Consider the following 72,089-nt stretch of genomic DNA (forward strand, 5'->3'; position numbering starts at 1 on the left):
GAGCAAGGTGAGAGTCTGTGGATGGGGGAAGACAGGGAAGGGGTGTCCACTCTGGGGGTAGTGATGAACTCTGTGGAATCCCAGCTGTGTAACTTGCTTGCTGAATGACCTCAGGCAAGTTACTTAACCTTTCTGGGCTTTGGTGTCAGCATCTATAAAATGGGAATGGAGGCAGTAAGGTTAGCATGGCACAAAGATTCAAGGAGTGGATAAGCATTTAAGAGTCTGGCACATGGTACGTGGTCAGTGTCAGCTCTTACTATCATTCAATTAACTCTGGCTCTAGGATTTTTAGGAGAGTATGGAAGGGAGTTCATCTCTGTTCACCAGGGTAGGAAAGCAGAAGGGATGGGGAGCAGAAGTCCTAGCTAAGAGCCAGGGTGGGGGTGAGGTGCCTGGAATGGGGTGGGGGTAAGGTGCCTGGAATGGGTTGGTAGGTAGGAAAGGTGGTCGGTCAGGAGGTAGGTGAGAAGCCAGGCAGAGCTGAGAAGAGAGGATCCCCATCTGTGCCATGGTCTGAATCTTGGGGGAATAACACTGTAGAATTCAAATGTCCTTCAACACACCATCTCCAGAGTTGTGCATTGATCTTAATCTTGCAGAAATAACCCATGTGGGTCTGCAGTGTGTCAGGCCCTATGTCCTAGGTACCATTGGCCAGGAGAGACATCATCCCTCCTTCATGGAACTTACTGTCCAATCAGAGGCGAGGGAGAATCTTGGCACTGAGTAGGAGTCAGCAGATGGAGAAGCCAGTGAGAGGGGATGTGGGTGAGGAGGTTTGGAGTGTCTGGAAAGCAGAGTACAACACAGATGAAGGAAACATCATGTGCAAAGGGCCCGTGGTGTGAGGGAGAATGGCACACTAAAGCGAGGAGAGAACTAGTGCCAGAAGAAGAGAAACTGGTTGCTGGGCTTCAACCAGTTGAAGAGTAGGTACCCAAGATACTTCGTTCCTGACAAGGTAACTGAGGTCAGAGGTTACATGAATGTCAAGGTCAATCATCAATTAAATGGCCAGGCTGGACTTCAGACTCAGGTATCCTGAAATCTTTGCTTTTGATCACCACTGCCTGGCCCTGTTCAGGTTTACCCAGGGTAAGTAGGCACAGCCAGCCTCCTGGACTGGTACAAGGCATGGGTGTTCCCCAGACTTTGATACATTATCCCTCCAGCCTCAGGAAGATATTGGGGTGGGAGACTGGGCGGCCGTGGGAAACCTCTGCTTGATGGGCCCTTGCCCGGAGCCTTTTACCTCTGTCTTGGAAAGTGCAATATTGAAAATCAATGGGGAGAAAGCATCTGAAAGGGGAACTAAATCAAATATCCCAATACAGAGGAGTTAATCATCCAAAATTAACCTTATAATGTCTAGTATCAAACTGATCTATAAAGAAAATCAATGAGAGCAAATCAAACCCCAAAGCCTCGCGCCCTACCCCTGCACAGCCTGCGACCAGAGTGTGGCAATTGGGCTCTATTACCTGGAAACTATCCCTCAGCAGTTGATATATTTAGCCACGGGCTCTCAATGGATAGTTTTCATATACATTTCTCCTCCTGCATTTGCTTAACTGCCATTCTTAGAGCCTTAAATAAGATGCACTTAGCTGAAAATTGTCCTTCACCGAGGAGACACGCTGTTCCCACTGAGATGGATAATCCAGCATTGTATATTTTCATGCTCAGAGGAAAGCAGGATGCTCATCAGAGGCGCAGCTACTTCTTGGTTTTGGAGCAGCCCAGAGCAATTTCTGGGGCCCAGAAGGAGCCCTGAGAGACAGAGTAAAGGTTGAACAGAGGAGACCCCTAGAGGCAGATCCAGGAAGGTAGTTTGGCCAAGCCAGCAGCAGGGATGTTTGGGGGGTGGGGCTGGGTGGGATATGAGCCACGTGGTCTTGCCGAAGGAGGGTGTCAGGAGTAGTTGGTTGGGACAGGGGCTGGGTAGCTGAACCACAGTCTCTCCAAATACTTTGAGCTGTTTTCTTTCAATCAGCAAAATGGAAATGATTTTTCTGGACAAAAGCATTGTGGCGGGGTGATTCATTGTCTAACCTCTGCACTAGGTATAAGCCCCAGGAGAGCAGAAGCCTTGTCTGTTGTGTTCCCTATGAAACTTCCAGCATCCAGAATGATCCCTAGCACACAGCAGGCATTCTCGGTCTGTAGGCATGCACTAAAGAATGGAAACGGTTCAGCAAAGTTCAACACCTGCTTTCAATCAAAATTGCATACAGAACAAATGGTAGTGAGCTGGCGTCGATAAGGGTGATGTGAGCAGTACGGCTGGCCTGATATAACACAGCTTGGAGCTGATGGCACTGGAACTGGAACTCAGGCCTTAGGCTCCTGTCACTATAAGCCACTGGTATCTTCCACCTTTTAGAGCAAGGTTGCTCAGTGAGGGCTGCGAGAGATGGCGGCAATGGATAAAAATGGTCAGAGTGAATGGTGACATCTGCAAGACAGCGGTGTGGGCAGCCCCAAGCTCTGGTCCTCCAGTGTAGGCCTCAACACTCTAGCAGAAGGCTTCAGAGCCAACCTTGTTGGGACTCTGGTGAACCGTCCAAAGTGGACAGCAACCAAGTGAGCACTGACTCAAGAGCAAGTCAACTTCAAAGAAGGGTGGGAAGTTTGGGGTGTTTTTTGTCTGCTCATACCCCACCCCCTGATAAATGACCGTGTCTTAGTGTTACCAAGGTACGTGTAGCATCTTCACACACCAGCACCCTAATATTCAAAGCAGAAGCAGAGAAAGACTCGCTATCATGGGAGCAGTGAGAGGGCCTTATTCCTCTGGTTTCTTTTTCTTGAGGATTGTGACCATCACCTTGGTTCCTCACCTCCAGAGAGCTCTAGTTTCTCATTCATCCTGCAGGTCTGAGCATCAGCATGGACCTTCCCTGCAAAGCTGCTGGGATCATGCTAAACTATATCACGTGGACACTGTGTGTTTACGGTCATCTTACCAATAGGTAAACTGAGGCTCAAAAGGTTTAGTAACTTTTCCATGGTCCCACAGCTACTAATGTTGAATCCGGGATAGAAACACCAGTGTCTCTGACTCCAGAACCATGCTTTTCCCCACAAAGTTTAGAGGCTCCCTTATAAACATTGAGAAACAGTGCTTTGTGCAAGTATATTGTGTCTGCATACAAATGGAGCATTTTCCAAGAAAATGGAAGTCTGCTTAATATGAGAACATTTATTTATGGAGTCAAGAGTGAGACAGTGAGTGTTTCCAGAGCAGCACTTGTTACTTCCCTGCCTTCATCCTTTGTTCTCTCTGTATGATGATTAAACTTTTAGAGAAAGAAAGACTTTCAAAAATTTCCCACAAAATCTGATTTTGTTGAAACAACAGCAGTATCGGAAACTTTCAGCCTTGTAGACCTACAGGGTGACCACCTTGGGACCTATCCAGGGTTATGTACCAGATAGATAGACCTGAGCTCAACAACCAGCTCCCACATTTCTGACTCACAGCCAGTTTCTGAAACTCCAAGTCCTGGGCTTTCTCATTTCATTCGTTCATTCACCAAACACTAACTGGTGCCAGCCTACTCTGTTAACTTTGCTGTCACCTGTAGGCTCCTGGGGCTGCTTGTGGGGGCCGGATACAGGGAAGCAGGGAGAGCATGGAGCAGAGCCCAGTGCATGGATCTTGAGGCAAAGAGAGATGCGGATCTCTCACCCACAAAGAGCAAGTGGGAAAGCCATGGAACGTGGTGGATAAATGTGCCATCTCTGGGTCAGACTTCCTGGGTCCAGATCCTGGTTCTACCACCAATGGGATTGCAGACCCTGGGCAATGACCCTGCACTTCATTTCTTACTCTATAAAATGTGGGTGCTGAGAATAACAGTTTCCATCTTATAGAGTTGTTTTGGGGAAATGAGGTAATTCATGTAAACCACTTAGCTGTTGAGAGTTGACTCTTCATCAGGCCCTGATGATTCTTTATATCCACTATCCTATTTAAGCATCTCCCTTTAGCTGGGGTCATGATCTCAGGGTCCTGGGATCCAGCCCTGCGTTAAGCCCTGCATTGGGCATCCTGCTCAGCGGGGAGCCTGCTTCTCCCTCTTGTTCTGCCCCCCCCCCCACCAGCTTGTGCTCTCTCGCCGCTCTCTCTCTGATAAACAAATAAAATCTTTAAAAAAATTATTCAAAGCCACAGAACTGTTAGGTTCAGAGCCCTGTGTGTCTGCATCTGAAAACCCAGTCCTTCCCCAACAACCAAGAGCTCGGCTGAGAAAGGGATGGGATGAGTTTTCTATGAATCTTGATGGGAATCGTGGCTCTCCTTCTGAGATGTTCATTTCCTTTTGCAATCCCATCAAGGAACATGCCCCTGAACAATGTCAGTTTTCCAGACTCTAGTTTGCACCATTCAGTTTGTCCCTTTTATGTCCATCTTCAGTTTCCTGGTATCTCGCTGAGCCCTTGTGGGACAAGTAGTAGCACTGCTGACATATTAGAAGACCTGTGGTAGCCACAGATACCTCATAGTCTTCCTTCCCTCCCCATTCTCCTCATCTTCTATGTCCTGAACATCCTATCTCTTAAACATCTCATCCTATTGTCCCTTCCCCTCCCAAGCCCTTAGCATCCCTCACCTGTAGGTCAACAACAGTGGCCCTAACTGGTCCCCCCCCCCCACCTTTAGGTTGTCATTTTTCCATCCATCATCCATAGCCACTTCTATGTGAACTTCGAAGATGCAGTTATGACTAGTCTGTCCCCGGTGTAACACCCTTCTCTGCCTTGCTATCACCTCTGACTATCAGATCCCTTCAAGGTCCGTCCTCTAAGACATGCCTGGAAATCTGACCTTTCCCTTGTATCCAAAAATCTCTGTCTTCCTTTACCTACCCAGGGGCTCAACACACTAGCTAGCAAATGGGCTCTGGGATCTCTGATTCTTAAACTTTCAAATGGGCAGCCCCTTCTGCCTTGAATAGATAGTTCAATCCTATAAGTCCATCCAATTCATTTCTTAAAATTCTAAGTGCTCAGCTGATGGCTCACATCCTCCAGGATGTCTTCCCTGATTATACTGGTTTAGGTCCTCTGCCTTTGCACTCCATGAATGCTCTGTGCTATGCTATCTCTGTCAGCTTGGTTATCCCTCCTGTGATGGTTTGGGACATTTTTCTTTCAGCAAATATTCACTGTCTTCCCATCCCACTGTGTGTAGAGAGTATAGATACCTGCCCCCATGACACTGACATATTTCAGGCAATGGGATGGGAGTGGGTATGACACAGGAAAAGGCTTGACTGTGCTTGTATGGTTGGGCTTGCAGTCTTGTGCTCCTATAATCCACTGGGGGAAGAGAAGGCTCTAGGTAGCTCCTGGTCCTTCAGTCTGCCTCCGAAATGAATACATGGGGAGCAGCCTGTAGCCAAACACAGCTGATCGGCAACCCACAGCATGAATGACCAACTGGGCCCAGCCCTAACCAGCCTGCAAATATGAGAACAAACACTTGTGGTCATAAGCCAACCTTTTATTAAACAGCATTCTGTGGCAATTGATGATGAATATTTATTTTTTACTTGTTTTCCCCCTTTGAGTCTGTGAACAGCTGAAGGGCAGAGACTGTCCCTTATATGTAAATCAATCTATATACCCTGCATTCAATATATGATTTGGCACATTAAAAAATGCCCCATATATGTTTGAAGGAAATGAAGGCAAGAGGAAAGGAACGTGGTGGGGGTGGGGCAAAGAGAAGCCAAGAGGAAGAAGGAAAGAAGGAAAAAAGAAAAGAATGATGGTATTCTCAGCAAAGCTCAAAAACCTTTGTTAAAACTGCTTTTTATTGGCACCTGAATTTAATGATGGAGCTCCATGCTGACAAAGCTGTCAGGAAAGATTCAGAGAGGAAGAAATGAAATGAAAAGTTACCAACATGACCATCTATCAATATGAATCCATCTCAGAAAGAATGGAAGTAGGCTACTTTGCCAGCTTAAGGTTGCCCAACTCCTACAGAGATAAAGTTACTCCTGGCAATGGCTGGACATTGATTGATACGATGACATCTTCTTCTGAAGGAGATGAAAGGGGTGCTGGAGAAGACCAGCCAAGAGATGAGGGGCTCACGGTAGCAACCACCATAGACATGACCTCCTGCATCCCCCTTACATTAGCGCCTCTGCTCATTTGGGAGGATTCTGACGTTGAGCACCATATGCAAAAGTTCAGTGGTTGTTGAAAGGAAATTGATATTGGGTAGGTTGCTGTGTTGGGAGTCACAATTTTCACTTACTGATGATTTGGCATGAACCATCTTCCCTAAGCCTTCCCATTTGTAGAAATAATTTTTATTTACTTTTTATTTTCATTTTTTCTGGTGCCTCAGAGAGCACCAGGGGAAGTTGAAATCCAAATGGTTTTCTGTTCCTAGAACTATACTTTCTCCAGGCCAGGAAGATGAAAATTTCTTTGGCCTTCCTTAGAGGTTCCCTAACTAATACCAAGAATCCAAGGATAATGACTCTGTCTTGAGCACTGGGGTCAGGCACTTTACATCAATTATCTCCTGTAATTCCTGGCAAGAATGCCGGAGAGTTGGGGGGGTGGGGGTGGGGGAAGAGGAAGAAGAACCAGTATTTCACAGAAGAGGAAACTAAATCTTTTTTTTTTTTTAATTTTTATTTATTTATGATAGTCACAGAGAGAGAGAGAGAGAGAGAGAGAGAGAGGCAGAGACATAGGCAGAGGGAGAAGCAGGCTCCATGCACTGGGAGCCCGACGTGGGATTCGATCCCGGGTCTCCAGGATCGTGCCCTGGGCCAAAGGCAGGCGCCAAACCGCTGCGCCACCCAGGGATCCCGAGGAAACTAAATCTTAGGTAAAAAACTTGCCTTTGATCATCTAGTGGGGAACTAAAATTCAAATGCAGCACTGTTGGAAGCCAGCAGTCAAGTCTATTACATTGCACCATATAACACCATTTCTCATCTCTGGCTCTGGTCCGTCCATAAGCAGGAGATGCTCTTGCCAGTCTCAACATGCCAATCCCTGACAGAGAAGACTGCAGCAAACAGAGTCGGGAAGTTTAGCATGTTCACTGTCTTCCCAAAATTAGCATGTCAAAAAATCTTTCCTTGCCTATGATAACTCTGGTCTCCAGGGAAACAGGGTTATAATACAATGCCAGTGGCAGTAGACAAAACCAGCATGCAGGTGGGTTGGTAAATGCTCCTGCTGGGTATAGGAAGAAGCGTAGCCCTAGGAACAAGGTGAGATTTTTAACCTCAGCTCCACTGTGTGACCTGAGCAAGTCACTTGGTCTTCTTCCTCGGCCTCATTCCTTTGAAAAAATGGAAATGGGGATTTTTGCTTTGCATTTTCTATGGTACTAAAAACTAGAAACAGCATAAATGCCCAATAGGAGGAAATAGGCGACATTTTGACGTACTCGTCTCGTTTCATGGCCATTAAAAAATGGTTGGGTGAAATATGGACCTGTTTCATGTTTAACTAGGTTTCAGGCACTGTATTTTACATATATCAGCTCTTTAATTCCCCCCAAATCTACAAGGTTTTTATCAAAGTCCATTTCATAGATAAGGTGAAATAATTTGCTCAAAGTCACAGCAAATATGTGAAATCAGAATTAAGACCAAGGCCATCTGCTCTGGAACTCACTCTGACCACAATATAATTACATAGAAATATGTTCTGATTTTAAACTTTAAAATGCAAGTATAAAATGGAATGATTATCAGTTAATTATTAGTATGTAAAAAACTACGACCTCAAAACATAACGGCTTCAAATAACAATTATGTTTCATGCAATCGATGGCATTTTCACAATTCTGCAAACCAGGCTGGGCTCAGTCAGATGGTTCTTCTGTGGGTCTTGCTGGTGGTCTTCTGTATGGGTATATTCACAGGGCCAGTGCAGGTGGGGACTGGTCTCAGTCTGGAGGCTGGAAAGACTGAGCTCCTCTCTCCCTGTGATTTCTCCAGCAGCATCGGCATGCTTCTTGTGTGGCTGCTCGGAGGTCCCAAGAAAGCTAATGTGGGAGCTGCCCAGATTTCTAAAGGCTTAGGCCTGGAATTGACATAGCTCCACTTGGCCACATTCTGAGACACAGGACCAGACCACACAGGGTAGAAATTCCCGAAGCATGCTGCACTGGGGGCCACCAGTGTCCTACAGGACAGTTAGGGGATAAGAATCCACCTATGCTAAAACACATTTTTAGAGGTACCCAAATGGGAATCCTTTCAAACATGAACAGTGTTTATCTGAGTGCAGAGAGACTGTAAGATCTCTTTCTTCTCATATTGGCCTATCTGTATTTTCCAAATTGTCTAGAGTAAATATATACAAGTTTTACATGGGTAAAAATAATTGAGGTGGGATGCCTGGGTGGCTCAGCAGTTGAGCATCTGCCTTTGGCTCAGGTCATGATCCCGGGGTCCTGGGATCAAGTCCTGCATCAGAGACCCTGCAGGGAGCCTGCTTCTCCCTCTGCCTCTCTCTCTGTCTCTCATGAATAAATAAATAAAATCTTTTTAAAAAATCGAGGTGACCTTTTGTTTCCAGGAATAAGAAAATAACTCTCAGTCTGTCTGGTCCAAGCAAAAATTGACAATGCTTATCTAGTCCTTATTATGTGCTTGCACATATTAACTCTTTTTCTTCTCCCAGAAACTATGAGGGGGTACTATATTATCCCTATCTTACAGATGCTCAAACTGAGGCATAGTAGCAGCCAGAGCTGGGAATCAAGGTCAGGCAGTCTGGCTCCAGTGTAAGGCTCTGTGCTTCAGTTTCCTCCAAGCCTTTGGATGCAAATTCTAGGAAATTAAAACCCAGGGACCTCCCCTATCACTCTAGAAAGTCCCTATAATTTTATCTGTTCTGGCTGAGTGCAGGGAAACAGAAAAATGGTGTGCAAGAGTAGACCTCAAGGTAGAAATCTCTCGACCTTGCCTAATGGCTTTCCCCCATTTACTATGAACCATATCAGCAAACATACATATAGAGAATTTACTTCTCTATCACAACACACACCCACAAAGGTGCATCCGTGCATGTGTGGGCAAACACATGTGGATAGATATGCACATCTCCACATTGATGCATGGATCGGGACAGCTATATGCCTGACACGGTTTGCAGATCCAGGCACACACAGAGCCACATGGGAAGGCATGCGTATGCATATACACGCACACACCTCAAAAGTAAACTCACCATGCGTGCACATACAACCATTTATTTGTAGGAGGCAAGTGGATATATATGCATATGCATGGATCCCCACTCTGCATTTATGCAAATCATGCATTTACTTGCTGTGTGCTCCCATGTGTGTGCAAATACCAGCATTTGTACATAAATACAGACCACACATGCAGCTATGCAAATTCCTGTCCTTGCTCACTTTTTGGATTACTGAACTCCCAGAAAATCCTCACAGAGAGACAAACTCTGAAATATTCCTTCCCTCACAGAAAAAAAAAAAAAAAGCAGAAATTTACATCTATACCTTCAGAGATGATTTTTATAGATTCACTCATTCACTCATTCATTCATTCATTCAACAAATATATTGAATGCTGACAATGTGCTAGCCATAGCTCTGGGTGTTGGGCATTCAATACTGAATAAAACATATGAACCATTTCTTCCATCGTGTACATTACATTCCATGGTTCCCAGGCAGAAGTATGTGGGGCCACAGAGACTCGCCTGAGCTTCTAGAACACAGCTTCATGGGTATTGCCAATGGGAATTTTACTCTTCCAAGAGTGAGAGTAGCTCGCCGGGCTGAGGCAGTGTCAGATAATGGCATCAGAAACCATGGGAAGCTTGGGACCCTCACCAACAGCCCCAGGGTCATTGGTGGACATAACCCAATCTGTGGGAGGTTTGTCCATCTGGCCACAGGGTGTAGCCTAGTAAAGATGACTATGGCAGGGACGCCTGGGTGGCTCAGTGGTTGAGCATCTGCCTTTGGCTCAGGACATGATCCTGGGGTCCCAGGATGGAGTCTGGCATTGGGCTCCCTGCAGGGAGCCTGTTTCTCCCTTTGCCTATATTTCTGCCTCTCTCTGTGTCCCTTTTGAATAAATAGTGAATGAATGAATGAGTGAATGAGTGAATGAGTGGAAGAGTTCAATACCCCTACAGCCTTGTTTTGTACCAGGCACTGTTGACGTGCTGTATGTGAGCATCGTAGTATTTCATTGACTCCCAACGACTGCCCTTTGGAGGCAGTGAAACTGACAGAAATGTTAAGTAACTTTCCTCAGTTTCTACTAAATAGATGGATAGATAGAGGAAGAGATAGGACATAAAAAGTGATAGAGCTGGAGGCGCTAAGGAGTTTTATCTGGTCGAGATTGCACATTCCTGCCCGCTGCAGAAATACCACGCACTCGAGTTCTGAAACACCATTTATTTTAAGATGCGCCATGGATTTATTAATAGCTTTTCAGGGGAAAGCAAACAACAGATCAAAACACGTACACAAATCTAATCACATCAAATACATACATCAGTTGTTAGCGAGGTCCCAATGCAGAAGCTTCCACGTGTGGGAAAACATGTGTCTTTGAATCAGGAGTCGGGGGTGTTATATGAGCCAACAGGAGCCTAATAAGCAACCTTGGCAGGGACCCGGTGACCGTACACCTACCTGGGCTCCTGCCTCCGCTCTCAGCCTGGGATCTGACTTGCTCAGTCTCTGCTGGCTTCAAGTCTCGCCTTTTGCTTTCTTTGTTTCCAGCTAGTTGCCTTAGAATGCCCCGCTGCTAGCTGGAGGCTCTGTAACTTTGAGCTCCCAGCCACAGCTCCCAGCAGACCAGGGCACACACCTGAAAAGGGGGAGCAGACTTAAGTCCTTCATCCACTGAATGCAACCCAGACCAGTTAGGATTTCTGATGACTGGCTTGGGTCTTGAAGCACCCCCGCGGGGGTCCTGGCTCATTCATTTGTGATGCAAATTAAGGAATGTCGAGCACTTCTCCTGGCTTGACCCCAAAATAATTATCAGAAACTTCTCCAAGCCTTTTGTTCAGAAATGGGAGAGGGGAGGGGAGGTTCTAATTCTGGGATTTATAAAATCTTTGTGAATCACTCTTGCATTGCAAAATATTCTTTTTCTCTCTATGTGGAACAGCCTTAGGGTTGAAGGATACCATTTCCTACATTTCTGAGAACCGGTCCAATTTGATTTACTCCAAAGGGCCCCAAAGGACAACCTTACCTGAAACAGAGGTACTAGCACTTGAGATACGCATGATAAAGGTTCTCTCCTTGGGCAAGCTCCGCCCAGGCTCCTCTGAGCACTCTCCAGGACGAGGCCCTGACCTTTGGGCTTCGGGGTCATCTCTGCACTAATTTTGGCAAGACTCCTGCTAAGTCAGGTTAGCCAGCATCCCCTGCCCTAGATGTGTGAGGAGGCTCCTTGCCCTCCACCTCATCCCCCGGTGACATCTGACCAGCCTGGGCTGCTGTCAGCAAGAACCCTGTGAAGTCATGTAACCAGACCCCAGTCCCCTTTCCCTTGATGTAATTTGGTTACCACTGACCCCACCCTGCTCCTTGTCTCTACATCCCTCCTTTTCCTGGTCGTATTTGGAGTTGAGTCCAATCTCTCCCCACACTGCAAAGCCCCATGCAGTGGTCCCTCTGCCTTTGGCGGTGGTCTTGAGTAAAGCCTCCCCCTCCCTACCATTCCTTAACATGTGTCATGAATAATTAAATATTTTTTTATTTAATGCACTTGATCCATTCTATATGTGCTGTATTATTTACAGTATTCTTTTTTTAAAAGATTTTATTTATTCATTTATGAGAGACATACATAGAGAGAGAAAGAGAGAGAGAGAGAGAGAGGCAGAGACACAGGCAGAGGGAGAAGCAGACTCCATGCAGGAGCCTGACGCGGTACTCGATCCTGGGACTTCAGGATCACGCCCTGGGCTGAAAGTGGCGCTAAACCGCTGAGCCACCCGGTCTGCCCAGTTACAGTATTTAGAGTTGCTCCAAAGGATGCTGTTTGGGGATATAGAAGTTGGCACATAACATGGCACCATGTTTTTTTTTTCTGGAAAAGGGAATAGAGATCCATGAATTTTTGTTGAAAAGATTAAGAAACTAAAAAAAAAAAAAAAAAAAAAAAAAGATTAAGAAACTAATCACCTTTACATTCCTGCTGTTTTTACCCCAAGCAACGTTGTGTGATGGGATGACTCCCAGTAATGTCAAACCATTGCTCACACCACTGGGAACTGTCCTGGTGTCACCCTGGATCCACTCAGCATTGCATTAGAATGGTTGCACAGGTGTTAATAGGAGCAAGACTCGATCGGTGTCACAAGCTTGAATCCCAACAAGTGGGTCAGGCTGGGAGGAGGGGTGACAGGTGTCAGACAGAGATGAGGAAGAGCCACTTGTAGAGTTGGCCAATGAGGATGACAAGATTAAAAAAATGGCAGGCAGGAGCCAGGCACTCACAAAGGACCCCATGGCCATTCCCCAGAAGGTCTTCCCTGTACCTGTTAATGTAAGATATCTTTGCATGGCAAGCTGGGAGTTGTGCCCCACTTTTTTAGGGAACCAGCTTTTATTTTATTTTTTATTTATTTTTTAAAGATTTTATTTATTTATTTGATAGTGAGACTGAGCCCTTGCAGGAGAGAGGCAGAGCAAGAGGGAGAGGCAGAGGTCTGAGCAAGGAACCCGACTTGGGGCTCCATCCCAGGACCCTGAGGTCATCACCTGAGCCAAAGGCAGACACTTAATGGACAGAATCAGCCAGCCACCCAGTTCTAAACACATTGTATCCAGCAGTATAAGTGGGACTGACCATACCCCTTCTTTCTGAGCTCTTGGGGAGGCCGTGTAATGCAGAACGAGCCCAAGCAGCCAGTGTCACCCTCCACTCCACCCCTCGATGGAGTCCATCCAAGGACAGTCAGCCTTTTACAGGAACGGGGAGAGACACTCCATGGGAATGGCTAAACCAGGTAGATCCGTGTCAGCCAGAAGCTACCGGGGGACACTGCATGATCATAAAGTGGCTAAGAGTAGAGCTGGTCACAGGAAAGCACAGTAAGACATGGAGATACAGAAGGACCAAGCCCACATTGATCCACTCTTACCTGAAGCTAACCCTTATGCTGTGTGCACTCAACCACGTGCCTCTTTGTGTCATGTCTGTCTGCCCTTCCACGCTAGGAAGTCTCTGTTGTCGGGGCTCTGATTATTGTGGTGTCTTGAGGGTCTATCACGCACAATACAATTCTTCGTAGGTGTTTATTGACTAAAATAACCCATCAGTGAATTAATGAAAGAACTTCTTAAGACTGTCCCGGGAAATTTGGACAAAAAGCATGCCGGGTCAACGTATCATCCACACCTTAGACAACATGTATGAATATCCACGAAGATCCGCTGGGTGTTGCCAAGAGTCAGTGGGAGGGATATGCACTTGGGTTCTGCTTAGATGTCACCTAACTTTTCTCTAATGGTCTATGTCCTGGGTGATCATATTTTCCTCCACAGAACAATGGCAACTTGGGACTACACTTGGATCTTAACAATCCCCTTTAATCCGTGTAGTTCATCCTCCAGGAGTTATTATGTAATCCCTCTTGGGGGACATAATGCCTTAATTCTGAGAAAATGCACCTGCCAACAAAAGTAATTAAGTAGAGATGCTCGTGTGGATTTTCAAGCAATGTGGCTTGAGGGGGCTTTCAGTAGCCCACGGATGACTCCATAAAAGAAACCGTTCAAGCTGCCTCTGCATAAAGCTCCGTGTTGTCCGTGTGTGAGCATCTCGTCCTCCCAAACCCCTCTCCCAGGTCTTCAGGGGGTCCCCACCTTCCCCAGGTGGAGTTAGATGGGGGCTCTAGTCCATCCTCCCCTGCCAGCGGTCATGGATTTCCAAGGACTGGTTCCACGTGGCCCTGAGGACCAGTCTGCTCCACCGCTGGGTCTTTAGCTGGCAGGACCCACTCTGGCCAGCTCGGCCAGGACTTGGGACAGACGGACCCGTCGTTGCAGCCTGCTCACTCTGAATGTCACTCTTTGCCTTCACTCTTTGCTGGTTTAGCCTTCAGTGAGTGTTTCTGTTAGAACACGCATTACAGGTTGGTTACCATGTGGCAATCATACTTATGCGAGCGAGCAACTCGCACTTACCGAGTCTTTGCCTTTTGCTGGGAATTCTTCTAAGTGCTTTATTACATTAATTCGTTCCCTCCTTACACCTACCCTATGAGACAGGGACCATTCTATCATCCCCGTCCACCCATTCAATGCTCAGAAGGCAAAGCTGAGATGCAGACAGGCTGAGTGTCTTGGATAAGCTCACACAGCACACGTTCAGAGGAACAGGGGTTGGCCGGGGGTAGAACTGGTTTTAGGACCTGATTTATGAAGCACTAGGCTAGCCTGTCTCTAGGAGGTGATGGCTTTTGCTGTTAGCATTTGCCACTAGGTAGTAAGTTTGTTATAGGCAGGGACGGTACCTGCAATATAGCTTTTCACTGTGCTTTCTTCACCCGGTTTTGGCCCTCACCCAGTGGCCAGTCATTCTTAAGCAGCTAATTAAGTTCAGACTTCAACACTTCCCTTAAAAGACAGATGCTCTAGGCACCCATCCTAATTGCCCTGGGGCCAGGCTCTGGGCAGCTAGGGACAGCCCCTGTTTCCCAGAGCCCACCAAAACCCCCAGGGAGCCCAAGAAACGGAGCTCGTCCCACCCCACCTGCCAGACTCAAGCTGCTTCCCCTGTCGCTCTGGCTTGCTGTTCCCCTGTCCCCATGCATCTCCACGTCGTCCTGCCTGGCAGACTTGTCTCCCATGGAGCTGTAAGAAAGACCTCTGCCTTTCATCTCGCCAAGTGCCAGTGTGCTGTGCCCGGCCATCAAAAGAATCTTTAAATTGTATGAAACACCTTCTTCATTGCTGTGAGTCTTCCAGTACCACAAACAGGACTTTAGTACCAAGCAGAAAATGCTCCTAAGTATTTTTGGGAGAGAGAGAGAGAGAGAGAGAGAGAGAGAGAGAGAGAGAGGCAGAATTGAGGAGAGAAAGAGGAAAGGCAGGAAGACAGGAAAGAGGTGGTAGGGGAAGGGGTAGGGGGGAAAAACATGACTCCAGGAGACACAGAGCCCATCCCAGCAGCGTTCCCGCTGCCTGGCCATCTCTTCATAGACCCTGACACCCCATCCAGCGTGTGTTCACTCTACGTTTGATCAATGAAGTGCTAGAGTCTAGGTGTCCAAATTGGATTTGATGCTCAGTTTCTGGGTTCCTGATGGGAAGAAGAACATCGTGGTGGTTAAAGGTCAAGCACTGGAATCCAAATCCAGCTCTACCACCTACGAGCCTTGTGCCAAAGGACAAATTACTTCCAACTTCCCTGAACCGTGGCTTCCTTTTCATCCCTCCTTCAAAGGGCTTATGGGAACATTTAAAACCATGACGACTGTAAAGCACTGAATGTCTGGCACAAATGGCAGGCTCTGGTGTGTGTTCTGGGGGAGCCACGTGGATCTTTTGGGAAAGAAGGAACAAGGAAGCATCTCCTTTCATGTTTCAGGCTCACACACAGGAAGAAAGCAGAAGCACTTTTACAATCTGGGCACCCAACACGTGCCAGGGATGGCCACATATTATTTTCCCATCCTCAGGAAGACATGTAAGTCAATAACCAGTAATTGGACATGTTAAATGACTCCTTTATAAGTCAGAATGCTATTAAGTGAGGACCCCAGGATTCAAAACTCAGAGGTATCTCCCCCTCTACCCTTGTGTGAGGTACCCAATCATGGCTGAGTCTGTTGCCCCATGGCCTCTGGGTATGGTGTCCTCGTTTCTCTGGGGTGAATGGAGTGAGAGGCAGAAACACATGTTCTATCCACCACTCCCATGGAGGTTTTCTTAATAATCAGCCTCTCCGGATAATTGCTCATGGATTATTGAGAAACATTTGCTCCAGCTGCTTGCCCGAGAGAGTCTGATTTGTCCTCCACTCTGGACCCTCTCTTTATTCTCATTCTTGATTCATTGGTGTCCTGAGTTCAATAGCTGCTGCTTGATGGCTGCTCATTTGCTCATTCTGTGCAGCTGAAGGGATGAGTGGATGCTTCTTACCTGGAGCCCCCCACCAAGCGTCCCCACTCCTGGACTCCCTGAGGGCATCTGCTACCTAGCAGGTGCTAACCATGGAAAGAAGTAATAAGTGGGACTTCCAATGTCAGTTTTCATGCCTCTCAGGATGGAATCGAGAATGTCTATGTAACCTCTAGCCTTCTTCCCCTCATTACTTTGCCCATAGGCTATCTGTTGACCCAGCCCATGAGAATTAGATTAAACCCCATCTCAGTGTAGGGTGAAGAGGCAGAGGAGCCAAGTAATATAGAAGAACTAAGAATGAGACAGAAATGTCCAGCCATGATCCTTCTACCAGCCAGTTTAACCGCTCTGAGCTTTATTGTCCTCATCTATAAAATGGTAACTGTGAGAGTACCTATCTCACAAGTTTGCTGTGAGGATGACATGAGATCATGTATGTCTTTAGATATGTGTTTATCTGGTGATACAGGGGCCTTACCAAAAAAGGTAGATTTTTCTGATTAAATAAGAAACACAGAGGTAGGCAGTACATGACACCATCAACCTGTAAGGCTCAAGTTCTTTTATTTTTCCTGCACTGCCGTTCTTGGCATGAGTTTCTTTCCCTCCTGATCACAAGATGACTGCTGCATCCTGACCATTATATCCACATTCCAGGCAGATAGAGGGAAGGGCAAAAGACCAGCTTTCCTGGAGGCACCATCAAGTGGACCTCCCTCCTCATCTCATTGGTTGGACTGTATCACGTGGCCTCTTTAGCCACAGGAAATCCTGGGAATATTTTTTTCTGTGTACATTGCCTATTCCGAACAAAATCACAGACCTGTTAATAAGGCCCAAGTTGGGATTGAATATGTGTGCAATCAGTAATATCAGTAGACAAAGCACTTTAGACAGTTCCTGACACAAAGTAAATGCCTAGTAGGGCTTAGCTATTATAAAGGTGAAAACAATTTATGATTTTTATGCAATCCTTGCTCCTCCTGGGACCAAAGACTGACCCTGAAGCCACAGTCCCATTTATATCTTGGCCTTGCTATTTTCCTGAGCTCCTGTCATCCGAAGATGGGGTTTTGTTTTCTTTGTCCCAGTCACTGCTCAGAATCAGCATGCTATGGTCTGAGTGTCTCCAAGAACCACTACATGCCCCCCTACCCCCAGTCTCTTCACTTGCTGCTATGCACTGCCTCCTTGTCTAATTGCCCTGGACCGTCTCTGGGACTATCCAGTCACTAGCCAGGTGCATGAGTTCTCTTGGAAGTGACTAATAAAGCCTAGATAAAAAACAGAGACCCATTCCAGGATCCCTTAAGCTTCCTATCTCAGGAATCACACAGAAGCTGGCAGGTGCCCTTCTTTGGGATGCTCTGCAGTCTCTGTTCCAGCCACATGCTTCCTTCACCAGGAAATCACCGTAATCATTAATCCCCTTAGTGAAAGATATAGAGTGTACCTGGAGAATTCACTGGGGTCTGTGCTCTGTGCTTCAGACACTAAGGGAGCCAATTCCGCACCCAGAGCAATCCCCATGCAAACATTGCAACAAACATCCGTATGTCATCCATATGAGAGTTTTTTTTTTTCTAAGATTTTATCTATTCATTCATGAGAGACACACAGAGAGAGGCAGAGACATAGGCAGAGGGAGAAACAGGCTCCATGCAGGGAGCCTAATGTGGGACTCGATCCCGGGACTACAGGATCACTCCCTGTGGGCTGAAGGCAGACACACTCAACCACTGAATCACCCAGGCGTCCCAGGAGTTTCTTTAAAGTATAAACCTGGGAGTGAAATTGCATGGCCATGGCGTATTCCCATCTTTACTATGCATTTCCAAATTGCCTACCAAAGTTGTTGTTCAAATTTACAGTTGCACCTGCTGTGGGCAAGATGCTGAGTTTCTCAACATCCTTACCGATACTTAATATTGTTGGACCTTTTGATGTTTTGCAATTGCAAGTTTGTAAAGTGGTTGTTTCTGTGATGTTGTATTTTGCATTTTCATGATTACTGAGAGGAGGGACATCTTTTTACATGTTTCCTAGCCAATCTCAAAGACATTGTTCATGTGAAACTATATTATCTAGTGCATCACTATTGATTTTGATCTGTGGAGGAGAAAATGCCATTTATCTATGAGACCCAGCCCTGCCTAGGGTTAGTAAAAGCATAGTTCATTTGTCAAGAAGAGCCCAATCTGCATTGGGAGCCTCTGAGCTGGGGCTCAGGAAGCAAGGTCCAGGGAAGGAGAGCCAGGTGTGAGCCAGGTTACAGAGGCAACAAAGAATCCAGAATTCTAGGGATGCCTGGGTGGCTCAGTGGTTGAGCATCTGCCCTCGGCTCAGGTCGTGATCCCGAGGTCCTGGGATCAAGTCCCACATCGGGCTTCCCCATGGGCTTCGCCCTCTGCCTGTGTCTCTACCTCTCTCTCTGTGTTTCTCATGAATAAATAAATATTTTAAAAATATATATAAGAATCCAGAATTCTAAACCAGTAGCCATTCACAGAGCAGGACTCGGATTATTCATAATGGACTGTAGCCAGGGTCCAAACAGCATTTTAGGGGACGTAAACTGAACTTACAATGAAAGGTGGCTTACAGATCAGTCTCTGGTACGAGAGAAAATTGGGGTAGGGGGTGCTAGGCAACCAGGAACAAGATTCTGTCCAAGTAGGGCAGCGCCCCTGAACCGTGGTGCTGGAGTTCACAAGGGAAAGATTGTCAGAACAGGAGATTGACACTTCTGAGGTGGGGATGGCGGGGAGATCCAGGTCTTGTGGGCTGTGCCCAGCACGGAAGGGCAGAAACATGGAAGGACCAAGATGGCCAAGCTCCTTAGTTAGATGAGGGGGCGTGCAATGTAGCAGAGGTTGCCTACAGCATCAGTTCTCTCCTCTTGCTCTCATTGTGAGCCCCTACTTTAAGTAGGGTGTGACCATGTGCCCAGTGAAAATACTGCTTTTCTAAGCCTCCCTTTGTAATGATCCTTGGCCAATGAGCTGCTAGTGGAAATTACTGAGTGCAGCTTCCCAGAAACCTCTTTAACAGGGACTTACTCGGGAGGAAGAGATGTTTGCCTCTTGCTCTTTTTCATCTTGCTTGGAATGTGCCACGAGGGCTGGAGCTCCAGCAGCCATGATGGGACTTTGAGTAGAATGTGACTAGAACACTGTGACGGTGACCGCGAATAGAAAACTGACAATCCCGAATGATTCCAGAAACCAGCAAATCAACCACGAACTACTGATATCTGGATTTTTTTTCTATGTAAAAGAATACACTTCTAAACTGTTTCTAGTGCTGTAAATGGCTTTCTGTTAGTCACAAAAGCAGGGTAAGTTATTTAAAGATAAACTGGAATCTCAGTGCCCTGGAGTGTATATTGGGGAAGGGAGATGTTAATGACAAAGCAGGGTGGATACAAAGATTCATTAAATATCAAATGATGCATGAGCAAAGGCTGCAGTTCTTTTTCAAGGCTTTGTACCTTTAAATGTGACACCGCACTGGGTCAGATCATTAGCAGCCAAGGATTTCTAAATAGACATGATCACTTGGCTTTAGAAATTACTCCAGCCTTCCAATTCCAATTTGGGGAAATTCCAATCTTTTCATTTTGCAGATGGAGAAACTGAGTTATGGTCAGAGGATATTATTTTCCCAAGGTTACAGAGCAACATATCAGAGTCAGGTTTCCTAACTCCTTCCAGCATCTGTGCCGAGATTCTGTCCCTTGTGTCTTGTCTCCCAACCTCTAAAATAAGAATATTGGAGTGGAGTGCCTTCCAAATACCATTTCTTTATTATCCTAAGAAACCAGCCTCCTGAGTATCAAGCAAGCCTTGCATGCATATTGGGCACTGTTTCCACAGACATAACCCTCCCATTGACACAGAAATTCTGGCATTCCTTCAAGTTCATTAAAATGGGATTTTTGCAGCATTTACCTTGTGCCTGAGCAATAACCATTTTCACTCTGGGAAATTTGTTCTCAAGGAATTTCCACATCTTATTGTTGGTTGGATGTAATGAGCCCCCCCCCCAAAATGTGGTGCAAAGAGCTTTCTAGTGTTTAAAATGAAAAGGGTTCCAAGCGTTTGCCCCGAACGTCTTTGGCACGTACACATGCCCTCCCCACATGGCTGGTGGCATTGGCGTCCCAACCCTGCTCCTGACCCACCGTGATCCTGACATTATTCAGGTCTCCCTGGAGTATGACCTTCTGTGACCAGCTTGGAAGTGAATTTCAGTGGGACCGCTAGGGAGAGGGGGAAGGTACTGAGTCCCAAGGAAAAAAATCATTCCTGAGTTCATTTTGCACCTTCTCCTTACCGGGTCCTCCGATCATTCAAGGACTGCCGTATTTGTGCCTCTGGAGGAAGTCAGGTACTCACCCTAGAAGCCAGTTTCCATAGTTCTGGGAGATCTGCTCTCAGACCATGCTATTTGGAAGAATCAGAGTCAAGGTCAAGAGTGAAGGGAAAGCTGCTATGGGACCCTTATGATCAGGTTCACTTGTCTCTCTTCAGTCCTTGTTGATCATCAGCTGGAAGAAAGGTGGAGGTGGGATAGGAGGGCAGTGGGAAACCCTGGACAGGAAACGATGTATATGTTGTACACTTGCCCACTGTATATAGCCACAGTACAGTGGCCTTGGACTCTGGCTGGACTGAGATCCATGTGGACACTAGGACCAGGCTCAGGGACCTGGATTGTAGGTAGAACAGTCCAATAGGACCTCCTTACCTGTGAGGAGATCTTGTCCTGTCACAGATCCCAACTCAGATGCCTGGAGCCTAAGGCATCATTTTTGCTTCCTTCCTTGCTGGCAGGAAGCAAAAATGATTGGAGGTGTGGCTCTGCAGTGACCGAGACTAGAACAAACTGGGGAATGTGAGCCCTACCCCCAAATAGTCCAATGACCTGTTCCTCAAAACATCAGTCTGGCTAGATAAATTGCAGTCGCATGCAGACCATCAAATTGTGACCTCTGATGAGGTGGGGAGCTCAGGAGAAGCAGAGGCCACCTGGGTCCCCAGGCTTTGTATCTGGGGTCCTAGATCCAGCATCTGATGGGTATTGTGAGGTCAGGGGGTGAGACTCAGCACCATTCAGTCACTGGTTCATTCAGCACTTGCTGATCTGCTACTCTGTGTCAGGTCAGGTGCTGGGCACAGGGGACACGGAGGTGGACAGGGAGGGACAGAAGATGTGCAGTCAGGGAGGGCGGCTTCATTCCAGCACCTTCGGGCAGGAGCTGTGGCTGTCGATGAAGCTGGCTTAGGGATGGGAAAGGCAGGCGAGCACACAGGAGACGTCCTCCTCCGGGACCTGAGAAAGACGGATGCGGGCACTCCTGGTTGGGATTTCTGCTTTGGAGACAAACCCAGTGCTGGCCTGTGCAGCCAGGGTTAGCCAAGTGAGGGAGGCGGGCCCAATTACAGTGACCACCGCAGGAATTTAATAAGCATGGGAACGTTTACAGAGACAGCTCCCTATTGGAGAACACGGCCTCATTTCTGAGCTTCAGAACGTTTGATGTTGGACATCTGACTCTGTTCCAAGTTCCCAGCCAGCTCTGCAGAGGGCCCACGTCCCAAGGAGCGTCCTTTGAAGGAGCCAGGGCTGTCAATGGAGTTGTACTAATTAGGCAAGCAGAGCAGCCTCAAATGCCTGTCCTCATTTGCAATTCAGTGTCTATAATGTGCCAAAAAAAAAAAAAAAAAAAAAAAACCTTCTCTCTGTAAGATTATATCCAAGTTGGTGAGAGAGACTGCCTTGGTCACCATTTATGGGCTACCAGGCAGAGGCTAAATGTCCTGCCTGTGTCACAGAGGGGAGCGTTAGGGTTTTGATCCCATTTTACAGATAAGGAAACTAGAGTTCAGGGAGATGAACTATTGACCCAACAGCCATTCGGCTGGTAAGAGACAAAGCCTTGGTTTCCATCATTCATTTGTAGCAGTGGTTCTCAGCCAGGGTGACTTTGTCCCTCAGGGAAAGTTTGACAATGTCTGTTTTTCATTGTTTTTCATTGTCACAGCCTGGGGTGGGGAATGTTCTTGGCATCTCGTGAGGAGGGGCCAGAGCTTCTGCTGAGCACCCTGCAGGGCAGAGGACAGCCGTCCACACATGGAATTATTTGGCCCCCAAGGTCAATTGTGCCAAGTCAAGATCCAGAAAGCCTGATATTGTTTGAAAGAGCAGGATTTAAATCTGCTGCTGGTCTGACAGCAACTGTGTGGTTTGGGGCAAGTCACTTAACTTCTCTGAGCCTCATTTAACGTCATCTTTAAAATAGAAGGTGTGAAGAATATGGAAGATAGCATGTGAAAGTTATTCTCTCTCTAGGTAGGTAGGTAGGTAGGTGGGTAGGTAGGTAGGTAGGTAGGTAGATAGATGATGGATGGTGGATGGATGGATATATAGATGATGGATGGATGGATAGATGGATAGATAGATAACATATTTCTTTTGTCTTTCTCTCTTGAACCAATGAGATACATTACTGGAAGTCAAAGACCAGGGTAAGTCTGAACTGCATGGGTCAGTTCCATAAACCACACCAATGCCTTGCATCAAGAAAGCCCGGGTGGCTCAGCGGTTTAGTGTTGCCTTCAGCCCAGGGCATGATCCTGGAGACCCAGGATTGAGTCCCATGTCAGGCTCCCAGGATGGAGCCTGCTTCTCCCTCTGCCTGTGTCTCTGCCTCTCTCTGTGTGTCTCTTATGAAAAAATAAATAAAATATTTTTTAAAAAAAGAGAAAGCCTTCAGCTTCAGTTTCAAAATCATGCAATCTTAGTGTCAGAGGGGGTCTTAGAGATCAGCATTCAACCCAGTTTACAGTAGAGACACCAAGGCTCAGAATGTATGTCATGGATCTCTATTTGTTTGCCTTTTGAGCTTATAGTTCCCCTTTCAGGAAGAGTACCTTAACTCCCCTTGGGGAAACATGCTCCCCCTGTCACAGTGATGTGATTAGGGTATAAGTGACCCATCCCTGATTCCAGGAGTAGACATATGACACTGGCCTGGCCAATCGGAATATTCCATCTCCCAATTTTGAACAATTGGTTCAAGAATGTACACATGATTCACTTGGGGTCGGTGAAAACAGATATGACTCCTGGACATGCTGACTGTGAGCTATGAGGATGGAAAACCCACAGGGAAAGTCAGTTTAGAGTCACAACAACTCAGTGTAAGCAGTACCAAGCAACAGAGAAAGAGAATATAAGAAATCTAGCCTTGGGCATGTTGTTTGAACCTCTGGATCCAGCCATGCCTGAGGCTTGACCTTTTCATTTACAAGAGAGCCCAAGGAACCTTTTTTTTTTTTTTTTTTTTTTTTCTGCTTAAGGCAGTTGCAAGTGAATTTCTATTTCTTGGTAACACAAGGAACACAGATCAAAAGTCCTTGGTCTAAATCAAAGACTGGGCTATACCTGGACTAGAACTCCTCTTCCTCTGTCTAGTGTATTTTTCTCACTTTATTGAAGTGTAACATTTACGGTACATACATATCTATATATCTACATGGATATAGGGAGAGAGAATGCACAAAATAACGGTGTACAGCTCAGCCAACCTCCACAAATGACACACTTGTGTAACCAGCCCCCAGATCCTTCCTACCCCTGCTTCCAGTCACCACCCTTCCAAATGTAACCCCTTTCCCTGCTTCTAACATCGCAGTGGTAGTTTTGCCTATTGTTTGTTTGCTTTATTTTATTTTGTTCACAATTCTGCAATCTGGGCAGAAATGGGACAGCTTGTCTCTGCTCTACTGAGTCTCAGCGGGGGCCGCTCAGAGGCCAGGGGGCCGGAGTCAGTTAGAGACTCACTTACGTGCCTGGCGTCCGGCCTGGGAAGACTCAAACAGCTGGGCTCCCCTGACATCTTTGTTTGTGTGGTTTCCCCAGCCCAGCAGATTCAGACTAGCCAATTCCTTACATAGCTGTTCAGGACTCCAAAGACGGGTGTCCTGTGAACAAGTGCCAGGCTCAGAGGTCTCGAAGCTCCTCTTACCCAAGCCCGCCCACGTCCAAGGAAGAAAGCAGGACCTCAGTGGCGGTGTCAGCTCTAAGGCACCAGAAGATGTTTCCTGCTTGATATTGACATGTATATAAACAGAATAGGGACTGTGTCCTCTTTTGTGACTACTGTCTTTTGCACAAGTTTATTTATGAGATTTACTGATGATAATCTTACGGTATTTTATTTTATGTCTTCTTTGCTATGGACCGAATGTGCCCCCGTCAAATTCATATGTTGAAATTCTAACCCCCAATAGGATGGCATGTGGAAGTAGAGTCTTTAGGAGGCGATTAGGTCATGAGGGTGGAGCCCTGGTGAATGGGATTAGCACCCTCATAAAAGGGACCCCAGAGGGACACCTGGGTGGCTCAGCGGTTGAGCGTCTGCCTTTGGCTCAGGGCATGATCCCGGGGTCCTGGAATCGAGTCCCACAATGGGCTCCTTGCAGGGAGCCTGCTTCTCCCTCTGCCTATGTCTCTACCTCTCTCTCTGTCTCTCTCTGCTCTCTGTGTCTCTCATGGATAAATAAATAAAATATTTTCTAAAAAAATTAAATAAATAAGTAAATAAATAAATAAATCCCCATAGATCGCTCCTGCCATCCCTCTGCCCTGTGAGGACACAGAGGAAGATAGCTGTCTGTGAACCAGAAAATGAGCTCTTATCGGACAATGAAGCTGCTGTGCCTAACCCTTGGATTCCCAGCCTCCAGAGCTGTGAGAAGTAAATGTTTGTTGCTGAAGCCCCCCAGTCTATGGTGTTTTGTCAGCCTGAACGGCCTGAGACAGTTTTGCTGTATAGTATCCCACTGTGTGACCACACACCCCTGTATTCTTGCCTTTGCAGTGCAGTAGACATTTGGGCCTTCTGGTGGGACCATCAGGAACAGTGCCACCATGAACATTGTAGTATGCATCGTTTGGTGCTCACAGGTACACATTTCCATGAAGATGCCAGGTGCTAGGGTGTGTGCATGTTCACCCTAGAAGATCCTGACCCTGATCTTTTCCTTTGGTGGTGGTTGTGCAAATGCACACACGTTTCCCACAGTAGTGGGAGGGCCCTGGCTGTCCTGGGTCCTCACCCACAACTGTAGCTTCTATTTTCTTTGTTTCAGCCATGCGGGTGGGTGGGACAGCCTAGGGTGTTTCTGACGGTACCAATTCTGTCTCACCTGAGACCATGCCGCATGCTTTGTAGATATTCAAAAAGTCTGCAAACAAAAGGATGCTTGCCTGGCTCTGACTTAGCCACCCTGGACTCCTGCAGCAACTGTCAGCACGAACTTTTGGAGACTGACTGTGGAGTCAGATTGACGGATGTCCCCTCACCGGGGTCATATGGTGACACATCTATCAACATCTTTTCTGCCTTTGCTACTGATTTTTTATCCCATGGCCTGTCGTTCTGTTAAACTTAGGCCACGAGACATCTGTAGCCTCAGGGAAGGGCTTTAGAGCAGAAAAGGAGAGAAACGTGCTTTTGGAGTTTCAAAAACCAGAGCGCTGGAGCTTTTGGAAGACTACAAGACCCCAATAATTTTTTTTTAACCATAAACGACTAAGAACAGTAAAAGATTCAGGACTGAGGAGCAAGGATAAAGAGGGAAGATGGGATCGGGGGTGTAGTTAGCAGAACTGTAGCCCCCACAGAGATATCATGTTCTAATCCTTGGAACGTGTGCAAATATTACCTTGCATGGCACAAGGGACTCTGCAGATGCGAAATGGAGAAGTATCCTGGATAATCCAGGTGGGCCCAGTGCCATCACAGGGGTCCTTACATGAGGGAGACAGGAGGGTCAGAATCCAAGAAGGAGATGTGACGATGTAACAAAGCAGAGGTCAGAGTGATGTGACTGCTGGCCTGAATGTGTGGAGAAAGGCCAGGAGCCAAGGAAGAAGGTGGCTTCTAGAAGCTAGGAAATGCTAGGAAACTGAATCTTACCTGAAGTCTTCAGGAGGCATACAACCTGTGACAGTTTGATTTTAGCCTAGTGAGGACCATTTTTGGGCCTCTGACTTCCAGAATCATAAGGTAATAAATTATAATTTGTGTTCTTGCAAGCTGGTAAGTTTGTGCTAATTTGTGGGAGCAGCGATGGCATGCTAACCCAGGGGTTGATGTAAGTAGAGCTCAGGAGAAAACCAAACAAGATTTGGAGGGTCCCATGGAGAGGACGGAATTGGCATCCTGTGCTGCTCAATCTCCCTCTCAAGGGAAGGCTGCCAAGGCCAAGGGGAGGTAGTTCTGAGTCTGTGCCCACAGAGCCAGTATCCGTTAGGGTGCGGCTCACCCAGGGCAGTACTGAATGGACCTCCTGACATCAGCAAAGTTAGCATCCATCCATTATTCAATCCACATGCAATTTGGCTCTATCTGGACAGCCATCTTCCCCTAGCCAAGGGGGCTCATAGTCTTCATCTCTGAGGACGAGATGAGAGCTAGCCCTGGACACCTGATGGGTGTCCCTCTTCCCTAGCTGCATGCATGTCAGCAGGCCTGGGTCAATGTATTCCCTGATGCAACTGAGAGGCATCGTGACCCAAAGGAGGAAGGAGTCAGGGGGGCTTGTAATACTTTCAGGTGGCTTCATGCATCATCTCGGTATTCAAGAGAGAAAACCCTGTGGAACATTCTCAAACGATAATGGGAACAAAACAAAAAAAACATGTCAGCCTGGGCTGATCTCCAGAGTGTGTCTAGTTCCACATCTTCATCCTATGGACGGGAAGACCAGGTCTTTGAGGGGATATGACCCTTGTTGTGGAGCTGGGTGGGTGCAGACTGGAATCTGGCCACCTCGTGTCTGGAGGAGAGTGTTTTACACTTTGCTACGCTGCCCAGAGTCATATTTTAAACACACACACTTATTTTTGTTGTTGTTGTTGTTGTTGTTGTTACTGAACTACAAGCAATGTAATATGATTATAAATCTCAGAGGCATGGACTGGCGTTTCTTTGAAGCTTTGTTTTTTCATCTAACTGATTTTAGCAAGCCCACAGTGTTTTAATATGTATTTCACCTTTATTTGATTTCATGGACAATTGGTTCTTTCACAAAGCAAAAGAAAATTAAGGAAAGAGTGTTTTCCCCTTCTTCCCAGCATGCACATTTCTTTGGGAAAGGAAGTCCATTAGAACGTAGGAGGCCGACCTGCGGGGCCCGTCTCCCCATCACTGGAGGTATTAACATGCCGGTCACATATGCTAGGGCTCTCTCACCAGTGCTCTCAGGGACACATCCCAGATGGCCAACACTGAAAATCTGCACTCCGAGGGGGGAGACCAGCAGGTCACTGCCACTCGGCTTCCAGAGGGCAAGAAAAACCAACCAGTAGAGCTGGAAGGATATTTCTCAACCACATAGGAGAGGTAAGATCAACAGAAAATAAGTTTGGGGAGAAAGGCAGTAATGGGCTGGAAGAAGCAAAGCACATCATCATCACCGTTCCCACCCATGACCAGAGGTTAGAAAGGTACACTGGGTACCACTCTCAGCGTAGCAGAGAGGAGCTTCTTACAGGGGAGCTGGAAGGATCTGCCCTCTGAACACTCAAAAAGAAAGGCTTTTTTCCCACCTGAATAGAATCTAAGCATGAATAATAATATAATAATAATAATTAATAATAATTATTATTATTATATTATATATTAATAATTATTATTATATAAAAAGCTCAAGTATTTGAGATTAAATAAAAGCATCCATTAACATTTATCGAACACTCACTAGGTTTGCAGATGTTCTGCTAAGAATTCTTGTGCGTTGTTTTATCTAGTCTGCTGCTTAGCTACCTTACAAGGTGGGTGCTGATATCATCCTTTACCCTGTGGATCTGGAAAGTGAGACCCAGGGGGATTAAGACACAGCGAAGGTCACCAGTCTGCAGGTAGATGATCTGGGATTTAAGTCTAAGCAGTGTGGGCCCAAAGTCCATGAACGTTGAACCATCCCTTAGGAAAGCAGGCTCCGAGGTGCTGTGGAGGCAGCAATGCCAGAAGCCAGTTCTACTCCCATACACTTATGAAATCACTCATTGGCTGAATTCAATTTGAGCTGGCGGCTGCCTCTGTTCTGTCTGCCATAGGTGTCCTCTCTCCAACTTGGTCCCTGCCCCGAGAGGCTGACCTGCATGGACTCCATCGCCAGCTCCCAAGGCTTCCAGCTTCCAGTAGAATTTGGCCAACAGAGCACACCACCTGGGAATCTGAGGGAGGGAGAGGGTGAGGCTGGAGATTCATTCACTCCCTGGCTCCTTGACTGTGGCTTCACAGGGAGGGATGGATAACCTCAGCCAAAGTTAACAGGTGACCCCTCCTCTCCATTCCCCTCCCCCCCCTCAGATCTGGCGACAGCTCCTTTCTCTTGCCACTTCAGGCCCAGCTGTAGTAATGGTGCCCCACTGCTACTCTTGCCTGGGGGGAGCTGTACTGTCCCCGGTGATTTCCTTTATAGCCAGTTTGCACTTTTGTACATAGTTCCTTCATTAAACCAGATGGAATGTCCCATTGCTTCCAGCTGAGACCCTGACTGATACAGATAGTTTTCTGTCACTTACAACCAATAACCTCAATTATTCCAGGAAATAAGATACTTCGAGTGTTCCTTTATGCCAAGCATGGTGTGAAGTCCTTCACTTATTTTACCTCATTCGCTTCTCACAATAACTGCCTTGGCTCGTCATGCAGGTTTTCCAAAAATGGTTCAGTTTACCCCTCTGGCCAATGGCTCTTACACCTGCCAATGCTGAATTACTTTTGGCCTCTTCATGTAGGTGATTCCTTCTACGTGCACACTCCCATTGCTACCACACACGGCCTTTCTTGATGCATTCCTAGTCCTGCCTTAAGACACTGCTCAAGAGCTACCTCCTCCTTGAAGTCCTCCTTGCTACGTCATTCCCTCAAGAAGAGTATGTCTTCCTTCTTGGTTGAATCGCCTTGGTCATCCTCCAACCAGAGAGCTGAGTGAATTGTAAAGCAACCTCTTTCTGGGATCTCTACACTAGAATGCAAGTATCTTGCAAGTATCTTGAGGGAGCGGATTCCTTGGTCCTTAAAGCTTTAGAAAAGTGCCTGGCAGGTAGCAAGCAGCCACTTGGTGGCAAGCATTTGAGATGGGCAGGCAATCAGGAAGAAGGTAGGAAAGAAGGAAGGGAGGGAGGGAGAAATTGAAGTAACCAATAGGAACCCAGAGTTAATAATCAGTTATGGTGTCATTTATCCAAAGAGGATTTCAGGGTTTCTGGACACAAAAACATTCTTGGGGGAAGTGTAACCCATTGCTACTGCCCTAGTTGAATTTTCTTCTTGTTGAGTACCAATTCTACAACAAGAAGTCAGTCCCATGGACTCTGACTAGTGTGGTCGTTGACAGGTGTCCTCTCACATCAGCACACAGACCCTGGCCCTGTCTGTGGGGCAGAGAGGTGCCCCTCCCCCACCAAGATCACTTGCTAGAGATCCCCAGTCCTGGTCCAGCCTCCTGGATGTCCCAGATCCCACCCTGCCCTTTGAGCAAACCAGGAGAGGCTGTTGGAAGAAAGATGCCCCCCCAACCCCTCCCCCACGGCTGCCATCCATCAGCTTGGCCACACGTGGAGGACACTGCCTTCTCTCCACACCACCAAATGCCAAGCCATTGACTGCAACACTCAATTTCAACCCAGCAGAGGACCTGGCAGGCCTTTGATCAATATTTTCCACAACAGACCACTTCCCTATGATAAATGCACTAGTTGAGAAGAGGAACAGATTAACCTTTCAGCACGGGTGGCAGGCAGCAACTAGGAAAAAGATGGCTCAATTCTTTCGGGAAAAGAGGACGGGGCCTATTTTCTGAGCTCCCCGCAACCATATTTCAGCTGCGGAGAACCATGAATGAGAAGGCTCGTTCCTAAAGAGTCTCAGAAATTTCCGCCACCAAAGCAAACCAGGCCATGCATCTTCTCTGCCACCCCCTACCTGTGTTTGACTCAAAGGAAGCAAGCAAGAAGCAAAGGTAACAGAGCAGACAAAAAAAAGTATATATATATATATATATATATATATATATATATATATATATATATTCTCTATATTCTCAGGGCAGCTGAAGGATGAGAGCTGGGAGGAGGGGTGGTATGAAACATGCACGCAAAGGGAAGATGAAAGCCCCTGAAAAGGGTTCTGTCCCCCTCATAAATCCTTCTCCCTGACACACAACACGGGAACAAGGTAATTCTCTGTGGTGATGGAGCTGTGACTGCATCAGAGATCCTACAGCCCCACAGACTGCAGGAGGGGCACTTGGAGAATATCAGAAAAGCTGCTCAGTGATGAAGGGCTCAGGCCAGAAGCCTGGGGAGACCAGAGGGCCCAGAGCGCAAGCCCCACAGGTGAGCGGAAGCACCCCAGGGAGACCTGGCCCAGGGAAATCATAGTGGGCACATCCATCCATTCATTCATTTAAAAATAGTTGGTTTGGGATGCCTGGGTGGCTCAGCAGTTGAGCCTCTGCCTTTGGCTCAGAGTGTGATCCCGGAGCTCCAGGATCAAGTCCCGCATTGGGCTTCCTGCATGGAGCCGTCTTCTCCCTTTGCCTGTGTCTCTGCCTCTCTTTCTCTCTCTCTGTCTTTCATGAATGAATAAATAAAATCTTTTAAAAATATATTTGGTTTGGTGCCAAATATGTGCTAGGTACTTTGGTTCAGGAGGAAAACAGTGAGATTGAGACTGTTTCCAAGTTGCTTCATTAATAATGCTTGTAGTAATGACTGACAATAATCAGGCATCACTTTAGGCTGGGTGCTCAGCTGTATGCATTATATCATTTTATTCTCATACTATCCTTATGCTCCTTTTACAGAGGTGGAAAGCAACACTTAAAGATGTAGGTTGACTTTTCCAAGAGCACACAGTTAGTAGGTGATAGGGCTGGAAGTCAGTCCCGGGCATTGTGGGACTGCATATTACAACGGTTGCATAAAGTGTGGGGGTGCAGACGGGTTTGAGGGGGGAAGACAGATCACACTCTCAGGGCAATCAGGAAAGCTTCCTTTTGGAGGTGGCAGCTCACTTTGTTCTAGCAGGACAGGTTGGGTTCCAACAGTTGATAGTGGAGAATACCATCCTGTCAAGTATGTGAATATCACAGGAAATGTCATGTCACTCAGACCATCATCCAAGAACCCAGGTATGATGGTCTATTTCCTATGTCAATTTGACTAAGACAAGGGGTGCTCAGATTAAATGTTATTTCAGAGTGTGTCTGTGAGGTGTTTCTGGATGAGATTAACATTTAAACTCTGGGTTCAGTAAAGTAGATTAGTTTCTACTATGCAGGCGGGCACCAATCATTGAGGTTCCGAATTCAACAAAAGGCAGAGAAAGGAATAATTCACTCCTTTTGCTTCCTGTCTGTCAGCTTGAGTTGAGACATCAGTCTCCTCCTGCCCTTGGACAAGGATTTATACTATTGGCTTTCTTGGTTTTCAGGCCTTCAGACTTGGACTGGATTTATGCCACCAGCTTTCTTGGGTCTCTAGCTTACAGATGGCAGATCTTAGCCTGTAGAATCATGTGAGCCAATTTTGCATAAATCTCTTCTTATAGGGGTGCCTGGGTGGCTCAGCAGTTGAGCACCTGCATTTGGCCCAGGGCGTGATCCTGGAGTCCTGGGATCGAGTCCCACATCGGGGTCCCTGTGTGGAGCTTGCTTCTCTCTCTGCCTCTCTCTCTCTATGTGTCTCTCATGAGTAAATAAATAAAATCTTTAAAAAAAAAATCTCTTCCTGTATATATCCTATTGGTTTTGTTTCTCTGGAGAACCCTCACTGATACACAGGGTATGGTAGGGTGGCAGGAGGCTTCCAACATGGCCCCCAAGGCCCCTTGTGTGTAATTCCCCACCCCCACCCCCCCACTGAGTGCAGGGGCACCTAGCAACCTACTTCTAATGAATAGAATATGGCGGAAATGATGGCACGCCACTTCCCAATCAGAAAGTGACAAAATCTATCACTTCCATCTTGGTTGTATTCCTTGTTTGGGTCCTTTTTGGCTTCCTTTGATGAGCCAGATAACCATGTTGTGACTCGTTCTGCAGAGACTCCCACATAGCGAGGAAATGAGGGCAGCCTATAGGTAATAAGCTGTGAGGAGCTGAGGCCTTCACTACAGAAGTTACCAAGGAACCGAATCCTGCCAACAACAATCAACAACCGTGCTAGTGAGATTGGAACAGAACCCTTCCTCCACTGAGCCTTCGGATGACTGCAGCCCTGGCCAAACCTGGATGATAATCCTATAAGGCTCCCAGAGCCAGAAGACCTGGCTAAGCCAGCCCCATAGAAACTGAGAGATTATTTACATTGTTGTTTTAAAGCCACCGAGTTTTGTATATGTGCTGCCAAAGTGAGCACAAAAGCCACCAAGTTTTGGAGTAATTTGTTATACAGCAGTAGGTAACTGCTATACACTGGTTGCAAAGGATATTTATCCTTTCTTGTCATCCTTAAAACTCAGTACAGTAGCCTTGCTGTCTCTTCATTCCAAGCTTTCTCTCCATATTCCACAGTCTCAGTTTCTGTCCAAACTCAAATCCACGGGCCCCTTTTGTGTCTGATTTCTTTGTTCATGGGAAGGCATGTATGACTTGGATGGACAGGGAAATCGACATTGTTGGCTCTTTGACACTAAGGCACCTCCTCCATTAGCTGGTGGACCAGGAAAGAGTTTGTCTTAGGGGTGAGGTGGGATCTCAGTGGAATTAAGATAATATTGAGACAGATGCCTAAAGACTGTCCTAAACTATAAACACCTCACCCATGAGATTCCCAGGGGAATTGTAAACACAAAGGTTAAAAGAAATCATGAAAGGCAAGCACTACTTCAGTATAATTTGGACATGAGCCCCAAACGCCAGAGTGGACCATGTGGATAAACCAGCTGGAGCATGGACCATGTGGATAAACCAGCTGGAGCATGGACCGTGTGGATAAACCAGCTTAAGCCTGTCATCTTTAGGGTCCTCTGTCTCCCTCTCAGCCTAAGCACAAATGATGCCACCAGCTGGCCATCCGTATGAGACAAGAAACCTAAGGGATGAGAGTATACATATGTATACAGAGAAAAGCTGGACAGACCTTCTCCCACGTAGGACTACATTTTAGACTTTGCATTCTGTGGGAGGGAGAAAGCAGAAACGAGCATCAGAGATTTGTATTGCTTACCTTCTATTGCATCATGGCCCAGCCGCTCATAAACGTGGCCCAGCCATGGTCCTAGATGATCTGATCAGAGTAGAGGCAGCATTGCCTTTCGAGAGACAGGACCACGTGAGGAGCAAACTCAAATGCAGAGACTATAGCACATTGTGTGAAAGAGGTTGCCTGAATTTGTTTTCTATTGCTGTAACAAATTACCCAAAACTTGTGGCTAAAACAAACAAACAAACAAACAAACCCCACAAATGTATTCATTATAGTTCTGAAAGTCAGAAGTCCAACATGGTCTCACTGGTGTAAAGTCAGGGTGTCAGCAGGGCTGTGTTCCCTCTGGAGGCTCTGGGAAGGAAACTATTTCCTTGTCTTTTCCAGCTTCTAGAGGCTTCCACACCCCTTGGCTCGTGGCTTCATCCTCCATCCTCAGAATCAGCCCCTCAGGCCAAGCCCTTCTCATACAGTCATCTTTTTGGTTCTCTGTCTTCTACCTCCCCCTTCCTCTTGTAGAACCTGTGTGATTACGCTGGGCTCACCTCCAGAATGAAGATGATCTCTGCATCTCAACGTCAGCTAGTCAGCAATCTTTTTTTTTTTTTTTTTTTAGATTTTTTTTATTTGTTTGAGAGAGAGAAAGAGAGAGAGAGAGCAAGCAGGGGGAGCAGCAGAGGAAGAAACAGACTCCTCACTGAGCAGGAGCTCGATCCCAGGATCCTGAGATCAGGAACAGAGCTGAAGGCAATTGCTTAACCAACTCAACCATCCAGGTGCCCAGCTGATAAACCATCTTGATTTTATCTTCAACTTAATACCCCTTCGCCATGTTACCTGACATAGTCACAGGCCATTATTCTATTACTTTGCCCCACCCACAAAATGGCCATTTTGGTACTTCTGACCCCACCCCTTCTCCTGGGGTGATTTTTTTTTTTTAAGATTTTATTTATTTATCCATGAGAGACACAGAGAGAGGCAGAGTCACAGGCAGAGGGAGAAGCAGGCTCCCTGTGGGGACCCTGATGTGGGACTCAATCCCAGGACCCTGGGATCACAACCTAAACCAAAGGCAGACGCTCAACCACTGAGCCACCCAGGTGCCTCTCCCCAGGGTGATGAAGGACAAAAAGGGGAAACCTTTTCCCACACCAAGGTTAATGACTTTGATGTGCCCGAGTAAAGAGATTGATAAACAGTGACCCAAGATTGGACTCAGCGCAAATGTCTCAGAATTCGTGAACCAGTATTTATTTCCTCCTGTACAAAGTGGGGACGGCCACCAACCCCAAAGAATGAGTGTGAGATTTACCTGAGACAAATCTGTGTATACCTAAGTGTGAATGCACAGGTGAGCTTTTCCTCTTGAGTCTCCTCACCAGCGTCTTTCCTGTGTGAAGCTCTTTGCACACCATCACCACATTTCCCTGCCATCCGTTTCATAAGATGCTGGAAGCAAAATAATCACTTCTGTCTTTTAGTTCCAGAACATTCATTGCCTTGTGTACTCCATGCAATTTTCCAAATCACAAGCTAATTAAATACTCCAGCAAAGGGCTAAAAGTAGATTAAACATTGATGTGAGAGCATCCATCGATTGGTGCATTTCCTTGACTCCTGGTGCAGTTGCAGTGTATCAATAATATTAAATAATCTCTTAATAAAATTTCCTCCTCATGATACCACTCACCCTCCTTCATTCCTTCTGAAAATGCAATTGCATAGGAAATAAACATTCTTTCTAAATGGCTATCAATAAATGCCAAATAGGATGAGAGGGATGGGGTAAGGGAGAGACCTCTGCTGTACCCTATTTTGTGGCTGTTTGATTGTATTACAGTCAAAATAAATTCAGACAAACTAACCTAGACAGCACTAATTCAGGATGTGTGGATGTCTGTGGGTTATATTTTTCCCCTTTATTTTTAACAGGATCTGTCTGTTCAGTTCAGCAGGAATCCAAAAACATTTACTCAATGCCTAATTGCAATAGCTAACATTAATTTTTAAATAGATTTTATTTATTTATTTATTTATTTATTTGAGAGAGAGAGCACAAGTAGTGGGGAGGGGGAGAGGTAGAAGGAGAAGCAGACTCCCCTCTGAGCAGCAAGCCCAAGGAGGGACTGGATCCCATGACCCTGAGATCAGACCTGAGCTGAAACCAAGACCTGGATGCTTAACTGACTGAACCACCCAGGTGCACCAATAGCTAACATCTTTTAAGCAGCTACCCCATGCCAGGGACTGGTACTAAGCTATGTTACCCAGTGTCTCAGGTAGTTCCTTCCAACCATCCTAAGGACCAGATCCTAACATGATGCCACATTATAATGAAGATATTGAGAAATGGAGAAACCAGTTCACAACCACACAGATAGTCATTGATAGCAGTAGGATTTTATTTTTTTTTATTTTTACTTTTTAAAGATTTAATTTATTTATTCATGAGACACACACACACACACACACAGAGGCAGAGACATAGGCAGAGGGAGAAGCAGGTTCCCTGCAGGGGGCCTGAAGCGGTACTTGAGTCAAAGGCAGATGCTTAGCCACTGAGTCACTCAGGCATCCCAGCAGTAGGATTTTAATCCGAGCCTGTCTGATTCTGGAGCTGCATGTCTAACCATTGCTCAATGTTACCTGCTTCATGCCAGACCTTAGCCTGGGAGTCTGAGATGCAGTCGTGACTAGTAGGAGGTCTTGTCCCAGAAGAGGCTCTAACCATACTGGGCTGACATCAATATTCATGGTTCAAAAAAAAAAAAAAAAAAGGAATTTTTTAGAATGAGTTGCGTGGTCCCAAATTAAAAAAATATAGGGATCCCTGGGTGGCGCAGGGGTTTGGCGCCTGCCTTTGGCCCAGGGCGCGATCCTGGAGACCCGGGATCGAATCCCACATCGGGCTTCCGGTGCATGGAGCCTGCTTCTCCCTCTGCCTGTGTCTCTGCCTCTCTCTCTTTCTCTCTCTGTGACTATCATAAATAAATAAACATTTGAAAAAAAAAAAATTTAAAAAAAAATAAAAAAATATATATGGAAGGCTATCCAATGTAAAGTAAGTGTCCCTTTCATCCTTGTTCTAGAGTCCCTAGCTATTCACTTTCTCATTATATAGCAGGAAACAACTACTCTCTTCACCCTTTTGCAAACAGGAAACACTGTCAGAACAGATGGAACATGTAAACAAGATTGAAAGGCCACACTGAGTGTCCTCTCTTCATCATGCTCTGTGGCTGCTGAGCAGAGAAAGGCCAAATTGAAAGACAGCAGCTGAACCACATGGTCAGGCCAACAAGACAGGGGAAAGCCTCCAATCCAAGCTACAAGGAAAAGAAACTGGGGGCCATTGGTCGGGCTGGACACCTGCTGGAACAAACAACTCCAGAAACTTTGCAGCTGGACACAGTTTATTTCTTGTGTAATGTAGGGGGAGGCAGGAGGATCTGTTCCACACAGTCATTCAGGGACTCGAGCTCCTTCCATCTTGTAGCTTTTTCTTCCTCTGGACCCTCGGAACCCTCTCTCTTCTGTTGCAGGCAATTTTCATTGGGGGAGTGGATGATCACATGGAACGGTTTGATGGGCATGCGGGAGGATGGCATATATTGCTTCTGCCCACATTCCCTGAGATGGATTTTAGCTTCATGGCACTAACTATAAAGAAGGCTGGGAACTGGGACCTACGTATGTGCTGTGCCCAGGAGGAAAAGGAAGCAGGAGGAACATAGAACCATCCTACTACTTTATGAATCCTGCTCAGGGCCAAATCCTGTGAGTGCAAATAGAAGATGGAAAGTCAGGATGTGATCTATTGGTAAGGCTGCAGCTGTGGGGATACATAAACTTCCAGCTGATGGGGGATCCCTGGGTGGCTCAGCGGTTCAGCCCCTGCCTTTGGCCCAGGGCCTGATCCTGGAGTCCTGGGATCGAGTCCCACGTCGGGATCCTGGCATGGAGCCTGCTTTTCCCTCTGTCTGTGTTTCTGCCTCTCTCTCTCTCTCTCTCTCTCTCTGTCTATCATGAATAAATAAATAAAATCTTAAAAAAAAAAAAACAGCAACCCAGCCGAACAGGAGTCAGGACCTGGACCCCATGAAGGAAAGGAGATTGAGACAGGTGTATCCTGAGGAATTTCTTCCTCCAGGATAACTCTTGTTTCACTGCTCTTTCTTTGAGTCCAGAATGCCTCAGTGATGGACATTTCTTAAGGGGACACAACTTTCTAATGCTTGAATGTAGGGTACATAAGAAATTAGACTGTTCCTAAAAAGTAGGGCCGTGTTTATATACTCAAAATAAGGCAATGCTATAGATTAGGTAGATAGATATTGATAGTGGTGTATATTTATATAAAGTTTATATGTAATACATTGTATATATATATATATATATATATATAATTCAGAATATATATCTTCTGATACAAATTTTAGGATGTCTAGGAGTCCTAAGGGGACGATTTTGCATATTGCATGCAACTGGACTCTTAAGATCCACAAGGATGGGTTCACCTCTTGGTTTCTCTGCTTATTACCTATGTTACATTGGGCAAATTTCTTGCTTTCTCTGTGTGCTAATCACCTGTACAATAGCTTCGTTGCCTCCTATGATTGAATTCTGCAAATGGGTGTCACTATTCTCATTCTTGGTCCTCTATAGTCCATCCTCCACAAGGCAGATACAGTGATATTTTTAACTCTAGATCTGACCATGTATGTCTCCTGAGCTAGCACCTTCCTCTTTTGTGTTTATACTCTGCTGGTGTACGATGGTACAAGCCCTTTGGAAAACAGTTGGCAATTTCTTATAAATTAAACCTACACTTGCCATCTGGCTCAGCCGTCCCAATCCTAGGTGTGTTCACCCAAAAGAAATGAAAACATATGTTCATTAAAAGACCTGTATGTGAAAGTTTATCGCAGCATTATTCATAATAGTGCAAAGCTAGAAGCCACCAAAATATCTACCAAGAGATGAAGAGAAAAACTAATTATGGTATATCCATATAATGAAATGCTCCTTAACAATTACACACACACACACACACACACACACACACAAAGCAGTGACATGCACAATGTATGTGTATCTCAAAAACATGCGGAGTGAAAGAAGCCAGGTCCAAAAGATTACATACTGCATAATTCCATTTATCTAAAGATCTAGAAAGTGCAAGCCAATCTATGGAGACAGAAGATCTGTGGTTGTCTGGGGTGGAGGGAGGATTGATCGTGACTCTCATCACGAGGGAAATTTTCCTGGGTTGGGGGTGGTGGATTTGGAAACATTCTCTATCTTGACTTGAGAGATAGTTACAGAGGTGTAGGTGCTGACAAAATCCACTGGACTATGTACTTAAGTTGAGATCACTTGACTGTATGTAAATTACACCTGGACAAAGTTGACTTTAAAATAATAAGATGAGGGACACCTGGGTGGCTCAGTGGTTGAGTCTCTGCCTTTGGCTCACAGTGTGATCCTAGAGTCCTGGGGTCGAGGCCCACGTCGGGATCCCTGCATGGAGCCTGTTTCTCCCTCTGCCTGTGTCTCTGCACCCCCTCCCCCGTGTGTGTGTGTGTGTGTGTGTGTCTCATGAATAAATAAATAAAATCTTAAAAAAAAAATAAGATCAATTCCCCTCATGAGGCTTTCCATCTCATTCAGAATGAGTTCCAAAGTCCTTACCACAGCTCCCAGGCTCAGCATGAATTCCTGTCCTGTGCTGCAAGGCCTCCTCAGGGCCCAGACTCACTGGCCTCCCTGATGATTCTCAAACACCTGCCTCCATGCTCTTGCATGTTCGGTGCCTTCCACTTGGACAGCTCCTTCCCTAGATGATGTAATGGCTGCTGCCTGCTACCCAGCTGTCTGCTCATGTGTCACCTCCTCAGAGCATCCTCTGATTCCCCCCTTTCTATCACTCACAATACCTGTACTCTATTTTAAGCTTCCCTTGTGCGGCTTATCACAACCTGAAATAATGTCTAATTAATTTCATGTCTGTTTTCCAGAGCTAGAATGAAAGTTTTCTGAGGGCAGGAATGGCTTGTTCCATCTCCATAACCTCAACACCTGTTATAGTGCCTGGTGTATAACAGTCGCAAGAAACATGTCCTTGATTTAGAAGAATATGTGTAAGTACATATACATATATGCACATATATATATGTATTTGCATATATGCATGTATACATATAATGTAAAACACTAAGTGCTATGAAGAAAAACAAAGAGCATGAGCATAAAGAGTGATCTGTGTCTGTAAGGGGGACATATTGGATGATGTATTCAATGAAAGCATCTCTGAGAAGGTGACTTTTGAACAAAGACACAAATGTAATAGAGGAGTGAATCATGCACATATTTGGATGAGAGCATTCTGGACAGAGGGAGTAGCAAGTGCAAAGGCCCTAAGGTTGGTCTCCATTTGTGGCATTCTGTAACAGCGAGGTCAGCATATCTCATACAAAACAAGATGCGTGGCCATTCACTGGCCCCCACTCGCCATCACCCACGAGGTTCCTTTTCCTTGTTGCACTTTTGATCATCTGAAATTGTATATTTATGTAATTGTGTGTACTACCTGTCTCTTTCACCAGACTGTGAGTTCCACAAAGGGAAGATCATGTCTGTTGTATTCAACAGGATATCCCCAGTGGGCAAGTGGTGGGTGGACACTCAGACATGCGATGAAAGGTATGAATTATTTAATGAAGAAATGAGAGCAGAGAGCATCTAGTTGGCACCAGACGAGAGACTCTTCGCTTCAGGTTTCCCAGTAGGAATACTGGTGATCTTCTGGAGGCAGGGGCACCTTAAAACCCAAAGGGGAGGTAGAAATCAAGACACCTCCTGGTTTTGAGTTATAAGGTTTAGCTAGATGGCAAGCAAAGTCCCGTCCCACCCACCTCAGAAGCAGAGCTGCTGTGGACACAGCCAATTCTCTCATTCCCCTTCTCTTACCTGGTTACACACACACATCACATGTCTGAGGTGTTTGGAGTAATGTCTTGATCCCCAAGGCATTTTTCAGTGTAATTCTGAGACCTCTCATTTTAGCACTGAGACCTTTCTTACCTGAAGAATTATTTTTCCTGATGGTTGAATGGGTCATGTGGGCACTGATAGACACGCGCGCACACACGCGCATCCACACGCACATCGCTCATAATTCACCACGTAACGGATAGACCCTGTAGATACTCTGTTGTGTTGCATGCCACTTTTGTATCGTGTACAGTGCGTGCATCTTTTTAAAATTATGTACATTGTACAAAAAATGCTATTTTGTAACAAAGTTAATCGAGATTAACTTAATGATTTCTCTCATCACTGAATACTCTCCTGACCTCAAATTTTATTTTATTTTATTTTATTTTTTTATAAATTTTTATTTTTATTTATGATAGTCACAGAGAGAGAGAGAGAGAGAGAGAGGCAGAGACACAGGCAGAGGGAGAAGCAGGCTCCATGCACCAGGAGCCCAACGTGGGATTCGATCCCGGGTCTCCAGGATCGCGCCCTGGGCCAAAGGCAGGCGCCAAACCGCTGCGCCACCCAGGGATCCCTGACCTCAAATTTTAATGCTACTTCACAGAGGTGCTCTAAGTGTATCTAAGTAATGTCCTGGTATTAAGTGTTTAGGTTTGTCATTGCGCTTCCACACAGCTGCCAAGGAAATCTCTGCCCTTATCTTTTCTTCACCAACTGTATTTCTCACCTGAGGATAAACTCTGAGAGGCTTATAACTGGGGGAACGGGGAGGGCAAACATTCTGGATGGTCTTCATGTGTTCCACAGCATTCTCTACAAACGCCGGACCCTCCATTCACCAAGACTGCATCAATTTCTCTTTCCCCCAACTTTTCCAAAATGTGTTACCTTTTTATATTTTAATTACTTCTACCAGAACCAGTGATTGAATAATTCATCTTCTGCTTGCTCACCAATACAGTAATTTTTATCAACATGATGCATGAATGAGAAAACAGATCAGAAGAATTAATGACAACATAGCAAAAGCTCCTACACGCCTCTGCATCTCGAGTTAAGCGACCCATGAATTCCCTCTTAAGTTGTCAGGCTTTTATTACTCTTGATGATTTCCTCCATATCATCATGTGATACAGACACTCACGTTTATTTATTAATATCCCATATTTAGAAAATACTTATTTCCTTGAGATTAAATGGCAAAATTTAAGCTCACTTCCCCTGCACCATCTCCTTCTCTTCCTCAGGTCCCTCTGATTCACTGTTACTTATGATTCCTTATTATTACTTCATTACTCCTTATTGTTCTTCTGTTGGCTACTTTTGCTGTGAAATAACTTCAAATAATGGAAAAATTGTAAAAATTTTTTTGAAAGAATTTCTAGGGGCGGATAGGTGGCTCAGTTGGTTAAGCATCTGCCTTCAGCTCACATCGTGATTCTAGGGGCCTGGGATCAAGCCCCAAGTCAGGCTCCCTGCTCAGCGGGGAGTCTGCTTCTCCCTCTTCCTCCTCCTCTCCCCCTGGTTTGTGCTCTCTCTCTCTCTCTTGTTCACACTCTCTCTTTTTAATAAACAAATAAAGTTTAAAAAACAGAATTTCCATATACCCTAAACCCAGATTCAGCAAATAACATTCTCATTGGCTCTAAATATATAGACATCAGCATAAACATATATTGATAAGCATATGTATTACTATTATTTCACAGTAGCTTCTGAACTGTTGAAAGTTGCAAATGTGTTATCACTTCTACTTTGGATTGAATTTTGTGTTCTCTCCAAATTCATATGTTGAAATCCTTAACTGCCCCCCCCCCCAGGTGATTATATTAGGAGGTGGGGCATTTGGGAGGTGATGGGTCATGAATGGGATTAGTGGCCTTATGAAAGAGGCCCTAGAGATCTCCCTCACCATTCCACCAGGTGAGGATACAGAGAGTGTGCAGGTCAGTAGAGGGCAGGTCACCAGAACCCGACTTCCAGCCTCCAGAACTGTGAGCAAGAAATTTCTGCTATTTTCATAACGCACCCAATCTATGATATTTTGTTATAGCCTCCTGAACAAAGATAACTTCTAAATACTTCGGTGTATATGTCCTGAAAATCAGGACATTCTCTTATGTAACCACAGTGCAATGATCAAAATCAAGAAATTATACTGATTCATCACTATTCTCTCATGGACAGATCTTATTCAAATTTCACCAATTGGGGGATCCCGGGGTGGCGCAGTGGTTTGGCGCCTGCCTTTGGCCCAGGGCGCGATCCTGGGGACCCGGGATCGAATCCCACGTCGGGCTCCCGGTGCATGGAGCCTGCTTCTCCCTCTGCCTATGTCTCTGCCTCTCTCTCTCTCTCTCTCTATCATAAATAAATAAATTAATTAATTTAAAAAAATTTCACCAATTGCCCAGTCCTTTATAGCACAACCAAGGAAAATTGACTGCCTTTTAAACTTCAAACAATAAATACAGATCCCCATTTCCTGTTTCATTTGCTTTATTCATGTCACCCTGTACATCCTTTGGTAAATGTAGTGGTTTTCTTCTTGTAGGGCATGTGCAATGCTAGTTAAGTATATTCCTAGATATTTTCCTTTTTAAAAAATTCTCAGATATTTTCATTGGCTTTTGCAGGTATTATTGTGAATGGGATCTATTTATCTTTTATATTGTACCTTACTGAACCCTTGTATTAGTTCAAAACATGTTTTATCCAATTTTCTAAGTAGACAGCATATTACCTGCAGATAATAATAATTGCATCTCTTCCCTCCTGAAACTCTAACTCATTTCTTCATCTCGTCCTTTAGCGCTGGCCACAAAATTAAAACATGAATTGTTCCAATTAATTTTCTAAATGTTTTATTTGGAAAAATTATAGATTCATAGGAAATTACAAGGAAATGTGCCATGCACACTATAATCTGTCACCTTTCCTACCTGTAAGACAACAGCAAACTCGAGGAACTGGCTTCTTTGGCACAATGCACAGAATTATTCAGATTTCACTATTTATAAAAACACTATCATTCATTTACTTTTTTAAGTAAATAAAAGAAAATATAAATTAAATCGGAAACTTTTCCCAAAGATATATCAAAACATTTTATGGAGGTGTTCAATCAGCCTGAGAAATAGTCTTGAGTCAAATATATGCAGCTTTAAAAAAAAAAAAAGATTTTATTTATCTGTTTGATAAAAGAGAGAGAGAGAGAGAGAGCACATGCAGGGGTGAGGGTTGGGTAGGGGCAGGGACAGGGGGAGAGGGAGAAGCAGACTCCCCGCTGAGCAGAGAGCCTGACACAGGGTTCAATCCCAGGATTGTGATGTCATGACCTGAGCTGAAGGCAGATGCTCAACCTGCTGAGCCACTCAGATGCCTCTACATGCAGCCTTTTTTGATGGGCAAATTCTGTCCAGATTAATGCTCCAGTAAACTCATCTAGCTACAGTCTAAGACAAGAAAATAAAATAGCATAACTTCCCAAACATACAAATTATTTAGAAATGGGTTAATTTTGTTGAGTAAGGTTCAAGGAAAGGAGAACAACATGGGGGTGGCATTTGGAAGAGCCTCTCCTGAACTCAGAGAGGTGAACCCCCACTTCTGCAGCAGCCTTTCTGCTCTCCTCTTTTCCATCCTTATCCGTCATTGTCGTGAAGCAGTCTACAAAGGATGCAGCTTCACCTATGAAACAATCTAGGCACAAGTATTTAATCTGAATTAAATTGAGCCTCTAATTCTATATTTCTAGTGTCTGGAACTAGAAAGGATACAGGAAGTCAAGCCAGAACGTGGGGCATTCTGCAAGGTCATATGCGAGATTCTCTTCCAAATGAGAAAACAAAACAAAACAAATGGGACCTGTTGTAGACACAAGGACCCTAACGAGACATGAGGATTAGATGTTTTGTAGTCTCTTGGATAACTTAGGGGACAGAGAAAGGATATAAGGTAGAATCTAAGAAACTATCTGAATAAAGTCAATAGTAATGTAACATGACTTGTTCATTAATTGTGACCAAAAGATCATACTAATGCAATATTAATAGTAGGGGGAACTAGGTGTGGGGTAGACAAGAACTCTATTCTATCTTCTCAGTTTTTCTGTAAATTTTAAACTATGCTAACATTTTAAAATTCATCAAAAAACAATTGGGAATGATTGGGAAATTTTTAACCAGGAATTAAATATTGGATAATAGATAATAATTATTAATTTTATTGGGTAGGGTGATGGTGTTATCAGACTAACACCCTTAATTGCCAAAAGCAATACATACATAAACTCTAAGCATTTAAAGATAAAGTGGCTTAGGGTCGGAACTTACTTTAAAATGATTCAGCCTTAGGGCGCCTGGGTGGCTCAGCAATTGAGTGCTGCTTTTGGCCAAGGGCCTGATGCCGGGGGCCCAGGGATCTTCCCACATTGGGCTCCCTGCAGGGAGCCTGCTTCTCCCTCTGCCTTTGTCTCTGCCTCTGTGTGTGTGTGTGTCTTTCATGATAAATAAATTTTTAAAAATAAAATAAATTTAAAAAATACAATCATTCAGCCTCACTCTTACAGCATGATTGCAAATAGGTTAAACCTATTAGGTAAAAAGTCTTTGGAGACTTTCTAATGGGTAGAACATAGAAATTAACACCAGGATCTACTTAACATCATAAAAAAAGAGACAACCAGACACATGGCCTTCACAATGAACTACAGAAGCACTACTTAGAGAACACTCTTGCTAGAAATCTTTTTTTTTAATAATAAATTTATTTTTTAATGGTGTTCAATTTGACAACATGCAGAATAACACCCAGTGCTCATCCCGTCAAGGGGCCCCCTCAGTGCCCGCCATCCAGTCATCCCCACCGCCCGCCCTCCTCCCCTTCCACCACCCCTAGTTCGTTTCCCAGAGTTAGGAGTCTTCATGTTCTGTCTCCCTTTCTGATATTTCCTATCCATTTCTTCTCCCTTCCCCTCTATTCCCTTCACTATTATTTATATTCCCCAAATGAATGAGACCATATAATGTTTGTCCTTCTCCGATTGACTTATTTCACTCAGCATAATACCCTCCAGGTCCATCCACGTCGAAGCAAATGGTGGGTATTTGTCATTTCTAATGGCTGAGTAATATTCCATTGTATACATAGACCACATCTTCTTTATCCATTCATCTTTCGATGGACACCGAGGCTCCTTCCACAGTTTGGCTATTGTGGACATTGCTGCTATAAACATTGGGGTGCAGGTGTCCCGACGTTTCACTGCATCTGTATCTTTGGGGTAAATCCCCAGCAGTGCAATTGCTGGGTCGTAGGGCAGGTCTATTTTTAACTCTTTGAGGAACCTCCACACAGTTTTCCAGAGTGGCTGCACCAGTTCACATTCCCACCAACAGTGCAGGAGGGTTCCCTTTTCTCCGCATCCTCTCCAACATTTGTGATTTTTTGCCTTGTTAATGTCCCCCATTCTCACTGGTGTGAGGTGGTATCTCATTGTGGTTTTGATTTGTATTTCCCTGATGGCAAGTGATGCAGAGCATTTTCTCATGTGCTTGTTGGCCATGTCTTGCTAGAAATCTAACCTGAATTCCATCAAGCCTCCATAGCTCACTCCCAGTTTACAGGAGATAAAAGTGAGGATGGGGGTGGGGGTATGTATTAAATGGCATCACAGAATTAACTCAGCAAAATTCAGAATGTGGCAAATTGCACAAGAGAAATGACTTGGATTTTTCAAACAAATCAGGCAATGGCAAACAAAAAAACAAACAAAACCAAAACAGGAAGAGGAAACCCAGAGACTCCAGCAAGGTTTGGTCCAATACACTGTGGGACACCTGTTTGAATCCCACTGCAAAGACAAAGACTGAAAAAAAAATTTAAAAAAATAAATAAAAAACAAAGACAAGGACTGTAAAAACAGGCAGGAGGAAGGAACAGAAGGGGGTGGGGGAGGGCTGGGTTCAAGGGGTCAGAGCACAGACTGGGTATTTGGTAGTATTCGGAAAATGTTCATTATTATAGGTGTGATACTGTCATTGTGATTATATTTTTAAAAGAGCCTTTATCTTGAAGAGGTATAGACTGAACTCTTCACAGATCACATAATGTCTGGGATTTGCTTTGGAGCAATCCAGAACTGGGGTGTAAGAGGCGTGGGGTGATTGAGGTTACAGGTGGATGGAGATTGTCTGCAGGATTGTCCAGAATGCAGCTGGTGAGATCCATTACACCAGTGTTTCCACTTTTATATACAGTAGATATTTTACAAAATGAAATCCTTAAATAGTGGCTCAGCAAGTAAAAAAAAAAAAAAAAAAAGCCCCCAAAAAGCCAAATATAAAAAACCTGTGAAATCCAGTTGTAGACGTATCATATTCAATTATAAAATGTAGTAAGCCTTCTAATTTTCTGCATATTTGATCATTTTTATAATAAAAAATTAAAAATGAATGACTTAAAAGAATAATAACACAAAAACCAGGGAAGCAGCCACCTTGCAGGGAGAAGGGGAGATGGAATCAGATGAGCACCTAGAGCTGCTAAGGTAAGAAAGAATTTCCATTTCTTAAAAAGGTAGTGCACAGACACATGTTTATTTCATTAATGTCTCATAAACTGTGAATGTGTCCTTGATTCACTATTCGCTTTTATGCATGACACAAAAAATTACAAAAATAAGACTTCTTTCTTTTTTTTCTTTCTTTTTTAGAAAGAGAGAGAGAAATAGAGAGAGCACAATGTATATGTGTGCTAGTGGGAGGAGGGGCAAAGGGAGAGAGAGAATCCCAAGCCATACTATGTGTGGAGCCCAAGGTGGGCCTTGATCCCCCAACCCTGAGATCATGACCCAGGCCAAATCAAGAGTGTGGAGGCCGAGAAAATTAAGGCCATTCCACTTCAAGTTCAGCGTTAGCACAAGTACAGCCATCCCAGGCCCCCGTGAATAAGAGCTGAAATTTACATTACTTCCATTACAGGAAAAAAACAGCTTACGTCTTAATGTCCTAGAATGTCCATATTAGAATGAGAACAGAGCCCAAGCCAGTGGCAGAAAGTCCCATATCAGAATGAGAACAGAGCTCAATGCCCTTGAAGGCCCCATATCAGAATGTAAACAGAACTTGAGAAATTCCTTCACCCCTTCTGGAGGTCCCCTAGACCAGCCCTTAAAACTAAGCTGAAAAGTCCCTGCTCCACTGTGTCGGGTATACTTGGACCCAAGCTTGAGCTTGTAAATAAACTCTCGTGTGTTTGCATTGGTGTCAGCTCCTCGGTGGTTTCTCGGATACGTAATCTTGGGCACAACTAAGAGTTTGATGCCCAACTGACTAAGCCACCCAGATGGTGCTTCTTCTTTTTCTTCTTTTTTTTCTCCTTCTCCTTCTCCTTCTTCTTTTTCTTCTTCTTCTTCCTTTTTTTTTTTTTTTTTAAGATTAGAGAGCATTAGGGAGGGTTTGAGATGCCCCTGCAGGACTTTACCTTAGCACTGGGCTCCCAGGAAGTATCCTTTTATGTGTCCTGTCTTAAATCAGGGCTGGTTTAGGGACTGGATGGGAAAGATGACTTCACACCTCTGCTTCCTTTTCTGGGAGATGAAGGAGCGTTGTTGGTGATGGCTTTTTAATCAGAATTAATCAAGAAAAGGAATAAACATCATGGACCTCACACTCTCAGATTTGTACCCACTCTTCCTTCCATCCTTTCTCTCTTCCTTCCTCCCTCTCTCCCTTCCTCCTTTCTTTTCTCCTTCCTTCCCTCCCTCCCTTCCTCCAATTTCTTCTTTCCTTCCCTCCTTTATTCCTTCCTTCTGCTCTTTCTCACCCTTTCCCTCCCTCTCTCTTTCTTTTTAAATGAACTTAAATTTCAAAGAACCCCAACTAGCTTTCTGTCTTCCTGAAAGGTTTAACCCTTATTAATTTTGAGAGAATAAGAACAAGGCTTTTTTATGGATTGTGAAAATGCCATGAGGGTAGGCAGCCTCCCTTGGTGTAACTAAGTGGGGAAGACATGACCCAGAGGATGTGGCTGAAACAGGTCAGTCACAGAGGAGACAGAGAGCCAAGGGGCCAATAGCCAGGACCTGGGATGGTCCCCTGACTCCAACATGAAGGAAGGCTTACCAGAATGCTCATTTATTCTTGCTGTGTGACTCCTGACCCTGCTCTGAATGGCAATTTTCTCCCCTGTAGATTGGAGTAAATCAGGTATTGCCAACTACAGGGGACAGACCAAGAGAGCAAACATGCAAAGTGGGTGGGGGTGGGGGGCCCTGGTTAACTAGAGAGCACACACCTAATTTAACTGGGCAGTCAGGACTCAAGTGGAGCAGCAGTAAAGGCCCAATGTGACCTTTTTTTATCTCAGGATAATGTAAGTTTGGCATTTGAAAGTGAAATCTCCCTATTTTCAAATGTTTGCACATCATTCAATTTAAAAAGAAAACAACAACTCCCCCCCCCCAAAAAAAAGCCCCAACAAGCAAAAAGCAAAGACAAAAAAACAGCCACTGTGCGGCTCCAAACTTAAATCATCTGTGATTATAGATAGATTTCTGTGTGTAAACCACCATTTTCTGATCTCTGTATTTGATACTAGATAATACCTAAGGAACCTTCCCAATTTAAACAAATTTATGTTAACCCAATTTGATTTAGAGGTTACGAAGACATGCTTTGGAGCCAGAAGGACCTTGGTTCAGATGGTAGCTCTTCCTCTTCCTGGCTGTGTGACACTGGACAAGTCCCTCAACCTCTCTGATCTTCTGTATCCTCCCCTGGTATCATGTATTTGCCAGAATGAAAGGAGGAAATGTGCAATCAATGTCCTACATGGTGCCTAGCACAGTGGATGTGCTCAATAAACGACACTGATGATAACTCTTGGCCTTCATCAAGGTATGTTAGCTGCATACTTTTAAATCTGGATGACTCTAAGCACATAGATAATGGAAGGAACTTCTGGTTGCATGGGTTTCCAAGGATGCATAGCAGAAAATTCCATTGGGGAGCATCAGCTATGGTACAGATGGTGCAGAAAGGTGTTATGACAGCTGCTGAAGCCTATGTTCTGCCCTTGAGTTTATCTCTTGATCACAAAATCTGGGGATCTAGAGGATTTGAGGTCTTATGGATAAAAAAAAAATGGAGCTGATGCCTACAACACAGCTAAGATCAATTAGATCTTTCATTTAAAAATATATTATTAAATATTTTCTTTTTTGTTGTAACTTTAGATTTACAGAATAGTCTTAAAGAAAGTAGAGGAGGTTCCTGTATACACTCATCCAGTTTCCTCTATTGTTAACATATTACATAACCGTGGTACACTTGTCACAACTAAAAGCCAACTTTAGTAGATTATTATTAACTAAATTCTAGATTCCATTTCAATGTCAACCTGATTTTCCCCCACTGATTTCCTCTTTCTGTTCCAGGATGCAGTCAAGGTATTACCTTGCTTTTAAGTCATCCCATTTCTTCAATCTTCTCTGATCTGTCTCAGTTTCTCAGTCTTTTCTTGCTTTCCATGACCTCACAGCCTCGAGGATACTGGCCAGGTACCTTGTAGAATGTCCTCCATTCTGGGCTTTTTTGATGAGTTTCCCATGATCAGATTGGAGTCTGGAGCGTGAGGAAGAAGTCCATGGAGGTGAGGTGCCTCTGCTTCACATCATATCTGGGGAGGAGGGGGTTTATGGGAGCCACATGACATACTACTGATGTTAGCCTTTATCACTTGGTTAAAGTGATGTTTCCCAGACCTCTCCCCTGCCAGGTTACCATATTTCCTCTTTCCCTACTTTGTTCTTTGGGAGCAAGCCACTAAGTCACCCACCCTCTGTGGGGGACCTCAGGAAAGGAGGAAGATTAAGACCCAGTTCCTGAAACGGGGAGTATCTACATATAGTTCTGTGAGCAACTAAATTTCATCTTCTGTGGCACCACATCCCCTTTTTACAGAAGTGAAAGTGGAAGGCCAAGAAGGTTGAGCAACTTGCACAAAGTAGCTAAATTTATATGTAACAGAGCCTGGGTTCAAACTGCTGTGTCTTTGACCCCCAATGCCCCTCTTCTTTCCATTGCTCAGATACTAGACTCTACCAGTGCTGACTTGACCCTTTTTTCTGTTTTGGGTTCCTCTGTAGTATGCCATGAGTCCTTGACAAAATCATCTTTGCCATCTCCTTCAGATGGAAAATGATTTGCTTCTTTCATCCACAAAGTAAGCTAAATCACTGACACATAGAGCAGCCTGGTAAACTGCTGTGGTCCTTGTGGTCACTGAACCCGGGTAAGGCCTGAGTCATATTGTTTCCAGGTACTGGTGAAATTCTGCGGGGACAGTAATCCTCACTGCCTCTGCAATCCAGGGAGGTACAAACTGTACTCACCAAGTCCCTGGCACCCTAGAAAGTAAAATGTGCAAAGAAGGTTAGAAAATATTGCTTCTGTTACTACTTGGAATTTCATGGAAACAGCAGTGTTTCCTGGACTTTTTCCAGCTGAGGTATATTCACAACTCATTAATCCCCCCCAATACTCTAGATTTTAGATATTTTCCTGATCAGGACTCTCCTTCCTGCAGAATAAACTCCAACCCAATTGAGTCAAAATTCCAACCTAAGTTGATTCTAGCTAAAATAGAAGTTATCATTCCATCTAACTGAGAAATCTACTTATGGTCATTTCAGGCATGGCTGGATCCAGGAGCTCCAAAGACATGGTCAGGAGTCTCCCTTCCCATTTTTAATCTCCATTCTTCCATGTTAGCTTCAGTCTCAGGCAGGCTTTCCCTATGTTGACATGGTGTCTTCCAACTCTCTAGGCTTCTATCTGGTCAGCATAATAACACCAGCAGAAAAAAAATAAATGTCTCTGTGCTAATTCTTGTAGCCAGTCTCCATCCTGATTCTGATTGGCCAAAATATTTCAGCTGCATTATCAGTTATCTATAGGCACAAAAACAATGAGCAAGAAACAACATCAAAGCCTCAGTGGCAAATAAAACCACATTCATTTACTTCTTATGCATTTGGATTCCTTTGGGGGTTAGCTAGTGGTTCTGCTTATCTTGGGTGGTCTTGCTTCCATAACTAGAGGTTGGTTGACTACCAGTTGAGGCAATGGGGGTGACTCGGCTCCGTCCCACATGTCTCTCCCCATGAGCAGGCTGGCCCAGACATGTTCTCCTGACTATGGCAGAGGCACATGAGCAGCAAGGGGAAGCACAGCAGTCAGTACTGTGACTCACTATCACTGCTGCCACGTCCATTTGGTCAAAACACACATCAAGCCATCCCTGATGTCAAGGGTGGTGGAATCAACTCCCACATTTCTGGTGAGAGAAAGACAGTGGCATGTATGCACACAGATGTCATATGCACACACATGAAGAGCAGGTGTCACTAATGCAACCCTTCTGACCCCACAGGCCCACACGGGCTGGGATGAAACAGACATGGGCCATGTGCCCATCCCTGAATTGAGATATGAAAATCAACTTCCTCCAAGAAAATTAATGGAAGGAGGTCATTTCCACCAGGGGAATAGTGAGGTGCAAGACAACAGAAGTATGCTACAACACCCCTAAGCCCACTTTACAGATAGGCAAAGAGATTCAGCCAAGACCTGGGATCTGGGAGGGTGGCCACAGCTACAAGGTGATCAACTTGTGTTTGGAGCCAACTTTCCTCCAAGATCAATTTATTTCATGTCCCATCTCACAACCTCCTGAGAACCTTTCACTTTAGGCATGCTTTGACTTTCTTTCTTTCTTTCTTTCTTTCTTTCTTTCTTTCTTTCTTTCTTTCTTTTTTTTTTTAGTCCCATTTAAGCATCTTCAGAAAGTGAACATTCTTAGCTGCCTTCCATAGATTATTTCATTATTATTTCATTATTTTTGTCTTTTTTAAAGCTACAGTTGATGCACATGAAAAATCTTGCCACTTTTAAAGAAAACGCTCTTCAGCTGAACTTAGTTCATCATGGTATCAATTTAGAAAACTCAATTTTAAGTGGGGACTAGGGAGTCTTGGTGTCAGGGGTTTTGGAGATGAGGACCCCCAGTCCATAAACAAAGGTGACAGTACTCTCTCTCCTTCCCCTTGGCAAAATTTGTGCTTGGGCTATTTGGAGACATAGGCAAAGATGTGCTTTGTCACTGAGTCACTGAACCCCCAGCCTTCCTCGCCATCCTCCTGCAGATCAATCCTTCAGGAAGACAGTGGCTCTTTGAAGCTGGCAAATGCCTTCTAAAGAGACAACTTGACTTCTATTCCTATTCCTGAACCTGTGTTGAGCAGGAGCTGATACTGAAGGGTTTGGCAGCATCTAATCTCTGCAATAAATTCTCCTAAGAGCTAAAATCTCTCCTCTTGCAGGGAGCTGGAGCTTCTTGAATGGCCCATGAAGTGACCACTGGGAGGAAGGGTGGACACCACAGTGAAGTGGTGAGAAACTCTCTCCAGAGCCTGGGAAATCAGAGCCAGAGCTTGAATGTCATCAGTTTCTGAGATAAGCAGTTATGCCCTGGAAAAACTTCAACCCATAGGGCAATTCCATGAGTGGCGCAAGGAGGCCATGAGCAGCTCCATTCATACATGCTGAGAAGCAGGGCCTGTTTTGCACAGCGTGTTGATCCTGTGCTCTCCGAGAAATTGAAGAACTGATTTCTTCATCCACTCCACAAATGTTTATGGAGCACCTACTAAGCGCCAAGCACTAGAAGACCAAAATGGGCAAGGGAGAGAAGGCCCTGCCTTCGTGGAGCTGGGGTTCTTGTCATTCCCACCAGGAAGAATCCATGGGGTGTGCCTGGAAGGTCAGGACTAGGCAAGAAAAAGATTATTGAACTTGTAAGCCATTGGTGAAGTCAGCAGTCAGACAAAGGAATAATAGGTAGTGGGCAAACCAAGTTCGGCTCTGGCCACAGGGATAGAGGGAGCCTGATAATCACAGGACGGAGTCCAGGGCAAGTGATCCCTCTGTTACATGTCCAGCAAATACCTGCTAAGCATCTTCAATGAAACATTATTAGGTGTAAGGAATACAAAAGGGAGCAAGATGCCCATGACTGTGGCCCTCATAGAGATTACAATTCAGAGGGGGAATAGGTGAGAAATAAAGCAGGGTCCCCGGGGAGTGACTGAGAAAGCTCAGGGGGCTCTGGGAGCAGAATATGGTCAAGTAGGTTCCTAATGGGGTAGAAGAGCAGCAGGAACTTAGTGGGTGATGACAGCTGAGGTCAATAAAGGTGCAGGGAGTGAGGGTGGGGAGGTTGCTCCTGGCCCAGGGCCCACCCTCGGCAAAGCCTGGAAGCAGAGTACGTGTGACACATCTCCGTCTAGCTCAAAGTCTCAGCCAGCTGGATGTGGAACATACTGCAAAAGATGAGGCTGGAGAATAAAACGGGAAGGATATTTGCATGTTTGCACAGGAGTCTGGACTCCACCCCCAGGTCAATGAGAAAGGACAGGAAAGTGGGAGGGTGGTTAAACTGGTGCATGACATGGCCAGATTTAGGTGAAGAAGGATCTTATGCCCTTTGCCTGTGTGGATAAGAGAGGGCAAGATGGGAGCCGGAGAGCCAGTTAAGGAGAGGCTTAAGGCAGGAGGCCGTCACCCTGGGAGCTTGCAAGCTCCCATGTGATGCATACGGATCATGTGTCAGCAGAAGCACTGGTTTTGAACTGGCGCAGTGCAGAACTCTGGGGGAGAAGCCTCAAGGGGACTTCCCTGGAAGGAAGGAAAGGACAGGAATTAGGGGACCAAACAGTGAGGATGATATTTGGAGCTCAGCGGGCACCCCTTCGACCTGAAGGGCTTTCTTTTATTTATCTTACTGGAAATTCTGTTGGAAAAAAAAGTAGATTCAACTCTGAATGAAAACTATTTTTTCACAGGAGAATAAAAGGTTGGGGACAGGAGACCCTGAAGATTCCCTCCTGCCTTGATTCTCAGGTTCTGTGAATCAGGATCATAAAGGGAGGGTCTGCTGGGCTCCGGAGGCTGCATAGGGATATGAGCTGGGGCCCAGCGGAGAAGACCAGAAAATGTGGTCAGTGACAGCAATGCCCTAGCCCATCCTCTGCCTCCAAATGATGATAAAAAATTCACAGGAAAAAAGAGAGGATGCTCCAAGCAATTGCTTACCAGGCAAAAACTCCCAAAGCAACAATACATGCTAACAGCCCAGCGTCTGGCAATGAGATGGAAACGCCCATATTAGAAAACAGGGCAATTAGAGTTTCCAAGAAACAGTTACATAAGCTTGAGGATTTCTTTGGAATTGTTCTGAGTACAGATGAGAATGAGGGAGAGGGCACAGAGGAAGAGAAATCACCTGCTGCTTTGGCTGCCAGATTCGGCTGGCACCCACGGGGTACCTGCTGGCAAGTGCAGGCAGATTCCTATCTACTTCTATTGCACCGAGTCTACGCAGAAATACAGGGAAGTGGGCACATCGTTCTAGGGAGGTGCCATCCCTAGACCCCTGAAGGTTGGAAGGGGAGACCCCCAGCGCGCCCCAGACAGTATAGCATAGGGTTTAAAGCCCATCTTTATCCATTTTGTTGGCAGAGTAGCTTAATCTCTCTGTTTCTTCGAATACAAAATAGATTTCTAATAATAGAACCCATCTGATGGGGGGGATACAAGATTAAAGGAGTCAACGCAGTATACAAAGGTTAGGATACCGGATTACAATCCCGGTAATCATTGGTAGTTACTATTAAATGGAATGCTAAAAAGCACTGTATATTTGAAGCAGTGGTGCTCTTTCTGTTTGCAGGAGGGGGTATCTCAGTCCTGGAAGGGAAAGAATTTGCATCCTTACCTCTCCAAACAAAAGGGAGGTGAGGCCAAAAAGAGGCTGGCATTCACCAGGGTTTCCAACGGCTTCATGTGGCTGTGTGGCAAAGCCAGGCTGATTCCCCAAACACAATATGCCTGAAATTATGTTACTTTACATACCTAACCGACAGGCATGTGTTTGTTTTCCTCCCTCTGTGAAAAGAAGATTCTCATTGTCTGGAGGAAAAAAAATAATAATCTGCCAGGCGTACTGACAGAACCTTTTACAGAAAGCAAAACCCCCAACAGCTTCTCATCAAGGGCTCTTCATCCTGTTTCTAAACACTCACAGGAAAGCCAGGCTGACATTTTACACATGATTGGCTGAGAGAGCTGCTCCTGCCTCTGGGTGTGTGCGTGCATATGTGGGTGTGCACCTGGGTGTGCGCATGCCTGCACAAGAGAGGACGTGTGTGTCCACCTGCTGTATAGCTCACCCTAAACAAAGATTCAGACTTGTCTAGGTGTAAATAATGAGTTGCTGGAGATAGAAGCCCACCCTCTTGGGTGTCCTTGCAGAGACCGGTTTGCAGGTGACACGAGGAATTGGAGGACAGGTTGGAGAGAATAGCTTGGTGTCTGTTCCGCTCGCCCATGGTGGTTCCGGGGTAGAAACCACTCCTGTAAACTCCTGCCTCTGCAAGTAGTGTTGTAACCAGCTCCAAAGACTTGCTCTCACCAAAACTGACGGTGCTAAGGACCCAGCCTGCCTGGTAGGCCTTTCTCTTGCACCCAAGGTCAAACTAAAGTTCAGTGTCTCTTTTTAATCCCACCTCCAAATCCTTAGGACTAAGTGTTCTGAGGACTTATCTCACGGTAAACATCAGTTTCTCCTTCATTTTGGCAGAGTGTTTTTCTTTTTTTTCTCAAATCCATTTTTATCTGCTGCTCAATTCATAAAGCCTCAGAAGTGTAACAGAAGGACTTCAGACTTGTTACCTAGATTGTGAGTTCTTGCCTGAAGGTGGGGAAGAAGCAGAGGAACAGAAAATAGATGGAACCCAGGACATAATCTGTAGGGCTATTATTACTTTTTTAAATGAACTAACTTGTTGTCAAAAGCGGCCAAGAGATGCAGGTTCTGGATATGTGGGTTTCACTCATTCAATGCAAACTATTTTAATATTTCCTTTGGGAAAGGTCATGGGGACATACACAGAATTAAGATCTAGGCCTCACATTGTGAAAGATTAATCAAGGTTAAGGGCCAAGAAGGCAAGACAGCATTTTGTTGGCTAGAATCCCAAGCACTTCTTCCTCCCAGCTTTATAACTTGAGCAGGTGACAACCTTTCCTGTAGTTACCTTCCTCATATAGTGATTGTGACAAATTGCATAATTTAGACAAAACTGTGGGTGACACATTGTGACTGCTCACTAATCAACAGCTACTGTTACCCAGGGTTTCAGATGAAGATAAGAATGTGCATTCAGTAAGGGAAAAGATGGAAGACTTCCTGGAGGAGGTGGCATCTGAGCCGTGTCTCCAAGAGTGGCAGGGATTAGAAAGGGAGTGAGGCAAGGCTGCGCTTTTCTGGCAGTGGGCACAGGTAGGGAAACAGCATGGAGGTCAGTGAAAATGGTCTGCTTCCCTGCTTCTGGTCTTGCTCCCTCCCCAAGTCTATTTTCATCATAGTGTCTTATTGAAATACAAGTTAAATTGTGTCGATTGTCTTCTTAAAATTCTCCAGGACTACCCCATCCCTCTCTGATCTTTATGATGGCCCAGAAGGTCCTATCTTATGTTATCTTCTACTATCCCACACCCCTCACTCTATTTCTAGCCACTCTGTTTTCATTCCTGTTCCTCATACCGGCCAGCACTTTTCTTTGGGCTTTTGCACTTGCTGTTCCTTCTGCATGGAAAGGCTCCCCCAATCTCTGAGATTGATAGACTCTCACCACCATCAGCCTGAGCTCAAAGGCCACCTTCTCACTTTTCTTTTCCTGCTTTATTTTTCTCTATGGCACCACATCTGCATAATTTATTATTTATAAACTTGATCATCTTTGTCTTCTCAGGAGTCCATGTGGGAAAGGCTTCGTTGACAAACACTGTTGTAGCTTCAGCACCTAGGACAGCTCCCGGCATGTAATAGACGCTCAGTAAGAATGTGTTCAATTAATGACTGCAGGGATCATGGAGGAACTGTGACTCCCAGCCACCCTCAGGCACAGCCTTCTGATTCACCCTCCCTTATGAATCAGACCACTGAGAGCTACCTGTTTGGGGCCCCAAGTAAAGTACCTATCATGTATTTTAAGCCTTATTTTCCCTTGTTTCTTCTTTGTCTTTGTCTCAAAGGACTTCCTTCCTGAACTCATCATCCTGCCCCTTCCCTTTGGATGAGAATCTCTATTTGGACCCTATTTTCCCTATTTCACTTGAAATGCAGAAGTCCAATTAAAATTGTCTTAATCATAAATAGTAATGTATCACCTCAGATGAAGATTTACGTAGTAGATCTAGCTTTGGATCATAAATATCTGTCAAGTGAATAGTTAAGTAAATGAAGGAGTGAATGAATGAGTCTGCTTACCTCCTGTGAGCTACGATATCTCAGGGATCAATGCGGGAGTTGGAAAAGGGGCAAAGTTAGTAGACAGGGTCCCCTCCAAACCTTAGCATAGGCCAGATTGTCACATCTCCTCTCTGTTTTGCATTTTAGGGGGATATTCATAAGATTTCATTTGATAAAAGGGATCTACTGCTTTGAAACTTATGTCTTTGAAAACCATTGCTATAATGGGAAAAATCAAGTCTTTGAAATCTTGAAGACCTGGGGGTGGAATCCCACACTTTAATGGGTTTTATGCCAAAAAAAAAAAAAAATGCAAACTGACTATAATCTACAAGGACCCATGGTCTGTTCCCCATCATCTTCCAGCCTCATCCCTGGCTTCCCTCCTTTGACCACATGGCCCTTCTTCCAGGCTCTTGGGCTCCTCCAGGGTTTTGCTCCCTCACAGCCTGTGCACATGCTCACCCTGCTGGAAAGTTCTCCCTACCCCCATCTCCATGCTTTTTATCATTGGCTGTTTCCTAAGCTTTACTGGTCTGCTCAATGGCTTCTCAGAAAGGACATCTGGGACCTTCTGGCTAAAGTAAGTCTCCACCTATCATCCTCCTTCTCAGCCCCATGATTATTTGCATCTCAATTTAAATGATTTTTTTTCAGATTTTATTACTTTTGGGGGGGGGATATGCATGGGAGAGGGACAGAGGGAGAGAGAGAGAGAAGCAGACACCCTGCTCAGCAGGGAGCCCAATGTGGGACTTGATCCCAAGACCCACAGATAATGACCTGAGCTAAAGGCAGCCACTCAACCAACTGAACCACCCAAGGGCCCCCTCAACTTGAATGATTTTAAAAAGTTGTCTCATTGCCTTTTTAGTTTCCTCAACTAGAATGTGAGCCCATAAGGCAGAGATGGTGTCTGTCTTGATAGCTACTATGTCCCTGAGGCCCAGAACACTCCCCTGCATGAAGTAGTTTCCCATCAATATCTGTTGAATGAATGAGAATAGTTGTAAGGCATTGATTTTAATGAAACTGGACCTCAGTTTTCTTATCTCTGTATTGGAAGTAGTATGATCTCCATTTCAGAAAGTGGCCGAGATGCATGGAGCACATCTGGTGCTGAGGAGACACATTCACATGGGCTATTCACATGGGCTACCTTCCTGCATTTCCGCCCACTATTTGCAGAGGACCAGCCAGGTGAGCCTTGCTGGAGCTCAATTATATTCTAAATCCAGAGCCATCCTTCAGCTCTGAGGCTGATGGGGGCCTGCGATCTAGCCTGTCAGCCTCACACTGCCACACATCCGAATACACAAACTGAAAAATTAATGTCCCTGGAAGGCATTGTCTTCCTTTCCGTAGACACCGCTGACCTTCTTGCCTGTCTGCGCTGCCCTGGCACCTGGAGCACCTGCTTTGCTTGGTCTTGGCGCAGCTACAGGGATGCAGAGCATACAGGAGAAGAAGGCATCTGGCGGGAATCTCATTAACTGGGAGTGAGAACCAGAGAGTCTGCGGTGAGAACAAAGGGCTGGGCGATCTCTGCATTCAGCTTTGCAGCCCTGAAAACCATCCGTATGGTCCCTCAGAGGACTGGATCCAAACAGGGCCCAGGTGAGAGTCGTGGGCTGGGCAGAGAGAGAGAAGGGGTTGTGGGTGAGGAAGAGAAGAGAACCATTAGACCAACACCATAATCTTAAAGATTCTTGGGGGCAACAGTCATTCATGATTTTGCATGACACCAGCAGACAGCTTCACTGCAATTCTGCAAGTGAGACAGCACAGGTAAGCTCAGTGTTTTATGACAACACCTACCTTGGCCTGGACCATTCCCAGGGCCTGGACCATTCCCAGGGACCTAGACTCATCATCCACCTCCTCCTCTCCCAGTCGTCTGAAACTGGATTTCCAACCTGGTCTCCCAAAGTGTGGTTTACAGACCAGTGGCATCAGCATTACCTGGGCACTAGTCAGAAGTTCAGACTTTGAGGCTCCACCCAGACTTCCTGATTCCAGGTCTGCATTCAACAGATGAGTCCCAAGCACGTGGAGATTGGAGAAGCCCTAGTCCAAGCTGTGCTGGTTAATTTTACGTGTCAACCTGACTGGGCCATGGGATGCCCAGATGGCTAGTTAAACATTATTTCAGAGTACATCTGTGAGGCTGTTTTCTGGGAGAGATTGGCATTTGATTGGTGGATTAAATAAAGCAGATGGTCCCCCCCTAGATGGGTGGGCATCGTCCAACCCATTGAGGATCTGAATAGAACAAAAAAGCAGAGGAAAGTTGAATTTGCTCTCTGCCTGATGGCATGAGCAGGAACATCAATCTTCTACTGCCCTGGGCTCTCCTGGTTCTCAGTCCTCACACTCAGGCTGGAATCCACCCCACTAGCTCCTCTCCTCTCAGGCCTTTGAACTGCACCACCAGTATTCCCAGGTCTTTAGTCTGAAGATGGCAGATTGTAGGCTTTCTCAGCTTCCATAATTGTTTGAGCCAATATCTTATAATAAATCTCTTTCTAGAGAGAAATACAGATATATATTTTAGATATAAAATATATCTAAAAATGTATTTGTAACTATATATCTCTCTATGTAAAGATTATATATATATAATATATATATAGTTCATTTTCTCTGGAGAACCCTAACTAATACAGCTGTGGTGTCACAACACTCTGGTGTTGTCCATTCTGATGTGGGATGTGAGAGTGTGTACGGTGTAGCGAGTTAGTGTTAGGAAATGAGCATTTGGATCCCAGCTCTGCCCTCTCAGTCTATGAGACTCTGAGCTCACTGAACCTTAGTTTACTCCTCTGCAAACATGGAGGGCAGGAGCACCCCTTCCTGGGGCTGTTAGGGGATGCAATTAGCCCTCTCAATGGGTCAAGCATTCCTCATGATACCTGTTACGTGCTGAGTGCCTGGTACCTATTAGCTGGTATTGTTACTGCTACTAAATTGTTTCTAGTAACAAAATGTCATGTTTATAAATTATTTATCTCCTTTTTTTTTTTCAAAAATAGGTAAGCTTGCAGATTCAAGGAAACCTTAGAATAGGTGCACTGTAGAGGTGCCTGGGTGGGTCGGTTGGTTGGTTAAGCACCCACCTGCTGATTTCAGCTCAGGTCGTGGGCTCAAGATGCTCGGTGCAGAGTCTGCTTGGGATTCTCTCTCCCTCTCCTTCTGCCCCTCACCCCTCTCTAATTAAATAAATCAATTAATCAATCAATCAAAGCATAGGTGCACTGTCACTTACATTGTAAGGAATATTTTCCTGGAGGAGGAAGGCTTGGCCACAGAGCAGAGCAACAGGAAATGTGCATGGATCAGAGGCTCCTCTGCTTGACTCTGAGCTGATGTCCCATCAGAAGCCAGTGATATAATATTATTACAGAGCTTGTTTTTTTCTTAACTACAAAATTGTAGAATTTTGTCAAACTCTGAGTCCCACCCATGGGAGCATGCCAGAGAGCTGAAAGTTCTGTTATCTGTTTTGTTCAAATAGAAGAAATAAAGCCCAGAGATGACTGATTCAGTCCAAAGCTGAGTAGCCCTGAGATTGAATGAGAAGGACAGGACCATTATTGGGGAGTGGTGTGAAGGCAGAAGGGAATGGGGAAGAGGAGAGGCGGACAGGACATAGGGGGAGAGGCAGAAGGCTTAGAGATAAGGGTCCAGACACCTTTGGGTCTCAATGAAGATAGGGAATAGGCATCCACTGAAACAAGGGCTGGAATTAGAGCTTCGTTTAAAGCAGTGGTGCTCACTCTGGGTTATAGTACCGTCATCTGCAGAGAATTTCTTTCCTTTTTTTAAATAATAAATTTTTTTATTGGTGTTCAATTTGACAACATACAGAATAACACCCAGTGTTCATCCCGTCAAGTGCCCCCCCTCAGTGCCCGTCACCCATTCACCCCCACCCCTCGACCTCCTCCCCTTCCACCACCCCTAGTTCGTTTCCCAGAGATAGGAGTCTTCATGTTCTGTCTCCCTTTCTGATATTTCCAACTCATTTCTTCTCCCTTCCCTTCTATTCCCTTTCACTATTATTTATATTCCCCAAATGAATGAGAACATATAATGTTTGTCTTTCTTCTATTGACTTATTTCACTCAGCATAATACCCTCCAGTTCCATCCACGTTGAAGCAAATGGTGGGTATTTGTCATTTCTAATGGCTGAGTAATATTCCATTGTATACATAAACCACATCTTCTTTATCCATTCATCTTTCGTTGGACACCGAGGCTCCTTCCACAGTTTGGCTATTGTGGCCATTGCTGCTAGAAACATCGGGGTGCAGGTGTCCCGGCGTTTCATTGCATCTGAATCTTTGGGGTAAATCCCCAGCAGTGCAATTGCTGGGTCGTAGGGCAGGTCTATTTTTAACTCTTTGAGGAACCTCCACACAGTTTTCCAGAGTGGCTGCACCAGTTCACATTCCCACCAACAGTGTAAGAGGGTTCCCTTTTCTCCGCATCCTCTCCAACATTTGTGGTTTCCTGCCTTGTTAATTTTCCCCATTCTCACTGGTGTGAGGTGGTACCTCATTGTGGTTTTGATTTGTATTTCCCTGATGGCAAGTGATGCAGAGCATTTTCTCATATGTGTGTTGGCCATGTCTATGTCTTCCTCTGTGAGATTTCTGTTCATGTTTTTTGCCCATTTCATGATTGGATTGTTTGTTTCTTTGGTGTTGAGTTTAATAAGTTCTAACCCCCCAGAGACCGTGAGTCAAGTGGTGGGATCCTGGGCATGAGTATCTTGCAAAAGCATCAGGGGTTGAGAGTCCATAAAGAAGGTAGGAGGAGGGGCATCTGGGTGGCTCAGTGGTTGAGCATCTGCCTTTGGCTCAAAGTGTGATCCTGGGGTCCTGGGGTCGAGACCTGCATCAGGCTCCCTGCGAGGAGCCTGCTTTTCCTTCTGCCTCTCTTTCTGTGTCTCTCTGAATAAATAAATTAAAAATCTTAAAAAAAAAGAAGGTGGGAGGAGATAAAAGGCATGAACACAAGACAGAGGACACACCCTGTGTAAAAGGTCACAATAGCCACTCATGAGTGGTCAGCTCAGCCTGTTAGTGCCTGAGAACCCAAGCTGAGTCCCAAAGAGGAGACTCAATGGAGTCTGTGTATATCAATGTTTGGGTATACACTCAATCTAGGCTACTTAAATACCCTTGATTTTTCCTAATCAGGTCAAGGAAACCTGGGGCAGGGCTGGAAAGAAGCTTTAATCCCAAAGATGCTCCCAGACAGCTCCGGGACGCAGCCAGGACAATGCCTGTCTAGTATCTGGCCTGGATATGAAATTGATTTCTCTCTTTGCATCATTTCTCTCACAGAGAGCTGTTGTTAGGACAGACTGGCATCCTCTGAAAGTGTCCTGCCAGGGGCACCTGAGTAGCTCAGGTGGTTGAGCATCTGCCTCTTGATTTCAGCTTGGGTGGTGGTCTCAGGGTCCTGGGATAGAGTTTTGTGTTGGGCTCTGCGCTCAGCATGGAGTCTGCTTGTCCCTCTCCCTCTGCTCCTCCCCCTGGCTCTTTCCCTCTCTCTGTTTCTCTCTTTCTCTCTTATTCTATCTCTAAAATAAATTAAGTATCTAAAAAATAATAACGCGTTGCTCCATTATCAATAGGGAAGTGGCCTTTGGAAATACAGAATTTCCTCCTACAAGTGATTTTTAGCCCTCAAATAAAATAAAATCCCTAAGTGTTATGTAAACAGACCAGAATTATTATATAATATATAGAGATGCCTAAAATATATTTTTGAAATTCTATAATATAAAGAACTATATAAATATAAAATATTTAATGTATTATTTGATATTTATATTACATATTCAATATCTTATTGTTAATATATTAACAATGTATGATTATATTAATATAAGGATATTTGTTTTATATTTAAATTAATAAATTTAAATGAATTAATAAAGTATATTTATTAATATAACTAAGATATTGCTTATATTATATATATTTAATATTATAAATGTAAAACAATTTTTAAACATTCAAGCTGTGTTTAATTTTGATGAAAATTCTTGGCAGTGAACATCTTTGAGAAAACGTCTTCTCTTAGGGGTCTGACTATATCAACCACCCTCCTCCCCTACATGTATAGATAGCTCCAACCAATGAAACTGGAAACCTAGAATTTTTTTAAAAAAAGAAAAGCAATAGTAGGATCATGTGCCATGGGCAAATATGACACTATAACCATTGCTATTTTAATAGGAACTCCTGGCAGACAAGGAAAAACAAATGATCCTGCTTTACAGATGAGCACAGTGAGGTACCAGAGGTGAATCGACTCATTTAAGAGTTCCACCAATCTCAAAGCCTGTACAGTGCCACCTCTTGCTTGGAGCGAAAGTTCTTTTCAATTTCAGAAAGTAGTTCGACTCTCAGGAAACATTCCATCCCTGGTCCCCCTGGATCAGCCTTGCTCCTGATGGGCACACAGGCTGCAGCCACGTTGGCAGGAGGTCAAGGTCACAGGTGCAGAAAGGTGAAGTTGCCCGCCCCCAGCCTCCGACATGGTCACCAGGTGGGTGGGGGTTCTGCATCCTGGCCCCTTCTCCATTTCTACCTTCTCCCAGCCTGGCTGAGTCTGGCAACAACTCACCTCGTGTTGATTCCCCTTAGCTGATGCTAATGACTCAGAAGGACCCACTAGGTTCCAGGGGTTGCTTGAAGTCTATCGTTCATTCATTCATCCAACAAATATTTGTGGAGCACCCACCCGCTGTCACTGTTCTGGGAACTTTTCATGTGTTCTTTCATGGAATTCTCATTTTGGAAATGCCTGGGGTGGGATAGGGACAGTTATTGGCTGTGTTTCATAGATGGGGAGACACATGCTCATGCAGCTTGTGACTTGGCTAAGGTCGTACCATCAGGAAGCCGGAGTCACATTCAGGTCCACTGTACCTTAAGCTCCCCAGACACAATCAGTGCCCTTGATGTCTTGCCCATCCCTCCCCTCAAGGCCAAGGCTCCCTCCTTGATCCCTGGGACCACTTCACTCACAACCAGGGCGTCCTCAGGCTGAGTTTATCAGCAGATAAAGCAGCCCAGGGAACCTCCAGCCCAGTCAGAGGGAATCCAAGCCTCCTGCATTTTGAAGGATAAGTGGACCTAATCAGAACTGTCTATTGGGAGACCACTGGGCTGTAGAGGAAAACAGATGAATAAGGGTGGGGGCGGGGGGGAAGGTCAAGAATAGGATGGGAAGAACAGGAGATGAGGGGCATAAAAACAGACTGGGCTGTGGGGGGAGAAAAAGAGTGGAGAGTCCAATGCAACGAAGAGAGAAGAGAAAAAAATAGAAATAAGAAGACAGGAGAAGGGCACCTGGGTGGCTCAGTGGTTGAGTGTCTGCCTTCGGCTCAGGTTGTAATCCCTGGTCCTGGGATCCAGTTCTACATTGGGCTCCCTGCAGCAAGCCTGCCTCTCCCTCTGCCTATATCTCTGCCTCTCTTTGTGTGTCTCATGAATAAATAAATAAAACCTCAAAAAAAAAAAAGACAGGAGGAAAATAGAGAGGCAGACAGACTCTGTTAGAAAATAGGAGAGAGCCAGGGACTAGAGAAGCAAAAGGAAAAATAACAGAAGGGGGCAGATCACAAGAGAGAAGAGAGAGAGAAAACATGCCCTCTCCCCACCTACACACACATACACCCATGGGCATACCAATGCTCCTGCGGTTTGTTTGGTTTCGTGTTGCGCTCCTTTGAAAAGATCCTGGGAACAGCCTTCCCTGAAGCACCCTGCGCATGGAGCAGGGTGCGGATGACAATCAGCCTCTCTGTAAAGGAACCAGCTCCCAAGGTAAAATTGATTTTGCGTGTTTGTTCTGACCTTGAATTTTCCCCATTGTGAACGCCAGGAGAAGCAGCCCTGGGTATATGAGGAGATGTAGACGTGTCAGTGAGGCGGGCTGCATTAGAGCAGCGCCACATGTGAGATGCCACTGGCCCTGTGCCACTGTGGACCTGTGTGCCGCCTCTGCGGGACAGGGGTGTGCCTGAGGGACCACAGGCTATGATGCACCTGAGCCCAGCAGGATCACAGACCATGTTCTGAGTGAGGAGTAAGGGTCCAAGGAGAGGATGAGTATCAGAAAAGACAGAAGAGCAATGGGCAAACCAGTGGGAGACTGGCGAACACTGATATGGCATCATCTTGTCCTCGTCCGCACCATCTTCACCATCATCCCCTTACTTTGACCTCTTGCTCAGTGTTGGACACTGTAATATGCATTCTACATCATTTAATCGTTACCTCAAGCTTCTACAATTGCACAGATGCTGTTGCCATTCTCCATGTGAGGAAGTTGAGATTCCATGATCCTTCCCAAGGCCACACAGCAGGTAGCCAATACAAGGTCTTGAACCCAGACCTTCCCACATCCGTCCCTGCCACTTCTTCCCCTTGGCTACCTCAGGTTCCCCAAATACCCAGTCTGGGGCAACAATGCTGCTTGGCTTCGAGGTGATTGGAGGCTGCTATGAGGGGATGCTGGGGGCAGGTCTTAGGGCATTCCTGAAGTCTGGGGGACAGAGTGGATGCCTTTTGGATCAGTTCATTCTTAAGAGGACTCCAGATTGTGGTTTTGGAATAGGCCTAGGGGCAGGGCTGAAGTCCCAAGGACGGTGGCTCCTTCTAGGCAGGTGTTGAGGCAGCAGAGATGATGGGGAGCCAGGAGCCAACTGTACAACTGTGGTGAAAAGGTAGGCAGAGGCCGTGATCCTGGGCACACAGGAGCACTGGGATCCCACACAGGCAGCTCTGTGGTCTCTGTGGTAGCAAGACTCCATCTGATGGTCTGTCTCCAGATGGGACCCCTTGCCTGCTCAGATGGGCTCTGGAACTGGGCAGGGCTGGATCTGTAGAAGGATACTGTGGGGACCACAGGTGGCAGAACTGGAGAATGTAGGGACAAGAGAACAGAGCCAGTCAGCCCCCAAGGGAAATTGCCTCTTTGTCTAACACCAAAACCTTCAGGACTATATCTCCCTTGTGGAGTGACAATTCTATGCATTATAATCTAATGCACTATGTGTCTTGTGGGATGGCCTTGCAAGAACTGGGAAACGGGAGGAAAAGGCAGGGACTGTCTCTACAGGGCTAGGCCCCTATAGATGAGTGTGAGTCCAAAGGACTCAGGGTAGATGAAGTGGCTTGTGTGCACAGGGAGACCTGTATGAATGTTTCTAGTTCAGGGAAGTTGAGTGTGGATGCATCTCAGGGTGAAGGAAGGATGAAATGAAGAGAATAAACCTGGAAATGGAGGTTGGGCATGGATTATATCACCTATGGGAACTTCAGGGCATGTTTAAAATGCTTAGTGCTCACACACACAAAAGTGCGTGGTGCATAGGATACTAAAGTCTAGGTAGCATCTTCACCACCACCTCCCCCTCCCCCTTTGACCAGGAAACTGCCATGAAGTTCATCCCAAGAGCTGATGAAATTGAAAAAAATAGGGATTTATCATTCCCTTAATTTGTCACATTGTTTCTCATAATCTCAAATTCTTAACCTCCATGTCTGTTTGTGATTTAGGTTATCCCTCTGTCCTCAGATCCTGTTAAACACTCCATACTTAAGCCACCCAGGTCTAAATGGAGACAGGATTTAGGAGTAATGCATTAAGAATAAGATCTAAAATCTTGGAAGTTGGAGATGATTTTAAAAGAATTTTGGAATCTCCTACCACCACCACCACCACCAGTGTATCCACAGAGCTAGAGATGAGGTACTAGAGAGGAAAAGGCATCTTCCTTTATATCTGGGCCACAGCCAAGATCCTACCCAGCATTAGGTAGCCCAAAAGATAATGTGAGGAAACCTTTAACAGCTCCCTAGGAGTTCTCAGGATGCACATGGATGATCATGAAGCAGATGCAGAGGAATTATTAATCTTGTCATTGCAAACTTTCTCTCTTTGGTGACCTTAAGAACATTTGACATTGTATGGGAGGAACAAGAAAGGTGCTATAGACATTTCCTGTCTCATCACCTCTCAGGGCACACGGATTTGAGGCACTAGATCCAATCGGAAGAAATGCACAAACTAGATAGAGATAAATAGCAGATGGGCATGGCATCCACCCAAGTGTTTTGAAAGAACTCAAGGGTGAAATTGGGGAAGTGTTGGCCAAACTCTGGAACAGATCTTTACACATGGCTGCTCTGCTGGGAATTGGAGGACCCCTCACCCACAGAGCAGCACCTGGGAGTCCCAGGTCTGTGAGGGGAGCATCACGCCCCTACCAGGTCATTGGGTGCTCTAGGACACAGAGAGAGAAATCAACAGAGATAAGTTACATGACCTCCTCCTTTCTCCAAGGACAATACAGCCTGATTCATTCGCTCATGTGAAGTGGGTTTTCCAAAGGAGAGTTGGCTATGTTCCACCACTGAAGACTCTTGAATCAAGAGAAATTAGTTTGGGGAATGAGGGAGAAGTTTTAATAAGGCTTTGGGACTAGCTTATGGATAAGAAAGAATCTCTATGCTTTTATCTCTATAAATGGGTAATTTGCTTTTAAGGTCATTGTAAACAGCAGAGTCCCTGCAGCCCTTTGGTGGACACTATGACAGTCCCACCTTCACCTTCCTTTAGCCACCCTTCCAGAGCCTGTGGCAGACACCTCACTGTCTCAGATCTGAACATTTTAGCATGATTTACCCACCAATAGGCTGTTCAAAGCACCTGCTAGGTGAAGCCCTCTGCATGGGTCTTCATTTCAAGGACTTTTCAGGTTTTCTCCATTTGTTTCCAGTTTTTCTTCTATTGACATCCATCTTATCTTGTGTCCCCAGTCTGAATCTCCCAGCCAACTATTTAGTAATCTTCATCCAGCCAGTCCTGAAATATGTTTTTTGGTTCTGGGTGTGCATTCTAATATGGAGCATTGACAAAATCGAGTCTTCCAGAAAGTTATAATCAAAGTGAGGAAGAGTAGTGGATGTTGAAAGAAGTTGAAGGAAAGAGAGATTTGGCATAGACAAAGGAAAATGATACCTCTATTTGTAGAGGAGATAGTTTGGAAATGATCCACATGAGAGGAACCCAAGATCATCCAGCCATCAATTTTTATTTCAACAAAGTTTTATTGAACACCTGCTATGTGCCAACACCCTTCCAAGTATTAGGGAGATAGCAGTGAATAAGACAGAATAGACCTGGACCTCATCAAGTTTTATTCCAGTGAGGCCAAAGCAAGCAAATAAATTAGTTAATAAAACCCAAAATATATAAAGTTATAAAATTAATAAAATAAAATAAGGCACTGTAATATGAAGTGGGTGCTACTTTAGGTTGAGTGATTACAGAAGGCTTCTACAAGTTTGTACCTCTTCACCTCCTTCACCTATTTTACCCATCCCTTCATACCCCCCACAATCACTAGTTTGCTCTCTGATTTGCATCTGTTTTGGTTTGTTTATTCACTAGTTCTGTGTTTTACATTCCACATATAAGTGAAATCGAAAAGTATTTGTGTTTCTCTGTTTGAATTATTTACTTGGTGTAATGCCTTTTAGATCCATCCATATTCTCACAAATGACAAGATTTCATTCTTTTTTACAGTTGATTAATATTCCAGTATATACAAACCACGTCTTCTTTATCCATTCATCTATCAATGGACATTTGGATGGGCTTCTTCCATATCTTGGCCATTGTCAACAGTGCTGCAATAAACATAAGGGTGCATATATCTTTTTGAGTTACAGTTTTTATTTTCTTTGGGTAAATACCCAGAAGTGGATTTGCTGCATCATAAGGCTGTTCTATTTTTAAGTTTTTTTGAGGAACCCTCATGCTATTTTCCACAGTAGCTGCACTGATTTACATTCCTAGCAACAGTGTGCAAGGGTTCCCTCTTCTCCAAATCCTTGCCAACACTTGTTTTTTGTGTTCTTTGATTTTAGCCATACTGACTGGTGTGAGGTGATATCTCATGTGGCTTTGGTTTGCATTTCCCTGATAATGAGTGATATGGAACATCTTTTCATATGTCTGTTGGCCATCTGTATATATTCTTTGGTAAAATGTTTATTCAGGTCCTCTGCCTGCTTGTTTTCAAATTTCCAGTGATAAAAGTAAATAAGTCATGAGGATGAAAAGTACAGCATAGGAAATACAGTCAATAATATTTCAATAATTTTGTATGGTGACAAATGGTAACTACACTTATCATGGTGAGGATTGTGCAATGTATAGAATTGTTGGATCTCTATGTTGCACACCTGAAATTAGTAAAACCTCATATGTCAATTATACTTAGATTAAAAAAAAAAAAAAGGAGGCAGTGTGCCTGGGTGGCTCAGTTGGTTAAGTGTCCAACTCTTGATTTCAGCTCAGGTCATGATCTCAGGGTTGGAGGATCAAGCCCTGCATTGGGCTCTTAGCTTAGCAGGGAGTCTGCTTGAGATTCTTTCTCCCTCTCCCTCTGCCCCTCCCCACCATGTGTGTGCCCATGCACATGCATACTCTAAATAAATAAATAAATAAATAAATAAATAAATAAATAAATATAAATAAATAAATAAATAAATATCTTTTTAAAAAATTAAGCTTCTGCAGGGAGACATCTTTTTATGAAGAACCAAAGTTCTCAATGAATCATACGAAGCCAGGAGTGGATTCCTGAGCCTTAAAATGCAGAAAATCTCTATGAGGACCAAAGTAGGACTAGATACTCACTAACTGAGCACAACCTTAGACCTGACAGCCAGGGAAGGGCTGGAGTAGTAAGGATGAAACCAGAGGTTGAGACTAGCCTTATGTGAACACTTAACCCCAAACGGCTCGCCTTGGAGGAGCCCTGAGCAAGAACCCTGGATGTATCAAACAGAGTAAGATCCAGGCAGCCCAGAACATCTCTGAGGTGGTTACCACATCACAGAATCATATCTTTCTCACTGCTGACAACCTTGTACTGAACCTCTGGGATGAAAGTTTTATCTGGGGTGGTGACAGCCTCATTAAAGGTAAGAAATGAGCCTGATGGCCAGGAATTCCACCTTCAGAGAAGTGGATGTTTTTCTCCCCTTGTTTTGGAGGAGCCAGTTTTGGGGTCCAATATAGCCCCATCCCACCCCCAGTATCATGCGATGGTCCCCTCTGCCTCTGTCCCCACAACGTTTCTTGGATGAACAAAGCCTGAGCAATTTTAGGGGGAATGCTTTTGCTCCTCCCAGTGTTGGCCAGAGATGTTGGGACAGTGTGATTTCTGAGTGATTTCCTACAGTATTTGGTTCCTCCAGGTTGGGAGGCAATAACTACCATCCCAGGAATTCTCAATAAAATTTTATTACTTGGAAAAAATGATGCAGAGAATCTTTAAAAATAGATGTTTGGCCAAAGAAAGGTCCTGAAGTTCAGTGCTCCAGTCACTCATGTGAATATCAACTTGTCCAAGACAGGTCCAGAGGGAAATAAATTCTTGATACAATTATAAAACCATGGCTAGTGGAAAGATAAAGAGATGTGGTCATGGTGTTTTAGGGGAAAATATCCCTTGGGCTTGGGGCCCAAGGACACCACTGTGTACTAGTTTTCTTCTTTTTCTTTAGAGATATTATTTGTTTATTTATTTGAGAGAGAGTGTGTGTGGGCAGAGGGGCAGAAGGAAAGGGAGAAACAGACCCCCACTGAGCAGGGAGACCAATGAAGGTCCCAGTTTCACAACCCTGAGATCATGACCTGAGCCAACGTCAGACACTTAACCAGGTGCCCCCTAAATTTTCTTCTTTATGGGAAATAAATGACATTAACAATTGTTATTATTACCTATTGTTCCTAAGCAAGCTACACTACTCTCTCTCTTTCCCTTCTAAGATACAGGCTGAATATCTAACAAAGAGAAGAAAATGCAATCGTCTATCTATTTCCTGTTAAAAAATTGTTTTTTGTTTGTTTCAGCCAGACTTGCCAGACTGTTCCATAAAAGAATAGTTACAAACATACTGTAGGTGTTCCAAATAAACAAAGAAGGTTGTTATTGGATGCCAGCATGGTATCACAATTCCTGGCCTGAGGGAAGTAGAGAAAGAGATCAAAACTCTGTGTGCTCATTCTTCTGGTATGGTCAACTGGCCATGCTCAGTCAGACAGGCTCAGCTGGGGGTCATGGGTTATACCGCTGACATTTGCCCCCTTGAACAAGAGAGTAATGGAATTTCAGAATGGGCATACAGTTGAAGAACCAACTGTCAAGGAGAAACAGTAGAGAGAGTAACTTGATACCACATTTAACAAAGAACAGAAGTAAAATCAAACCCCTTGATCACTCTTTGTCTATCAATATCCT

The 72,089-nt window shown here is 45.0% G+C and overlaps 1 long non-coding RNA gene across 2 annotated transcripts; it reads right to left on the reverse strand.

The window, feature by feature from the left end:
* Positions 1–11,841: 11,841 nt before the first annotated feature.
* LOC144319249 (uncharacterized) lies at positions 11,842–26,669 on the reverse strand. 2 transcript variants are annotated; one of them, XR_013385134.1, is made up of 5 exons: positions 25,864–26,669; positions 20,527–20,678; positions 14,757–15,305; positions 12,182–14,115; positions 11,842–12,086 (listed from the first exon to the last, which is right to left on the reverse strand). It is a non-coding gene; the product is annotated as an uncharacterized LOC144319249 (long non-coding RNA). The 2 variants fall into 2 exon arrangements; XR_013385133.1 differs by lacking the exon at positions 25,864–26,669 and adding an exon at positions 20,879–22,517.
* Positions 26,670–72,089: the final 45,420 nt, after the last annotated feature.

This window comes from Canis aureus, chromosome 8, assembly GCF_053574225.1.
Source record: "Canis aureus isolate CA01 chromosome 8, VMU_Caureus_v.1.0, whole genome shotgun sequence".
Lineage (NCBI taxonomy): Eukaryota > Metazoa > Chordata > Mammalia > Carnivora > Canidae > Canis > Canis aureus.